The following is a 72,089-nucleotide window of genomic DNA, read 5'->3' on the forward strand; positions in this document are numbered from 1 at the left end:
CTCATCTAAGAACCAATGGCAGTCAAGATACATTGGTCCCCCGGATTACTAACTATCTTGAAATATACTGTAGCAATGGATGGCAAGGAGCACACCACCCCAAAACCCAAAGAGTTCATGAAGACAAGAAGTGGCTATCATACTGCTCTATGCCATGTTTTATGGGTTGGTTCTGTGATATGCATCCACCCACTTTTTATATGTTGCATGTTTTAATATTGGATCCCTGATACCTTGTAATGGTAATAAGATCTGGAGATACAATGCATTCAGAAAGTCTTCAGACCCTTTCACTTTTTTCACATTTTGTTATGTTGTGGCCTTGTGCTAAAATAAAAAAAAAATCATGTTTTTTCCCCCATCATCCTGCACTCAATACCTCATTAATGAGAAAGTGAAAACAGAAGGTTAGGAATCTTTGTTAAAAACGGAAAAACTAAAATCTTGCATTGACATAAGTATTTAGACTCTTTACTCAGGACTTAGTTGAAGCCCCTTTGGCACTGATTCAAGCCTCCAGTCTTCTCGGCAATGATGCCTTAACGTTTCCACACCTGGTTTTGGGGATTTTCTGACATTCTTCTCTGCAGATCCTCTTAAGCTCTGGCAAGTTGAGGACCGTCGGTGGACAGCCATTTTCAGGTTTATCCAGAGATGTTCGATTGGGTTCAAGTCAGAGCTCTAGCTGGGCTACTGAAGGACATTCACAGAGTTGTCCCTGGGTCACTCCTGTATTGTCTTGGCTGTGTGCTTAGGGTCATTGTCTTGTTGGAAGGTGAACCTTCAGCCCAGTCTGAGGTCCAGAGCACTCTGGATCAGGTTTTCATTAAGAATGTCTCTGTACTTAGCTCAATTCAGCTTTCCCTCAACCCTGACCAGTCTCCCTGTCCCTCCAGCATGATGCTGCCACCACCATGCTTCACTGTGGAGATGGTATTGGGCAGGTGATGAGCAGTGCCTGGTTTCCTCCAGACATGACACTTAGAATTAAGGTCAAAAAGTTCAATCTCGATTTCATCAGACTAGAGCATCTTGTCTCTCACAGTCGGAGAGTCCTTTAGGTGCTTTTTTGCAAACTCTAGGTGGTTTTCGTGTATGTTTTACTGAAGAGAGTCTTCTCTCTGCCATAAAGGCCAGATTAGTAAAGTGCTGCAGTGATGGTTGACCTTCTGGACGTTTTTCCATTTGCACACAGGATTTTTAGAGTTCAACCAGAATAACCATTGAGTTCTTGGTCACGTCTCTAACCAAGGTCCTTCTCCCCTGATTACTTAGTTTGGTGGGGCAGCGAGCTCTAGGAAGAGTCCAGGTTCTTCCAAACTTCTTTCATTTAAGAATTATGGCGGTCACTGTGCTCTTGGGAACTTTCAGCGAAGCAGAATTTTTTGTCTCTTCTCCAGATCTGTGCCTCCACACAATCCTGTCTCTGAGCTCTACAGGCAGTTCTTTCCTCCTCAGTAGCTTAGTATAGCAATATTATTTAGACACTCTGTAGCATTGCTTTTAGATTACTAATATATGGAACTGTTATTTGGACACTGTATGGTCATATTATTTCAGTATGTATGAGGCCTTTTTACTTAGGTAATTTTGTGGCAATGCACTTTACAGAATATTATTTTTGCTGTGTAAGAGGTGGTGACACCTGAAGTATAATATTGGTGAACGTATGGCACTGCTATTTAGTTGCCATACTGTGTAACACTAATATAATTAGGCAACTGTATCACATTTGTTATTTCTGCATTATATGAAGGTTCGGAGCAGTCACATTTTGAGATTATTATTAATATAACTATCAGATTAGTAGGGGTCTCACTCCCTGAACCCTAGGCTCCAGCTGTTTGAAGGGACTGAGGGCCGCAGCCTCTTAAAGGGGTTTTCCACCTTTTCGATATGGATGACCTATGGCTTTTGAGTTGAAGAGGCTGGCTCTTTCTTTCTCTAAGCCATGCCCACAATCCTGCCTCCTGCCAATGGTATCGCAGGCATTCTTGTTCCCTCACAGCCCTGGATGATGTTGCCTGTGATAACAGCAGGTTGCAGCATTTTGGACAACTTGACAATTAACATTGGGCTGATGATCCACTGGAGAAAATAAAATATGGAAAATTGTGGACCCTCAAAGACTGTTATTTACAGAAATGTGTAATGGCTCATTCAGACAAAAGATGTTCACATCTGGGTGTTGTCTAAGTGTAGAATGGACAGAATAGAGACTGAACATTGACCCATTATAGTCAGTGGGCCAATTCACATGTGCAGTCTGTGCAGAGAAAGGGTCTGTGGCTCTGTCATCGGGCAGGGTATCCTCATCCCAGCTTCTTCTGGTCACTCGTGCAGTTTGGCAGAGTCTCTCCTACTGAACATTGGTCCCTATCCACAGACAAGTTGGGACTGTGACTCCTCACGTTATATACAGTTTCTAGCTGAACTAGAACCTTCTAGTGGGAGGGGTGCAGTGGGGAAACAAAGCCTAAACAAAGAAATAGTTGCAATGTATGTCTACTATAGACTTGGATAGGGTTTCACTGCAAGTCTATGGGAGTGACTAAGCAGTTTTTCCAGACATAAACCCGTCTTCAGACATGAGCAACAGAGCCAAACCAGACAGTAAGAAGGCCAATGTGTCTGTTTTTTCCCCCCTCCAAATCTTTGAACAGGTAGAAAGTCATAAGGTTTCTTAGTATTAGCTGCCTGCGCATTAACCCCTTAAACAGTGCAGTGTAGCTATAGTTTAATAACAGTGCAAATTAACACGATATATTACAATAAACAAATAAAATGCAGTTCAACAATGTAAAACAGTATACATCACAGTGCAAGTTAACCATTCAAAGTGCAATAAAGTAATGAGTTGATGGCTTTGCATAGTAGTATCCATAGTCCAATGTACCGCTGCTCCAGGTCACTACATGTGCTCTTCCTCTCTAGATGAAGCACGGTATTGTTCATCCCCCTGCTTTTTGTACTTGTGATTGCAACTTTGTGGATAGTAGTATTAGTTCTACGGAGAGATAATTAGGACATGTCTATATGAGAATTCATAGGCCTGCAACAAGTAAAGCAACAGAGATGGTGATGCCTAACCCGAGATAATAATGTCATTACTACATGTGCTCCTCTCCTTCAGATATTTCTTTCCGTCTCAAACCATTTGTGGCCACTAGGTTTATAAAATGGGGTTTGGCAAAGCTCCTGGGGAAGGGTAATTAATCCACGGGATAAGTGGGTCACCATCCGACAACTGACACTCTTGTGGTTTTGGCAGGAGGACAACATTTCGTATCTGTTATATTCAGGACAAAGGTGATTCAGCACCTACCTCAGGTAGAAAATACCATCATTAATAATGGCAACAGCTGGAGAACCTCAATGGACCACAAAGGACAATATCACGGCTATGACTAACCTTCCTCACAGATGGTCTTTGGGATTGTATAATGTGGTGTATCCGAAATAAGGAAATGATAGCGTTTACCAATAATTGCCTTCTCCTCTGGATCACTGCATGTCTACTAGTAAACATGCTGGACTTTTCTTTCAGTCTAAAATAATAGATCTCTAACGAAAATGGCCCAAATGGATGTCAAATGTACACAAGTGATGTACAGGATCTTTTTTTTTTTTTTTTATACTGGATCCGTTTTTTTTTTCTTTATTTTTCTGTTCTTCTGATGAATCAGAACAACGGAAAAATAACAGTGATATAAACTCTCCTTAGAGCTCGGCCAGGCCCGTGCTGCGGACCGCAAATTGCCCTAGGGCCTTCATATGCGGATGCCAGGATCATAGAGGGATGGCAGTGGCCAGACCCCCCATCCACTCAATGATGAGTGTTCATGGTAAGTTCTACTGACAGGTCATAAAACACTAATACGGGGAAACTTTTAAAGTGCACCTGTCAGCAGGATCGACTCTATTAAACCAGGCATACTATCTGGTAGGGTTGATCTTGCTGGTTAAAATGATATCTGTCTTGTTAAAATCGGTTAAGGAGGTCCTGAGAACTTTTATTCTTTATGTAGACGAGAGCTTCAGTGAGCCGAGGGGCGTGGCCAGCACTAGAAAGCTGAGGCGCATTGAGAGTCTAAGCCACACCCCTCAGTGCACTGAAGCCCTCACTCACATAAAGAATAAAAACCTTTTTTCTGCAGAATGCTGCAACTCATCTTGACAAGACAGGTATCATTTTAATCAGCATGATCTACCCTACCAGGCAGTATGCTTGGTTTAATAGGGTTGATCTTCCTGAAAGGTGCTATTTAAGAACTTTTACAGGAGATCATCAGACGTGGACATATTTGTGATGACCAGGCATATGTGAGATACCTTTTTTTTTATTATTATTATTATTATTTCAAGAAAGAATAAACGTACAGGAACATAAACAACCTTGAGAGTTGTTGAAAGGTGATTACAATGGTGATTATAAACAGCATATCAGCAAATTAGTGATACATAAACAAATAGTATAATATAACCCGGTGACATATGAGCTTGACTGGTGTCCTGGAACAGTTCTCCGGTGAGCATAAAGTAAGAGCAGTCAAGAATAGGTGGTCCTGTAAGACTTAAGTTACGTACTACAATATAATCTATAAGGCATTTGTCCCTAGTTACACATCCAGATGGTGTCACGCAAGCCAAGATCTAGCAGATGTTGACGTACTAAATCACCTAGAGTTCAGAAACCATATGCAGGTAGAGCAACAATCAAATTAACTTTTAAAAAGACAACAATGAAAAACAAAATTTTGGGACAGACTGGAAGGTGTGTTTTGTTCAGTTTGAGAATATCAATGATTTTCTCAAAAAACTTTTCCCAGAAGTCAGTAAGTAAAGGGCATGACCACCATATATGAAGGAAGGTATCCCTAGTAGAAGTGCATCTCCAGCATAGCTCTGAGGAGGATTTGCACATCATGCAATATTGTTTTCAAGTCTCTGTCTGAGAATCCCATCTCCAGATCTCTTTCCCATTCCTTTACAAAGTAAGGAGTTGTAATAGTTTCTGTGGTAAGTAACTTCCGACATACTACAGAGATAATTTTGGGTGGGTAATGAGTCTGGGATAGAAATTTATCAAACCAGGAGAGCGTACGATCGTGTCTATCCTGAGCTAGGAACTTATTGATGAAGGCCCTAATGCAGGCATACTGCAAGGGGTTGAGGGATGTTAATTGGAATTTATGTATAATATCTGCTGGACTGCCCCGTTTTGATCTAGCAATTCTTCTAATGGTGCCCTTGAGTGGCGCAGATGTAGTGATAGGATTGAGTGTTCGTTCCCAGAGGTCCAGAGACAGTCACTTATATTTAAAAGAGGGGAGGTAAACACTGAACAAAGCTTCCTGATTTCTGGAGTTTTCCAGATCATTAAGGTGGCTGCCAAAAGTGAGTTGTCTTTTGGAATCCGTGTTATTGCTGAAGGGCTAGAGAAAATGAGGGCTCTGAGCGGCATATTGGCTAGGTTTTCCTCTAGTAGGACCCAATGTTTGTGAGCAGGTCTTCTAATCCAATCAACAATTCTTCTGAGGTGTACTGCTCTGTAATACCTTTTAGCTGAAGGAAAGCCTATTCCTCCTTTAATGAAAGGGAGTAGGAGGATTTTGTTAGAGATCCTAGGCTTTACTTTGTCCGAAATCTATGAGGAGCATATCTTACAAAACCTATCAAAAAAGCTACAAGGTAACCTAACAGGCAGCACCGGCATTAAGTAGTTACGTTTTGGGACTATTAAGGAGTTAAGTATGTTCCGACGACCAAGCCATGAAATAAAGGTTGGTGTCCAGGATTGGAATATGTCTGGGATGGATTTGAGTAGTGGTAGGTAGTTAAGGTCATATAATTTGTTCGGATTAGGGAGAATGTTAATACCCAAAAACTTTATATGTGTGGAATTGGATGTCCACTCGAAGGGGGTAGTTACGCGTAAGTCGCTCAATGTTTTGGGAGGTATATTAATTCCCATAGTTTGGGATTTGGAAACATTTATTTTCAAGTTGGATATATGACTGAAGGTATCGAGTGTCTTGATTATGAATGGGAGAGCCTGTAAGGAATTAGAGATTATCAGTAACAGGTCATCCGCATAGGCCGCTTGTTTAATTTCTAGGTCACCACACCTTAGACCTCTTATCTCCTGAGATTGTCTGATGTGTTGTAGAAGAGGTTCAATTGTGAGTATGAAGAGGATTGGGGAGAGGGGGCATCCTTGTCTGGTACCATTATTAATGTTCACCAATGGGGAGAGGACGTCATTAAATTTGATATTTGCACTAGGGGATTCGTACATAGAGAATATTGCACATATGAAAGAGTCTGGGAAGCCAAACTTAGTTAGCACCTGCCCTATGAAGGACCAAGCCACTCTGTCAAAGGCCTTCTCGGCATCTGTTCCTAGTAAGACCATGGGGGCTTTCCTTCTCTTTGTCAGAGCAATAGCATTTAGAATTTTATATGTATTGTCTTTACCTTCACGGCCAGGTATGAAACCTGACTGGTCAGGGTGTATTAGACTGCCTAAAAGGGGTCTTATCCTGGAGGACAGAATTCTGGCATACTGTAGACTTTTAAATCTATGTTTAACAGGGATATGGGTCTGTAGCTTGTGCATAAGGTAGGATCTTTCTGTGGTTTGTATATCAAAGTGATATGTGCATTTAATGCCTGAGAAGGGAAAGGACTACCTGCCAAAGCTGTGTTGAAGAACTGCAATAAATGAGTGGTCAAAATCTCTTTAAAGGTACAGTAGTATAATACAGAAGTGGAAGGCCATCGGGTCCGGGGGACTTCCCTTTAGCCATTTGCTTTAGGGAGTTCAAAATCTCTTGTGAGGTTATTGGTTTGCATATGTGTGATGCTTGTGCTGCGTCTAATGACGGGAGCCGTAGGTTTTCCAAGAAATTTTTAGTGATCTCTAGCTTTTTCTCTCTAGTATTCTTCGAGTCATCCACATCTACAGTATATTATATAGTTTTGAGTAAAAGCTCTGGAATGCTGCTGCAATGGCTGGGTCGTCTCTTAGTAGTATTCTATCTTCGTTTTTGGATGGCCGGGATTCTTGATTTACGTTTACGCTGTCTTAAGATCGCTAACATATATTTAGTTGGTTTATCCCCGTAAGCAAAAACTTCTGTTTCAGGGATAGGTATAGTTTTGCAGATTAAACGTTTAGAATCTCTTTGAGTTCAGTCCTGGCCATAGATAGCTGCAAGAAGCGTTGTTTGTTTTGTGTACGTTTGTGTACCGCTTCCATCTTAGATATTTTGTCATATAGCGCTAATATTTTAACTCGTCTTTATTTAAGTGGGAGGCTAGAGATATGAATTCCCCTCGTACGACTGATTTGTGAGCTTCCCAAACTATATGAGGAGAAAGGTCAGATGACGTGTGGATGGAGAAGTATTCTTTTAGTTTGTTCTCTACTTTCTCATTTAGCTGAGGGTTATCTAAAATGGTTTCATTTCGCTTCCAGGTGAACGTCTTAGGGGGGGGGGTCCCAGGTGTGAGGAAGGTAAGATATACTGGTGAATGGTCAGAATGGACCGTTGTGCCAATCTTAGCTTCTGTACATAAGTGTATCTGAGAGGTCGGAAATAGAATATAATCTAGCCTATGGTAAGAGTTATGTAGAGATGAGAAGAAGGAATAATCTCTTTTATTGGGATTAAGTGTGCGCCAAGAGTCTATCAAAGTGCTTTTATGAATGAGTTTCTTTATACAATTTTGTGTATTCTTGGTGATATTTGATCTTCCTGTTGAAGTACCCAGTAGTGGGTTCAGGGATACATTAAAGTCTCCTCCTACTATCAACAGTCCTTCCCTAAACTCCTCAAGCTGTTGCCATATTCAGACAAACCATTGTTTCGGGGCTACATTGGGTGCATAAAGGTTGGCAAATGTGAACAATTGAGAGTTTATCGTTCCCTTTACCATAAGGAATCTCCCTTCATTATCTGCCCTTATTCCCACTAGTGTGAGATACCTTCTTATATACAGTACAGACCAAAAGTTTGGACACACCTTCTCATTCAAAGAGTTTTCTTTATTTTCATGACTATGAAGGCATCAAAACTATGAATTAACACATGTGGAATTATATACATAACAAACAAGTGTGAAACAACTAGGTTCTTCAAAGTAGCCACCTTTTGCTTTGATTACTGCTTTGCACACTCTTGGCATTCTCTTGATGAGCTTCAAGAGGTAGTGCCATGAAATGGTCTTCCAACAGTCTTGAAGGAGTTCCCAGAGATGCTTAGCACTTGTTGGCCCTTTTGCCTTCACTCTGCGGTCCAGCTCACCCCAAACCATCTCGATTGGGTTCAGGTCCGGTGACTGTGGAGGCCAGGTCATCTGGCGCAGCACCCCATCACTCTCCTTCATGGTCAAATAGCCCTTACTTTCAAAGTTTTCCCAATTTTTCGGCTGACTGACTGACTGACCTTCATTTCTTAAAGTAATGATGGACACTCGTTTTTTCTTTACTTAGCTGCTTTTTTCTTGCCATAATACCAATTCTAACAGTCTATTCAGTAGGACTATCAGCTGTGTATCCACCTGACTTCTCCTCAACGCAACTGATGGTCCCAACCCCATTTATAAGGCAAGAAATCCCACTTATTAAACCTGACAGGGCACACCTGTGAAGTGAAAACCATTTCAGGGGACTACCTCTTGAAGCTCATCAAGAGAATGCCAAGAGTGTGCAAAGCAGTAATCAAAGCAAAAGGTGGCTACTTTGAAGAACCTAGAATATGACATATTTTCAGTTGTTTCACACTTGTTTGTTATGTATATAATTCCACATGTGTTAATTCATAGTTTTGATGCCTTCAGTGTGAATCTACAATTTTCATAGTCATGAAAATAAAGAAAACTCTTTGAATGAGAAGGTGTGTCCAAACTTTTGGTCTGTACTGTACATGCTGACATTAGGGCATCTTGCTTTAAAACAGATTTGATTATACTTACAGTGGAAGACAATGCAAAGAAATTTTCAAGTCTGTTAAGGACTGGGTTTTCATTGGTCTACATAGGAATGATGGTCCCTCCATCTACACATAGATAATGTCCTCCTCCACCATTAATTGCATTGTAACCTTTGTAGTCCTCATTGTCCACACAGGACATCTCATCCATAAGATCTAATAGATTATTTGTGCCTCATCTCATAAGAAACAGACCCTAGTGACTGACTGCAGAATTACCTCCAGATGGGGTTGTCTTCTGCTGGACCTTTTGACCCTTTATTATATCAGAGCCTGAGCTCACCAGAGGATCTTCTGGTACTGTGGTGGGCCAGGCCAATGCACCGCATTGCAATGTGGCTTCAACACAGTTGCATCCTAGATACCGAGGCTGCAAAAAACAACTCAACTAGTGGGCTGTGCAGCTGCAGCCTGGAAGAAACAAGTGGAGAATGGGGGTGGTAGTGGCTCATGGATCACTGTGGCTATCCTCATACTGATAATCTCCTGGAGCCGTGTACTGACAGGTGGGTGCACCCTTTCTTCACCTGGGTCACACCCTGGTGTTGGGGCTCCTCCCTAGTGGTAGTTGGGGTGCCATTGGTGTTAAATGTTTTCTCAGGGTGCATGGCAGTAAAGTCTTTATCAGCCTTAAACATGGACAGTACCTTGCTGACTGACTCCAGTGCATGACCTTGCAGATTCTGGACCTTCTAAGCTTCCTTCTCTCACTGGAGCACTTTGGATAAAACTGCTTTCTTAGCTGAAACTGTCTCAGAGATAATGGTTCTCTTGGACACAGACCTAGTCCTGAGGAGCAAGCACATGTAGGTCCTCTCTCTTCCTCAGTTAGCACTAGACTCTTCACTGACTAGGGGCGGACCCAGTTCAATCTTCTAGCATCCAAAAAGGCCTGAGTCAAGGTTGTTAACTCTAACCTATCCATACAATATTACTGAGTAGGCAATTAGACAATCAACCCTTTGCAGTTACCCTGTTCTGGGGTGCTGCAGTTGTGCCACCATCCTGCAGCTTCCCCTTGGCGCCATGTTCCTATGTAGCATGGGTGTTATTAGTTACTCATCCATATAAGACAACTTATAGGGGTGATAAAAGGTTGATCTACATACAGTGTTGATGATGTCCTCGACTCATCCGCACACATAATTGCATTTTGCTGGGTTTTGTTAGACATTTCATTTTTCTTTGTATTTTGACACTTCTGCGCTGCCTTGATTGAAGAAAAAGCCTGAATTGTTTTCCTAGCTCAGTGTACAAAGGAACGAACAGCTGTCGGATCACCTGGACTGACGCCGTTGCGCGCAGCACATTGCTGTGGATGGCTTCATACAACAGCCTTGAGCGGAGAGCGAATATGAGAGCAGAAGTGTTTTTATGTAACTCTTCATTTATTAGCTGTCAATCTACATCAAGAAGTAAAGCAGCGCGCACTGTCATATCCCTATAGATAACCGCCAGAGGCTGCCCGTGCTTGGCGCATCCACTACTTTACAAGGTGTTTGGACCAACTCAGGCTCAGAGCCCGGGTGCGACTGCTACCCTTGCATCCCTTTTAGCTCTGCTGCTGCTCTGCTGTATCATAGTTATATATCCCATATATTTATTTAGGGGTTTCTGGTCCTCCTTAAGATAGGATATTAATATCTAACCCCCCCCCCCCCCCCCCCACCCCTGTAGCCCCGCTGATCAGCTGTTCTGCAGAAGGTCCCGTCGGCACAGCTTCGCCCAGCAATATAAAAGTACTGGGAAATCACTTATATTCTTATTTTCTGATGGTAGATTTTTTTTTTCCGCTTTCGGTACGTGATTACAGAGAGGATCGATCATCTTGCCTAGGCTGCCTTTCAAAGCCACATGGACCATAGGAACGTGTAGTCCGGGGGAGGGGGGCTTCTATGGGAGAGTGTTGTGGGTATGCTCTGTGATGTATGCAGAGGACATTGTGCAGGGAAGGAGGGAGGTGAGCTGTGAATGGAAAATTCGGCGTTATCTAGATATAGGTGTTATCTGTCGTTGTAATCCTGTCTGGCTTGATGATGAGCTGAATGCTAACAAGGGATCTCTATAGAACAGAAGGCATCAGCCTATTATGTGGCTCAGTCAGTGATCAGAGTGAGAATGGTAGGATTTCACTTTTTTTTAAAATATAAATAATTAAATAAAAAATGAAATAGATTTTTTTTTAAAAGTTTAATATGTAAAGAAAAATTATCTAAATAATGGATCATTTTACTGTTGATACATTCTCTTAAAGGGTCTGCAGATATAATATGCAAGTAATGCAAGGTCCTGGGAAAGGGCCACCACCTACAAGTCCAGCATTAGGTCTACTGCTCTGCTAGTAAGACATAGCCAAGGAGATGGTCTGGTGACCTTCAGGGACCCTGAGAAGTGGTGCAGGCATTGTCTCTGCCCCTGCTGCAGACCACCTAAAAAGGCTGCATTTTGATCTGTTATGGAGTCTCGCCTCTCTAAACTAGAACATCTATTAGATACCCTAATAAACCTAGAGGGTGCACTCACTGGTTGTGAACCCCCAGTAATAATGTAATCATTAGTAAAAACCTCATGGCCCATGATAGGCGTTAAATGGGTTTTGCCATTCTGCTGGAGGAGTCTCTGTGTGCATACATTGTGCATTATAGAAGCTCAGCTAAGCTGTAGGAGTGGTCTGGCGACAAGCTTGTTAACTGTTTCCAATTACAATCAACAGAATAGTGAGTGCAGCTCTGGAGTATAATGCAGGATGTAACTCAGGATCAGTACAGGATAAGTAATGTAATGTATGTACACAGTGACTGCACCAGCAGAATAGTGAGTGCAGCTCTGGAGTATAATGCAGGATGTAACTCAGGATCAGTACAGGATAAGTAATGTAATGTATGTACACAGTGACTGCACCAGCAGAATAGTGAGTGCAGCTCTGGAGTATAATACAGGATGTAACTCAGGATCAGTACAGGATAAGTAATGTATGTACACAGTGACTGCACCAGCAGAATAGTGAGTGCAGCTCTGGAGTATAATACAGGATGTAACTCAGGATCAGTACAGGATAAGTAATGTGTGTACACAGTGACTGCACCAGCAGAATAGTGAGTGCAGCTCTGGAGTATAATACACGATGTAACTCAGGATCAGTGCAGGATAAGTAATGTAATGTATGTACACAGTGACTGCATCAGCAGAATAGTGAGTGCAGCTCTGGAGTATAATACACGATGTAACTCAGGATCAGTGCAGGATAAGTAATGTAATGTTAACCATGACTCAACTTTTTATGTAGATTTAATATATTGGGTTATATACCATGTAGACAATGTAAATGGTGGACATATACAATAAAGCAGGAGGTTTGCCGTATGACATATACTGTACATGTAGAGGATATTCTCAAGATTTATTTAGCTTATTAACCTGTCGTTCCTGAGTTGTGCTGTTTGATAAGGGCAGGGCTGGATTACCTACAAGAACTTGGCAGCCTCTAAAGCCCTGTGGGTATAGGAAAGCCCAAATACAGCCGCCTACTACACTGACGGGACAGTCTTCACAATAATTACATGAGTCATACGTGAATAACCTGAGGACCTTCTCTATTTAATTACACTAATATTCTCATGAGACCAGACAAGCCTGGATTATGGGATTTCTATAGTTATCAGAAGAACTAAAACATTGCCTTTTGGGTAGAGATCCTTAATAAAGACCAAGAAAAAATGGTTAAAGTGGATTTTTCAGTTTAGAAAACACATTTTCAAATACCATATCAAGGCACTGGAGGAACCAACAATGGCCAGCATGTAATTCCTCATTTCTCCTGTGGTGGTGCTGTGGGATAAGACTCCGCTCACAACCTAGGCCACGCCTACAGTCATATACCGCTTTAAAATATTTATCTGTTATTATTAAATAATGAAGAACATGGCGGCTTGCTCCTGACTACCGATGGCTCAGTGTTTAGCACAGCTGTCCTTGGTTCCATATGAAGAATTTTACCAATTAGTGGCCACATTTAGGCATGACTCACCTCTGGTTACTATAATATATGACTGCGTCCAGCTCTGCCATTACCTTAGTACATAAGCATAAAGCTAATAGCTTGTAAGTTGATTTCCAGTATCAATTGTGTGTCCTTGCTTCCAGTCAGATAAATCTGTGCAGGATGGAGAAGTTATCGAGGTGAATCAGCAGGGGATTGGGACAGGTGAGGCTGGAAGCTAACCACAGGGCGTCGTCACCCAGGAATCTGTGAAATCAGCAAAACTCACAAACAATATAAGAAGTCTTAGGCTGGGTTCACACTTGAGCGCATTTTATATGCGCGTTTTTTGCAATAGTAAATGCGCGTTTGACGCGCGTTTGTGTGATTGACTGCAGTGTCCTATGGCCACAAACGCGCGTCAAAACGCCCCAAAGAAGCTCAAGAACTTGTTTGAGCGTAGGGCGTTTTTCAGTGCGTTTAAACGCGCTGTAGAACGCTCAAGTGAGAACCAGGGCCATAGGGAAGCATTGGTTTTCATGTGTTGAGCGTTTTACAGCGCGTTTGAAGTGTGAACCCAGCCTGAGGCCTCATGCACACAACTATATGTATTTTGCCGTCCACAAAAAATGGATCTGCAAAAAATACTGATGACGTCCGTGTGCATTCCGTATTTTGCGGAACGGAACAGCTGGCCCCTAATAGAACAGTACTAGCCTTGTCCGTAATGCGGACAATAATAGGACATGTTCTATTTTTTTGCGGAACGGAAATACGGACTTACGGAAACTGAATGCACACAAAGTACCTTCCGTTTTTTTTTTTTACGGACCCATTGAAATGAATGGTTCTGCATACGCAATAAAAAAGGGAACGGACACGGAAAAAAAATACGTTCGCATGCATGAGGCCTTAGCCAAGGAAAATGTGTATGAGATATATAAGGCTACTTTCACACTAGCGTTCGGAGCGGGTCCATCTGGTGTCTGCACAGACGGATCCGCTCCTATAATGCAGACGTTTGTATCCGTTCAGAACGGATCCGTCTGCATTATAGTTAATAAAAAATTCTAAGTCTGAAAGTTGTTTAGACGGATCCGTCCAGACTTTACATTGAAAGTCAATGGGGGACGGATCCGTTTGAAGATTGAGCCATATTGTGTCATCTTACAACGGATCCGTCCCCATTGACTTACATTGTAAGTCTGGACGGATCCGCTCGCCTCCGCACGGCCAGGCGGACACCCGAACGCTGCAAGCAGCTGAGCGGAGGCTGAACACTGCCAGACTGATGCATTCTGAGCGGATCCGCGTCCACTCAGAATGCATTAGGGCAGTACGGATGCGTTCGGGGCCGCTTGTGAGAGCCTTCAAACGGAGCTCACAAGCGGAGCCCCGAACGCTAGTGTGAAAGTAGCCTTAGGTGCCAGGGGTGTAGCTATAGGGGGTGCGGAGGTAATGGTTGTAACAGAAACTGGTTCCTGAGGGGGCCCAAAGGCCATGCTGCCATGGAAGAAGACATCGGTATTACAATGGCGCATGGCAGATGGGGGTCTTGCATTGGGGACCAGTAGCTTCTGTCTTCAGGAGACCCATAGCAGCTACAGGAGCTGACTCTATGATACATAAGTCCTTTGTGCTATTGGATGAAAGGAGCCACAGAGCCCTAAAGACTAAGACCTCGTCCACAATTCCGTGTCTCATCTGTGAAGGATCCGAGGTAGGTACGTTTCTACCATCCGTGTGTCATCCGTAATTCACTGACTTTGCTCAGCTGACAATGTATTTCCAATGAATCTCCTAGCAGTCTTCAGTGGAAAATGGATGCAACACGGATACCATCCGTTTTTGTGTCCGTTATTTTCACGGACCCATAGACTTCAGTGGCCTCGCTTGGCTTGCCTCACGGATCAAAGTACTGCATGTCTCCGTGTGCTGTCTGCAGAAAATGCGGACAGTGCAAGTCAGTGAAAAACGAAAATGTGGACGAGGTCTAAGGGCAAATTCAGGTGCAGCAGAGTTTTTTCATGAAACCACTGCAAAAAAAAAAGTTGTGAACGTGGACGTGGACCCTCTCTGTAAGGCCTATTGCACACGGACGTTTTTTTTTCCCGTTTACTGGCCGTTTTTTGCGTTCCGTATACGGTCCGTATACGGAACCATTCATTTCAATGGCTCCGCAAAAAAAAACGGAATGTACTCCGTATGCATTCCGTTTCCGTATTTCCGTTCCGTTTTAACATAGAACATGTCCTATTATGCCCCGCAAATCACAGTCCGTGCTCCATTCAAGTCAATGGGTCCGCAAAAAAACGGAACACATACGGAAATGGCATCCGTATGTCTTCCGTTTTCCGTTCCGTTTTTTGCTGAACCATCTATTGAAAATGTTATGCCCAGCCAATTTTATCTATGTAATTACTGTATACTGTATATGCCATACGGAAAACGGAACGGAAAAACGGAACAGAAACGGAAACACAACGGAAACAAAAAACGGAACAACGGATCCGTGAAAAACGGATCGCAAAACACTGAAAAAGCCATACGGTCGTGTGCAATAGGCCTAACTGCTCAAGCATTGTATTGTTGCCGGCAGTGAATCCATAATATACTGGCACTGGCCATGTGTGCTCCGTATCACGGATGCGGACCTATTTACTTGAATGGGTCTGCAATCCACAAGATATGGAGCAGAGGCACGGAGCAGAAGCCCACAGAAGCACTATGGAATGCTTCCGTGGGATTTCAGTCCGAGCTTCCACACCGCCAAAAAGTAGTACATGTTCTAATTTTTTTTTTGCTGTGTCGACTGAATCTTGCGGATTATGGACCCATTCAAGTGAATGGGTCCGGAAACGGCGGGCACTTGCTATTTGCGGTCTGCAGAACGGGCGCAGGGCACACTAATGTTCGTGTAAATGAGCCCTAAAGGGAATGTATAATCAGAAGATTACTTTTGGTTTAAATCAAGTTTTAAACATATTTTTTGAGAATTTTTTGGTCGTGTCTGTTTTTTTAATCTTTATGTCATTATCTATATTTAAAAATAAAATAAAAATCACTCTGATCATTGAACCTCATAATTGGCTAACACTTAGGCCTCTTTCACACGGGCGCCATGTTTTGGGCCCGGATAAGATGCAGGTGCGTCGCGGGAAAATGCACGATTTTTCCGCGCGAGTGCAAAACATTGTAATGCGTTTTGCACGCGCGTGAGAAAAATCAGCATGTTTGGTATCCAAACCCGGACTTCTTCACAGAAGTTACCGTTTGGGATCGGTGTTGTGTAGATTGTATTATTTTCCCTTATAACATGGTTATAAGGGAAAATAGCAGCATTCTTAATACAGAATGTATAGTACAATAGGGCTGGAGGGGTTATTTTTTTTTTTTTAAAACAATTTAACTCACCTTAATCCACTTGTTCGCGCAGCCGACATCTCTTCTGTCTTCTTCTTTGAGGAATAGGACCTTTGATGACGTCACTGCGCTCATCACATGGTCCATCACATGATCTTTTACCGTGGTGATGGATCATGTGACGGACCATGTGATGACATCACCACAGGTCCCTTTCTTGTGCACAGCAAAGATGAAGCCGGGCTGCGCGAACAAGTGGATTAAGGTGAGTTAAATAATTTATTAATTTTTTTAACCCCTCCAGCCCTATTGTACTATGTATTCTGTATTAAGAATGCTATTATTTCCCCTTATAACCATGTTATAAGGGAAAATAATAATGATCGGGTCTCCACCCCGATCGTCTCCTAGCAACCGTGCGTGAAAATCGCACCACATCCGTACTTGCTTGCGGATGCTTGCGATTTTCACGCAGCCCCATTCATTTCTATGGGGCCTGCGTTGCGTGCAAAACGCACAAAGAGGAGCATGCTGCAATTTTCACGCAACGCACAAGTGATGCGTGAAAATCACAGCTCATCTGCACAGCCCCATAGAAATGAACGGTTCCGGATTCAGTGCGGGTGCAATGCGTTCACCTCACACATTGCACCCGCGTGGAAATCTCGCCCGCAGGCGCGGGATTTACTGGACGAAGATGAGAATTCGCCAGTCAATCAACTGGACCTGGGCGTGCCAAAGGGCGAGTAATTGTGTTATTTTAAGAGAATGGCGGCAGGCAGGGAGTTATAAAGCACACTGTTATGTACTGCTGACATTAACCCATCGCTAATGTCAGTCAGCTACATAACGTTATTTCTCATGACAGAAACCCTTTAAATCGAATTTCACCCACGCAATAAAAACTGACTTTATTTGCAAAATTGCGCATTTTTAACTGAACGCATTTGCAACGCATCCGGACCTAATACGCATGCGCTCGTCTGCAAGGGGCCTTAGAGATCACTTCTCAGCAGTCATCTCATCCTCATCACAGGTTGGATTATAATGGCAGATAGATAGATAGATAGATAGATAGATAGATAGATAGATAGATAGATAGATAGATAGATAGATCTACCATAATTTTTTTTTTAATTAAAACAGAAAACAAGAATATGTCATCTCCAGACTACAGGCTTCTATGGTCCATGTGGCTACTGTAAAGCATATCTCTAAACGCTGTCCACAGCAGCTCAGGCAAGATGGCCGCCCCCATAATAATGTACAGGAAATAGAATAATAAAAATCAGAAAATAAAAAACAGATTAGAAAAAAAAAATAAGAACATATGTCAGTGTATGGTTTTAGATATCGCAAAAAAAAATAAAAAATTTAAATTACGATGCAATAAGTGCGGTGTAGAGAAGGTGACGACCTTTTTCCTCTGCTAGGGTTGGACGTTCTTGTTCGCTAATCTCCCAGCAGATTACCTTTAGCACAGTACGGACAGACCTGGTAATCTAAAGTATTTTTGGCAATGAAATCCATTGTTTCTCAAAAGTGCATCGTGATACAATGTGGCAAGAGCCAGAGTTTATCATAGACGTTACCTTGTCATCTCCATACAAGTATGCCGCAGCGTTCAATGTGTATCATCCACCATCATCCGACAAGTTTAATCTGGTTTTATGTCAGATGAGACCCAGTGATCGCCCTGCGGCGTTTGCTAATATTCTAAACGAGGTGGTTTACGTTATACAGCCCACCCGTATCGACAAGGTGCTTCCATAGGTCTCTTTGGAGGGAAGTAGTAGTAAGAACTCCTCCCCCTGCTTGTACCTAATCCGCTATTATTCCTACCCTGTAGCATGTCGCTCAGCACTGTGATGACGAGGGCTCAGGAGCTGTATCCACAGCATCATCCGTGGGTGCCGACTGTGTTACACAGCCTTCATCACACCCTAATGGCAGGGACTGGAGATACTGTAACTTTGATCCCAGTCATTTAACCCTTCAGATGCCAAAAACGACATGAATATCTGACTCCGCAAACATGCTCGCACCGGGGTTCTGTCCTAGGTGTCGTGGCAGAGCGTACGCAGCTGGTGCATCCCAAAGTAAGTCAATGTTAGGGGCTCATTCACACGACCGTTGGTGTCCCGTGCCCGTGCTGTGAACCGCAAATTGCGGCGGGCACCTCTGTGGGGCAGGCGCATGGGGATCGCAGACCCATTCACTCGATGGGTCCGGGATCCCTCTGTTCCGCAAAAAGATAGAGCATGTTCTATCTTTTTGCGGTGCGGAGGCACGGAACGGAACCACAGAAAGCACTCCGTAGTGCTTCCGTAGTGTTTCGTTCCGTGCTTTCGTCCGCATCTCCCCCATTGAAATGAATGGGTCCGCATCCGTGAAGCGGAATGACAACGGAACGGTGCCCATGTATTGCGGATTCGCAATACGTGAACGAGCCCTTACAGACATTTACCTTCTCTATATAGGATTCCTCGAGTGGTCTATTAAAAATAATGTTCCAGCGGTCCGAAAACGTACGTTAGGCTGGATTCACACCTAGGTTTTTTAAGCCCCTTTACATTTTTTGACCCGTCCTTTGCATTTGTGTTTAGCTGAAAGTCTACTGGAAATATGAATGAAACACAGGACACGCAGATGTTTCTTTTTTTGTTTTGTTTGTTTTTGTGCTACTGGTTTTAAAAATGCAGCATGTTGAAGCAAATGGTGCTTTATTTTTTCAGAAAAAAAATGCCATTCAAACATGTGTTAACAGAAAAAGCCACAAAAAAAGCCATAAAAATACATGCTTTTGGTGTTTTTTTAGCACTAAAAAGTAAATTAAACGTATGTGTGAGGAGTCCTGTGTTCTTGAGATCACAGACAGAAAAATAATTTTTTTTAATTATTGGAATTATTTTATTTTTATATAGAGATGATGTCATCTTTTTTTAGCATTGTAGCTTCTATATTGTATTTTTTTTTATTGTAAGGTGGTTTTGAACAGAAAAATAATTAACAAAAATGAATAGTAAAAATTGTGATTGTGCCTTGACCTTTGTTGTAAAGCACCAAAAATTGGCACATTTTGTAGTACATAATGTTGCCTCATGATCTGAGTTGGTTGATTAGTCACAGCCTGCCGGCAGCTCAGTGGTTGCACCCTAGGCCTCATGCAGACGAACGTATTTTCATTCCGTGTCCGTTCCATTTTTTTTGCGGACCGTATACGAAACCATTCATTTCAATGGGTCTGCAAAAAAAACGGAAGATACTCCGTGTGCATTCTTTTCCGTATGTTTGTATTTCCGTTCCTCCAAAAAATAGAACATGTCCTATTATTGTCCGCATTACGGACAAGGATAGGACTGTTCCGTTCCGCAAAATACGGAATTCACACGGACGTCATCCGTATTTTTTGCAGATCCATTTTTTGCGGACCGCAAAATACATACGGTCGTGTGCATGAGGCCTTAGGCATTGGGGACCGCAATTTGCAAGACATTTGGTGATCCTCGCCACTTTTCCCAGTGGTCTATGTTTAAGAGCTAAAAGTGAGATTAGACCTGGATTATGACTCATTTACTGCGTGCGACTTTTGCCCAAAAAAAAATCACAACCGACCCCCAGTGTACTTTTACACATATAAATGTACTCACGCGGCCACATATTTATTAAGGTGCATCTGTTTAGAAATTTGAAAAGCAAAGCCAGACTAAAAACGGACACAGAAACAACCGCAAATGATAAGTGTTTTGTTCAGATTTTTTTCATAAAAACGTCTGTAGGAAAACAGCCATACCCAGAATGCCTTGATTTCAGATATGGGCTCATGCACATGACCGGTCCGAAAACCGGGATCTGCAAAAAAAAAAAAAAATGGATGACATCCGTATTAAACACGTTTTTTGTTTTTTTTGCGAATCCATTGTAACAATGCCTGTCCTTTTCCGCAAAACGGACAAGAATAGGACATTTTCTATTGTTTTTGCAGAACAGACATACGGATATGGATATGGAATGCACACGGAGTCATTTCCGTTTTTTTGTGGCCCCATTGAAATTTATGGTTCCGCACAGGTGCTGCAATAAAAACCCGGAATGGACACGGACAAAAAATAGGTTCATGTGCACGAGCCCTAATGCAAAGGGGGGGGACGACTCTTGTAAAACGCCACTACAAAAAAAAGTATTTGTGGGGTGTTTTTCAATATACTATTGGCCAACATATAACATCTGCCCACAGCATTTGTCGCTATAGAACGTAATTAAAAAACACGGAAACTTTGGCCGCGACAAGCGTCGTGCGACCAAAGATCTCTGTGTAGCAGCACAGCCTCACGAGTGAATGGGTTAGCGGCATGACCCCAGAATGAAGAAAAAATTCAGCAGACTTGGATTTTTGGCAATGTTGCGGCAGCTTGCATGTCGTGCTGCGGCCCCATTCACTTGTGAGGCTGCCCTGCTACGTAGCACGTGTTCTCCGGTTCTGTCACCTGCTTGCAAATGACTGATAAACTCCAAGCAAGTGGCACCGGGGATTTTTTTTTGGGGAGGAGGGGGGTTGGAATCGGATGCATTAGGAAGCATTTGTCACCCTCCCCTGAATAACACACAAATCCTAAATGACACAAACAGCCAGTATTCTTAGTAAAGAGGAGCTGTCCCCTCGTCTGTGTAATAACAATTGCGGAGCATTTATTCTTAGAAGGCCTCTTGCACATGAACGTATTTTCATTCAGTTTTTTTGCGGACCGTATACGGAACCATTCATTTCAATGGGTCCGCAAAAAAAACGGAAGGTACCCCGTGTGCATTCAGACGTTTGTATTATCTGAACGGATCCGTCTGTGCAGATCCATGATGGATCCGCACCAAACGTGAGTGTGAAAGTAGCCTAAGAATAATAGAGGACTGTGACAACATAGAGTTATCAGAATAGATGCTCCAGAATTGCTATTACACGGGGAATGCAAGTAGTTACTAAATCGGACATATCAGGAGAGGTGACAGCTCCTCTTCAGGGCTTATATGGAGGCAGGTATTATGGCACATGACCTCATTAGGCAGTACTTTTTGATGGTCATACCGGTTGGATTACATTATATTACACTGTGATCTGCTCACTGTAGTTTCACATCTTGCCCAATAAGTCCAGGAGCATCAGTTTTATTCTATGAGCACAATTAGATGATAATTACTTCTACTACAAGATTTACTGCAAGAGCCGCATGTGATACACAACAGTAAATGGGATCTGTAATTATCTCCTCCGTACACAGCAAAGAACCAGGACGTCCGGGGCCCCATTTACTGGGGCTGGAGAAAGGCCTCACTGTGCTGGGCTGAAACCTCAGGTCCATTACCACAACACCTTACTTTACAGAGAAGAACTTCAAAGAAACCAAAGTGACAAAAATGCAAATGACAAAGCACTTAATGAAATAAACAAACCGAAATGTGAATTTACAGCAGTTCTGGGAGAAATACAATGTAAACTGCATGCCCTACAACAAGAGATAACAGATCTAAAGACGCAGATACAGAATCAGGAAGGGGGGGGGGGGGGGGGGGGTCGGAGAAGAGCACAGACACAATGGCAACCAGCATCCAGAACTTTTTACCAAAGATCCGTAACACATTAACAACACCAGAAATGAATGTAACCACACCAACCAATAGCGGATTGCTACACGTGGAGACAGATCCAACAATTATTAGAACCCCAAGCACAAACCAACATGAAGACCCAGTAACAGGACCGAACAGCACCCAGGAAACCTTCACCAAACAGCAAGCGGCCCGTAAGCCCCAATGTCCGGATACAGTACTAATCATAGACTCCAATGGGAAATACTTGAGCATGAGGCGGCAATTAATTGTGCAACTATTGAACAAGTCACAGCAGTTATCAACGATCCATACTTCACCAATCCAACCAATATCATCATACATATGGGTACAAACAACCTTCAAGACCATCAGCAGCAGATCACAGAACAGCTGGCAAAGACTGCACAACAGAAGTTTCCGGCCAGTAAAATAATAGTGTCATCCTTGCTGCCCAGAAAGGATGTGCCCAACGATACCATCCAAACCATTAACACTGAACTAGCAGCTAAGATCAGCTCTGTGCCAAACATCACCCTGGCACAACACCCCGCCATCAACCGCCTTCATCTATATGACAGCAAACACCTCAATAAGCAAGGAGTCAGCCTCCTGGCCAAAGAAATGAAGGACATTGTACTAAACAGAACCCCCAGGCCTAGACCCTACACAAGCCAATATCAAGACAACAGGGAAAGTCCACCGACAACACAAAGACCTCAAGTATCAAACGCCACACCACAAACAGGAAACAAGGCCCTGTACCCCAATGCGGGCCACCAGAGGCAAAAACTATGGGGGATACCACCCGCCTCACACAGAGAAATACAGAGCAGAGACCTAGATGAGATTAAAAAACCTGCTCAGAACTTTATGTAGAACCTTCAAGTGACTGGTCAACACAAGCCTTGTCTATCATACCAGAACCAGTCAGACCCCCAGCTCGTCCTATGAAACCAGCTCATTACAAGGTATAAGGACCTGCTATTACATCCTTATCATCCTGAAATCAGCAGCTGGAACATCCAAGGGTATGGGTAGCAGCATAGTGGACTACGCCATCACAGACTTGGGCCCCTCAAACATTGGGGCCTTCATAGTCAGCCCACAATCGCACTTGTCTGATCACAACCAAACATCCCTATATATTAAGTCCACAAACAAACCACCAGGGCAAATACCTCAGCAAGCCTGGCTCTTCACACTACCTCCATCTTATAAGTGGTCCAAGACATCAGCTCAGAAATATAAAGAGGTGCACAATAAACCAGAAATCCAAGGGATGCTCTACTACTCCAACAACAAGGTGTTTGAGATAAACCCAGAAGGAGTCAATCAAGCTGTAAAGAGATCTTAATAATATATTTTACACCATGGCAGAAATGCTGGACCTGAAAAGTATAGCCACCTGAAGAAAAAAGAAGATAACCCCACACTTGGTTTGATAAGGATGCAGAGCTGTACAGAAAACCTTAAGATCGTCCTCAAATAAAAAGCATAGAGATCCCAACAACTACCAACCCTACGGGAAGTCTACGACACAACGCAGAGGCAATACAAAACCCTCCTCAGAAGGAAAAAGCAAGAATATACCTCAACCAAACTTACACAGCTTCTACAAGTTGCCCTCCAAGATAACTCCTTCTGGGAACTATGGAACCACCTGGTCACAAATGAGAAAAAAACAACCTCTATATTCAGACAGCAACATCTGTCTCCAGTATTTCAGAGACCTCTACACAGACATCCCAAAAGAAGAACGTAACCCAGACCAAGAACAAATGAGGTCAAAACTGAAGAGCATTGGAAGAGATACTTAAAGATCTCCAAACCTGCTCGACTCACCCATAACACTGCAGGAGATATCAGAGAGAAAATCAACCATAAGAGGTAAGAAAGCCAGCGCACAGATGGCATCCCACCTGAAATGATTAAGTACAGCCCACCAGCAATACAGGCAGCCATAGCAAAACTGTACAACATTAAGCTAAGCGCTGGCTACTTCCCCCAAGCCTGGAACCAAGGTGTCATAACCCCAATACACAAGAGCAGGGACAGGTATGACCCAGCCAACTACTGATAGTTCACCAACTCAGAAAGGTCTCCAAGACCAGGTAGTCATTCTGGAGAAATTCAGCACCACATGAGCCCTTCCCATAAATTTTAAAAAGACACTATGGTGTTCCAGAGAAGGAAAACAAAGTCAGCCAGGCCCCCTTCCTTCACGCTACACAACCACCCTCTTACAGCACCAACAAGTACACCTACCTGGGACTGATAATTGACCAAACTGGGAGCTCAAATCAGCCATTGAGTGTCACCGCCAGTTCTGTGAGAAGGTCTGGCAGACGTCCTTCTCTACCTCTTACATGACGTTCTTTGTTTTGGTTTCACTTTGTTATCTCCTTTCTTTCTCCCAGGTGTCACCTATTTAGACTAATCGTCTCCCTTTATATTCCCTCCCATACTGCCTCACTTTGCGGTTTATACTACAGTCGTGGCCAAAAGTTTTGAGAATGACACAAATATTAGTTTTCACAAAGTTTACTGCTAAACTGCTTTTAGATCTTGTTTCAGTTGTTTCTGTGATGTAGTGAAATATAATTACACGCACTTCATACGTTTTAAAGGCTTTTATCGACAATTACATGACATTTATGCAAAGAGTCAGTATTTGCAGTGTTGGCCCTTCTTTTTCAGGAGCTCTGCAATTCGACTGGGCATGCTCTCAATCAACTTCTGGGCCAATTCCTGACTGATAGCAACCCATTCTTTCATAATCACTTCTTGGAGTTTGTCAGAATTAGTGGGTTTTTGTTTGTCCACCCGCCTCTTGAGGATTGACCACAAGTTCTCAATGGGATTAAGATCTGGGGAGTTTCCAGGCCATGGACCCAAAATGTCAACGTTTTGGTCCCCGAGCCACTTAGTTATCACTTTTGCCTTATGGCACGGTGCTCCATTGTGCTTAAAAATGCATTGTTCTTCACCAAACTGTTGTTGGATTGTTGGAAGAAGTTGCTGTTGGAGGGTGTTTTGGTACCATTCTTTATTCATGGCTGTAGTTTTGGGCAAAATTGTGAGTGAGCCCACTCCCTTGGATGAGAAGCAACCCCACACATGAATGGTCTCAGGATGCTTTACTGTTGGCATGACAGAGGACTGATGATAGCACTCACCTTTTCTTCTCCGGACAAGCCTTTTTCCAGATGCCCCAAACAATCGGAAAGAGGCTTCATCGGAGAATATGACTTTGCCCAGTCCCTCAGCAGTCCATTCACCATACTTTCTGCAGAAGATCAATCTGTCCCTGATGTTTTTTTTGGAGAGAAGTGCTTCTTTGCTGCTTTCTTGACACTAGGCCATCTTCCCCAAAAGTCTTCGCCTCACTGTGCGTGCAGATGCGCTCACACCTGCCTGCTGCCATTCCTGAGCAAGCTCTGCACTGGTGGCACTCCGATCCTGCAGCTGAATCCTCTTTAGGAGACAATCCTGCGCTTGCTGGACTTCTTGGACGCCCTGAAGCCTTCTTAACAAGAATTGAACCTCTTCCTTGAAGTTCTTGTTGATCCTATAAATTGTTGATTGAGGTGCAATCTTAGTAGCCACAATATCCTTGCCTGTGAAGCAATTTTTATGCAACGCAATGATGGCTGCACGCGTTTCTTTGCAGGCCACCATGGTTAACAATGGAAGAACAATGATTTCAAGCATCACCCTCCTTTTAACATGTCAAGTCTGCATTTTAACCAATCAGCCTGACATAATGAACTCCAGCCTTGTGCTCGTCAACATTCTCACCTGAGTTAACAAGACGATTACTGAAATGATCTTAGCAGGTCCTTTAATGACAGCAATGAAATGCAGTGGAAAGGTTTTTTTGGGATTAAGTTAATTTTCATGGCAAAGAAGGACTATGCAATTCATCTGATCACTCTTCATACATTCTGGAATATATGCAAATTGCTATTATAGAAACTTAAGCAGCAACTTTTCCAATTTCCAATATTTATGTAATTCTCAAAGACTTTTGGCACGACTGTACTTCCTGGATGAAGTGTTCACTGCTGGAGGCTGCTTCTGCTGTTTTCTCAGATAAGTCTTTTCATGTATTGTGTTTCTCCTTGCTGCTTGATTCTAGGTGACCCTGACTCCATCCGTATTAAGTGCAGGGAGCAGGTGGTCGTGTCCACTCACTATTATAGGTTTTTCAGGTGTCACACAGTCTTAGGTACGTGGGCATGCAATCGTCTACCATTGAGACCCTTGCATGGGCATAGCAGTCAGGGAGAGGTTTTATAGGGCTCATCTATATGCTCCTTAGTTTGGGATCAAGCCAGTGGGACGTTTATTCATAAGTTCCAGCTATCTGCAACATCATCCGTGACATTGAGGAGCTGAAATACAAAGCATGCAGAGACTTCTACAACATCAGAAGACTGTACCACCTCAAAGCACCAGTAAGAGTCTGGCTTAAAATCTTTGACTCATATGACATCATTGCACCAATCCTCCTGTAAGGCAGTGAAGTCTGGGGCCCCCACACGTACTCCGACTGGATTCCAGCCCAACAGAAATATTCCACCTGGAATTCTCTAAGCATCTCCTCCAGGTCCATTGGAGCACCTCTGAGGCCTCTTTGACAGGGGCGTCATGTTTTTGGCCCGGATAAGATGTGGGTGCGTTGCGGGAAAATGCATATTTTTTCAGCGCGAGTGCAAAACATTTGTAATGCGTTTTGCACGCGCATGAGAAAAATCGTCATGTTTGGTACCCAACCCGAACTTCTTCACAGAAGTTCGGGTTTGGGTTAGGTGTTAGTGTAGATTGTATTATTCTCTCCTTATAACATGGTTATAAGGGAAAATAATAGCATTCTTAATACAGAATGCATAGTACAATAGGGCTGGAGGGGTAAAAAAAAATAATAATAATTTAACTCACCTTAATCCACTTGTTCGCGCAACCCGGCTTCTCTTCTGTCTTCTTCTTTGAGGAATAGACCTTTGATGAACGTCACTGCGCTCATCACATGGTCCATCACATGCTCTATTACCATGGTGATAGATCATGTGATGGACCATGTGATGAGCGCAGTGACGTCATCAAAGGTCCTTTTCCTGTGCACAGCATAGATGAAGACAGAAGAGAAGCCGGGCTGCGCGAGGCAAGTGGATTAAGGTGAGTTAATTTTTTTTAAAAAAAATTTAAACCCTCCATCGCTATTTTACTATGCATTCTGTATTCAGAATGCTATTATTTTCCCTTATAACATGGTTATAAGGGAAAATAATAATGACCGGGTCTCCATCCCAATCGTCTCCTAGCAACCGTGCGTGAAAATCGCACCGCATCCGCACTGGAGGAGTAGTAGCTCTATGAGGGCCCTATCTTATATGCTAGCACACATGGGCACTATGGAGAGAAGGGGGGAGCTGTATGGGGGCATCTACTGGTGACCCTATTTATATACTGGCACACATTATGGGGGCATTTTATACTGGCACATTGTCAGGCACCATGGGGACAAGGGGAGGCGCACGATATAGGAGTATTTTATACTGGCACAAATTATAGGGCACTATGGGGACTTTGGCTTAACTGGGGGCACTAAGAGGGTTTTTTGGGCAAAGAGTAGGGGGCATTGGCACACATTATGAGGGTACTATGGGGACATTGACTCTACAGGGGGCACTAAGAGGAGGTATTTTTTTTTATACTAGTATAGTATACTGGCGCACATTATAAGGGGGCATTTTTCTGCTGTTACACATTATAAAGAGACTTATTACCACTTGGGACATTATGGTGGGCTTTATTACAGTTGAGGGACTATGAGGAACTTGAATACTAGTATGAGCACTATGGGAGCATTATTACTTCTGGGACACAGTGGGGTCATTATTACTGTAGGGGCACTATTACTACTACGTGTTGTCTGGTAGATAATTATTTCTATTGGTGGGATTTTGGGGAGCACTGTTACTGTGGGGGGCACCCTGGCACGATATCAGCTTAGCACAGTTATTTTTGGGGAACATTATGTTTACACTATTAGTGTCAGGGACACTGTTTCCTGGGCGCAGGGTACATCAGGGTACTTGGCTGGCCACTAACATCTGTGGTATGTTCAGATGTAGTGGTCGCGTCGCTTGTCCATAAATTGAGAAGACCAAGAAGTTCATGAGTGTGGTCACGCAGAACATTTTTCCGGGATTTTGCCAATTGTAAGACCTCAGGTGATGTTTATCTGTGTACCCGCACTTGTCCACGTCAATACTTAGGTAAAACATCACGCGAATTACGAAGGAGAGTGGGGGAACATCTTAGTGACATCAGACATAAGAAAGACACCCCCATTTCACGACACGTACATGAGGTACACAGTGGCAATCCCGGATGTCTGAAATTCTGCGTGATCGAGAAGGTGCACCCATCACCAAGAGGGGGCGACCTAGAGAAAATCATTTTACAGAAAGAATCTGCATGGATTTTCAGACTTACAGTTGCAAGAAAAAGTATGTGAACCCTTTGGAATTATATGGATTTCTGCACAAATTGGTCATAAAATGTGATCTGATCTTCATCTAAGTCACAACAATAGACAATCACAGTCTGCTTAAACTGATAACACACAAAGAATTAACTGTTACCATGCTTTTATTGAACACACCATGTAAACATTCACAGTGCAGGTGGAAAAAGAATGTGAACCCTCGGATTTAATAACTGGTTGAACCTCCTTTGGCAGCAATAACTTCAACCAAACGTTTCCTGTAGTTGCAGATCAGACGTGCACAACGGTCAGGAGTAATTCTTGACCATTCCTCTTTACAGTTCAAGACATTTTCACAGAATTACTATGGAGAAAAATCAGCAAAACAACCTGGATGCAGTAGTCCCCCCCGTCGGTGCCTCAAAAACCCGCCAAATAGATGACATACATGTCCATGCAATATGCAATACTGCATATTGCATGGACATGTATGTCATCTATTTGGCAGGTTTTTGAGGCACCGACGGGGGGGACTACTGCATCCAGGTTGTTTTGCTGATTTTTCTCCATAGTAATTCTGTGAAAATGTCTTTAAATAATTTTTGATCAATTGATGATTTAATAAAATATTAATATTTTTATTGGGCATTCTATGGTTGTTTTTCTAGCAACATTTTTAGGTTTATATGATTGGTTTTGGTTGCCCTCATTTACGGTATTGTAGGGAGGCCTCTTCTCCTTTTTCGGTTCTATACTCTTTACAGTTCAGCAATATTTTTGGGATGTCTGGTGTGAATCGCTTTCTTGAGGTCATGCCACAGCATCTCAATCGGGTTGAGGTCAGGACTCTGACTGGGCCACTCCAGAAGGAGTATTTTCTTCTGTTTAAGCCATTCTGTTGTTGATTTACTTCTATGCTTTGGGTCGTTGTCCTGTTGCAACACCCATCTTCTTTTGAGATTCAGCTGGTGGACAGATGGCCTTAAGTTCTCCTGCAAAATGTCTTGATAAACTTGGGAATTTATTTTTCCTTTGATGATAGCAATCCGTCCAGGCCCTGACGCAGCAAAGCAGCCCCAAACCATGATGCTCCCACCACCATACTTCACAGTTGGGATGAGGTTTTGATGTTGGTGTGCTGTGCCTCTTTTTCTCCACACATAGTGTTGTGTATTTCTTCCAAACAACTCAACTTTGGTTTCATCTGTCCACAGAATATTTTGCCATTACTGCTGTGGAACATCCAGGTGCTCTTGTGCAAACTGTAGACGTGCAGCAATGGTTTTTTGGACAGCAGTGGCTTCCTCTGTGGTATCCGCCCATGAAATCCATTTTTGTTTAGTGTTTTACGTATCGTAGATTCGCTAACAGGGATGTTAGCATATGCCAGAGACTTTTGTAAGTCTTTAGCTGACACTCTAGGATTCTTCTTCACCTCATTGAGCAGTCTGCGCTGTGCTCTTGCAGTCATCTTTACAGGACGGCCACTCCTAGGGAGAGTAGCAGCAGTGCTGAACTTTCTCCATTTATAGACAATTTGTCTTACCGTGGACTGATGAACAGCAAGGCTTTTGGAGATAGTTTTATAACCCTTCCCAGCTTTATGCAAGTCAACAATTTTTAATCGTAGGTCTTCTGAGAGCTCTTTTGTGCGAGGCATCATTCACATCAGGCAATGCTTCTTGTGAAAAGCAAACCCAGAACTGGTGTGTGTTTTTTATAGGGCAGGGCAGCTGTAACCAACACCTCCAATCTCATCTCATTGATTGGACTCCAGTTGGCTGACACCTCACTCCAATTAGCTCTTGGAGATGTCATTAGCCTAGGGGTTCACATACTTTTTCCACCTGCACTGTGAATGTTTACATGGTGTGTTCAATAAAAACATGGTAACATTTAATTCTTTGTGTGTTATTAGTTTAAGCAGACTGTGATTGTCTATTGTTGTGACTTATATGAAGATCAGATCACATTTTATGACCAATTTGTGCAGAAATCCATATCATTTCAAAGGGTTCACATACTTTTTCTTGCAACTGTAAATCTTTGAGTCCCTTGGGTCTTAATGAATCTATATCGTATACGTGCTTCTTGTGATTATCTATACGTTGGTATGGCGTTTCAATATATATCCTTTGTGTGTTACTAACATATTTATCTTGTGGTCCTAATGGATTTATTTGATTCTTTATGATCTAATTTCCATTTAATATATATTTAATTAGGTCTAGGAGAATTTTAGTATGTTAGGTATATATATTTTTGGCAGCCTCAAATTCCCCTTACATATATTTTCCCATTGACCTGTCACCCACATATTAATAAGCCAATGTTTATGATTATCCTATCATGGTTTTCTCTATCTACTTACTCTTTAACTATATGTTGTCTCTGGAAGCCATGTTGTGTCCTGGTTGCCAAAATGTGGGGGTGGAGTTATCATGCTTGCCCCGCCTTTATCTACTATTGATTGGCAACCAGCGTCCGAGGTAACGTGAGATCCGTGACTACGGACTTAAAGATCTAGTCCCGCGCATGCGCCTTGTCTCCCGAGATTTCCAGTGATAATCTCGGATTGCGTAGTGACGTCGTATGACGCGCTACGTGCACATGCGCAGTTCGAACAATGGGACGCGGATCCATCAGGTGAGTAGGTATTTAAACTGGTGGCGGCAACTTATGTGCGCTGCCGGCTATCACATTGGCCACCGTGCTATTGGCTACTGTTCTCCCCTGATGAACCATCGCATCATAGCTGGGGAAACGCGTTGGGTGTTTTGGTCACTGGGCCACCCCATGGACTATCATTTGTATTGGGCATCCTTGCAAGGGATATCTAGGCAGGGAATCCAATTCTAGGGGCTACGTCTGTGGTAGGATAGTTCCCCCTATCCAGGGGGTTCTGCCCTGCTTTAGGTGGAGACAGTATAGGCTGTTAGGGTCAGTTATCCCATTGTCCAGCCCTACTTGGTCCTATAACACCAGCTGCATCTCCAGAATTGGGGTACTTCGTTTTATCATCTAAGAATATCCAGGATGAATGGCTGACCTTATCCTGGACCAATCCTGTTCCAAACTATCCCACCTGAGATGTTTGGTATCGTGAGTGGTTGCTCCATTTCTTATCAACGGTACCGTGAGTAACCGCATAGCGCTAACCTTTCCTGTATCTGCCTCAAACGATTGTGTTCAGTCCTATTGGGCCATTTGTCCCAGTGATCCTATCATCTACTATTATTTGTCTGTCTACATTTTTTGTGGGTTCTATTTTATTTATATTTAATTAAAAGTGACGTTTTAAAGGGTACATTTACCAGCTTCAGTGACATTGTTGTTCTAAATACCCCATTGTATCTACACATGCAGTGGGTTTGAACATTATGTTTACACTATTAGTGTCGGGGACACTGTTTCCTGGGCGCAGTTATTTTTTAGGACACTGTGTGCCAGTAATTATTTAAGGGGAACTATCTGTGTGTAACTTGTATAGGGAGCACAGCGGGCTCAGTATTAGGTGGGAGGATGATGGAAAACTAGGAAACTAAGACGTCTGTCTGTCAAACCCTGCAGAAAGAAGAGATGACTGAAAGAAATCATCATGGCGGTCTGGTCTGAAAGGAGAAGATGAGGACAGAGAACATCTACATCAACCAAGACGTCCCTGGATGTAAGAGGTCTGTGGACGTGTATTAGGCTTCCTTCACATCTGAGTTCGTGATTCTGGCAGAGAACAGCACTGCTGAACGCCCGCCGGCCCTATTAACTATAATGGGGTCTGGCAGAGATCGGCCACAATCCGGCAAAAATGCAGAGAATCAGCGGGACACAAACCGCTGCATACCCGAGTGTGTGTCCGGCCGATTCCATGCATTCTCTGCCGGATCCGGTGGCCGGAGCAGTGCCGCAGGTGTGAAAGGAGCCGTACCCTGTATCTTCTGTATTACTATAAGTAACGTTAGGACGGAATAGGTGAGGTTGAGAATTTGGCTTGGGTGGGGGGGGGGCGGGGGGCACATTCTTTGTACAGGGGCCCTCTCCTGTCTGTGTCCGCCCCTGGAAGATAGATAGATAGATAGATAAAAGATAGATAGATAGATAGATAGATAGATAGATAGATAGATAATAGATAGATAGATAGATAGATAGATAGATAGATAGATAGATAGATAGATAATAGATAGATAGACAGACAGACAGATAGATAGATAGATAGATAGATAGATATGAGATAGATAGATAAATAGATAGATAGATAGATAGAGATAGATAGATAGATATGGGATAGATAGATAAATAGATAGATAGATAGATAGAGATAGATAGATAGATAGATAGATAGATAGATAGATAGATAGATATGAGATAGATAGATAGATAGATAGATAGATAGATAGATAGATAGATATGAGATAGATAGATAGATATGGGATAGATAGATAAATAGATAGATAGATAGATAGAGATAGATAGATAGATATGGGATAGATAGATAAATAGATAGATAGATAGATAGAGATAGATAGATAGATAGATAGATAGATAGATAGATAGATAGATAGATAGATAGATATGAGATAGATAGATAAATAGATAGATAGATAGATAGATAGATAGATAGATAGAGATAGATAGATAGATAGATAGATAGATAGATAGATAGATAGATAGATATGGGATAGATAGATAGATAGATAGATAGATAGATAGATAGATAGATAGATAGATAGATATGAGATAGATAGATAGATAGATAGATAGATAGATAGATAGATATGAGATAGATAGATAGATAGATATGGGATAGATAGATAAATAGATAGATAGATAGATATGGGATAGATAGATAGATAGATAGATAGATAGATAGATAGATAGATATGAGATAGATAGATAGATAGATAATAGATAGATAGATAGATAGATAGATAGATAGATAGATAGATAGATAGATATGAGATAGATAGATAGATATGAGATAGATAGATAGATATGGGATAGATAGATAGATAGATAGATAGATAGATAGATAGATAGATAGATAGATAGATATGGGATGGATATGATATTAGACAATATATTATATGGATGGATAGATACATAGATAACAAATACTAATTAGGTAGGTAACTGAATAGATAGATGAGGAAAGAAAGAAGAATTCATGTAATGCAGGTGTATTACCCCCCTGCACACGGACGCTCCGGGGATGCGGTACCGCCGCACACGGACGCTCCGGGGATGCGGTACCGCCGCACACGGACGCTCCGGGGATGCGGTACCGCCGCGGCCTCTGTTGTGTTGTGCCGGGAACCAAGCAGCTGCTCATTGCCGGGTAACAGCGACACAAACATCAAAACACACAAGCAGCAGCAGCGCCCTCTATCCGCAGTATCTGCTCACTGCGACCGACGGCGGAATAACAGGCTAATAATTAGCACGTGAGCCGCAGCGCCCTCTGTCGGCCGCAGCGGGGCGGTGCACGCTCGTAGCCCGCCAGGCAGGAGTTCGCCGCCCCAGCCCTGTTATAGAGAGAGGCTTCCCCCGCTGAGCCTGCCCCCGGCTTGCATCACCGACCACTCGTCTTCCTATTATTAGAATGACGTCAGGCAGCATTCCTGAGCTGGGTATATCAAGAGGTGATGCAACCAGCCCGGGAGAGAGGGACTCGCATAGTGCGCTCCACAGTGGCGGCTCTCACACACACACAGCTCGCCTGCGCCTGGCCGGGACTCGCTGGCATTCTTCACTCAGCAGCAGGGAGCCATCAGAGCAGGTAAGAGGCAGGACTGCTGACAGCTCCCGGGAACTTCTGCCGGCGCCTCTCCTTTGTGTTGTGCGGTTGTTTTCCTTCTTCTGGATCCTTTGTGTTTTATAACATTACTTCTTCAGTTCTCATCACGAGTCCCCCCCCCCCCCCTCTCCCCCCAAATTATAGCTGCCCCTCATCTATCATGTGGATACAATGTATAAGTCTATGGAATGTTCTGCGGATACATTGTAACTAGTGGGGATTCCTGGATTATCTACTCGATATGGAACATGTAGATGTACACTTACCACGGGGGTGTACTTACCCCAGCATTACTAGACCCCTCTACGAGCCGCCCTCTCAAAAACTTCCATAGGCAACAGAAAACCCAAATTTCTTAGGCATTGTGACTACCTGGCTGCGGGGATCTGTCCTGTCCCGGGAAGGAATAGTGATGGTTCAGATGTAGCAGAGTTCATTCAGCTGTTCCTTTGTATATTTACCTGAAGTTCTACGAGAAACTGTGGACTAGAAATGATTCTATCCGGATGAGTTGTGCCACATACTCACCTCTGCTACTTCTGTGTGCAATCATTATTAGTACTACACCGATCCGTGTACTATAGGATCAATATAAAACTCTATGACATGCTCAGCTCTGCTACTTTTAATAATAATAATTATTATTATTTTGAACCCAGTACTATGAGATCAATACCTACTTGTTACCCAGCTCTGCTACGTCTATGTATAATAATTTATTATTAGTACTATATTGATCCTTGTACTTTAGGATCGATATAAAAACAAACTGTTAGACACTCAGCTCTGCTACTTCTGTGTATAATTGTTATATTGATCCTAGTACCAAAACCATATTAGACACCCAGCCCTGCTATTTCTATGTATGATTATTATTGTGATTCTAGTACTATAAGATCGGTATAACGCATATTACACGCTCAACTCTGCTACTTCTCTATATGATTATTATTCACATGCAGGGGTAACTATATTACAGTATCCATATTAGAACATAATACATTGTTATCCAGATCTGCTACATCCTTGAGTCTCACTCTTTGTTGTCGTTGGTATGACGGTATGTGACCCCACGTTACCCTGTCAGCAGATCTCTCCCCCCCCCCCCCTTTACTGACAGCTTCTCCCCCTCGCCTATAATCAGGTATTAGGGGATCAGTGCCTTACGTTACTATAACGGTGGAGTTTTTGTAGTTTTGTTGTTATAGTGCGGGTCTTTGTGTGTGTGTATATCATTTACAGATGTAGCAGAGCTGAGTTTGTCATTCGGCATGACTCCTCTTAATGTCCATGTAAATACAGAGCCCTTTGTCTGGCATTTACGCTTGATTCGGTGGTAGCCCTTTTAGCGGCCGCCTGTCCCGTAGCGTGTATGCGTGTGGCCGGGAATGTGCGTGTAATTGAGCACAACAGGCACACGAGGATCCAAGGCTTCTGATGAAACTGCCTGGTAATACTTTCAGTTCACTCTCCTGACGTTTCCACTTCTGGCCTGAAGGTGGCAGCAGTGAGGCGTCCCATTAATCATTTCCTGAAAGCTACACCTATAGTAAAGTCCAATGGTAGATGAGCTGGCGTGACGGTGCTGTATCAACTCCGCTGTGACACACGCATGATTAATTATAGGAAAGCGCTTCAGTCGTCCTATACGGCTAGTTTTTTAGATTCTGCGTAGGCGCCGGACTATTCTTTAAAATTGGGTGATCGTAGGGAAGTATATGGGGTGTGCGTAAAAAGTTCTGAATCGGAGGAGTCCCCTGATTGGGTATCTCTGCTCGGGTAATTGCTTATACATGATCAGAATGCGATCTATCGCTCTCTGTTATAACTGTATGTTGTGGTGTTCCTCTATTATTCCTACTGGAAGTTTATGACTTGGGGGGGGTCCCTGCACAGTCTGATACTATCCAATCAGTGGTGGCAGTAGCAGGATGAGCAGCCACAGACCTCTCTGACCGGGGTCATGGTGACACACATGACGTTTTAGTACGAATAATGGAGGAATGGCACAATATACAGTTGTAAGAGTAGATGCTCCATTGGATGGCCGACCTGTGGGGAAAGCTCCTCTTTAATGGCTAGCCTCTGACCGTGGCTTTTCTCCATGTAGAACAAAAAGGATCGGGCATGTTGAACTCCATAGGTCCTGCTGAAATCGGCGGGTTCGTCTGACATTATACCATCACACAGTGTATCGGCCATATCTTGAGCAGTTGGGGTTCCTCCATAAGAAATTCTGACTACTTGCCTATATTGCCGGTCGGGAGCCATGCCCGTAGTAGCCTAGCTATGGGATGCCACACAGGCCAGTGGGCTCCAACCTGTGCCAAAAACTACAACTCCCATCTGTACTTCTCAGGTCAACCTGGGAGTCCCGACGCACTCAAAATATGAAATGAAACAAATTCAGCTCTGCTACATCTGTACACTCCTAAATGCCTCCTGCATTTCGGTTTTGACTTTTTACCCCATTAGGCAGAGGGTCACATGAGTGTGCGGTCGCATTGTGTGTGCTTGTCACCTTCCTCACTGATGACCTCGGTCAGAGTTGCAGGCCGCTTGCACAACCCTGCGCGGTGACACAACCCTGCGCGGTGACACAACCCTGCAGTGTCCCTTTTGATGGGGGAGGCATCACCTGTTTCCTGGTTTCATCAGAGGAAGGAGGAGAAAGCAGCATCCTCCATGTAGAAATAGCAATGTCACAAAGCGCCAGGGTCGCCGAGAGGGCGCAGGGTTAACGAACCGGTTGACCGTTTAATATTAACCTGATGCCGTCACGGGCTTCTCGCATGAGGAACCCGAATGACCGTATGATGCCGCGTGGGTCCGCTGAAGCGGCCCTAATGTTCTGGTGGAGTAGTAGTACCTTCTGACCGTTTAATGGCTAATCTGAAAGTAAAAATAGCGCCGCGCTCTTGTGTAATTTGGGGCCACGTGAGGCTATTTATACACGGGGTTAACTTTGTACTTTGTCACATCAGCAGCTCAGCGACGTGTTCACGTTCCTGGTGGGTTTTATCACAGGACAAAGAACTCTGACGACTATTCACGGAGCATTTCCCCTTAAAGGGTATTCCCATTGGTGGCATAGCGCTAGGAGATGCCATCGGTGTCAGATAGGTGCGGGACCCACCTCTAGGACGCACTCTTATGTCCAGAACAGGAACAACCCCCTCCCCAAGTGAAGGAGAGGGCAGCAACCCTCCGTTCACCACTATGGGAGTTCCGAAAATAGCTGAGCTTGGCTGTTTCTGGCAGTCCAATAGAGGTGAACGGAAAGCAAGCTGCGCATGCGCAGTGTGCTCTTCATTTCAGGGGAAATTGGTGAGGGTCCCACCTCTGAGATCCTAGCGATGTCCCAGATGGGAATACCCCTTTAAAGAGGACCCATCCCCTCTCCTGACATGTCTGTTTTAGTAACTACATGCATTCCCCATGTAATATCAATTCTGGAGCATTTTTTCATTTACCTTTACTTTGTGCCATTCCTCTATTATTCCTCCTAGAAATGTACTGGATTTTAGGCTAGTTTCACATCTACAGCACAGCTAGGAACAGTCTGCCATCTCACTGCACTTACTATTATCCCCGGGAGCCGCTCCGTTCTCCCGTTATGCCCTCCGGTACCTTTGCTCCTTAAAGGGAACCTGTCACCGGCATTTTGGGTACAGAGCTGAGGACATGGGTTGCTAGATGGCCGCTAGCACATCCGCAATACCCAGTCCCCATAGCTCTGTGTGCTTTTATTGTGTAAAAAAAAACGATTTGATACATATGCAAATTAACCTGAGATGAGTCCTGTACGTGAGATGAGTCAGGGACAGGACTCATCTCAGGGTAATTTGCATATGTATCAAATAGTTTTTTTTACACAATAAAAGCACACAGAGCTATGGGGATTGTGGATGTGCTAGTGGCCATCTAGCAACCTATGTCCTCAGCTCTACACACGAAATCCTGGTGACAGGTTCCCTTTAAGCTAAAAATTACCTCTTGGGGAATTGAGCTGTCCCCTTTGATCAAATTATTTAACGGGCTAGTCTGAGATTAGAAAAATTTTTTGTTGTTTTTTTGTTTTTTTTCAGAATAGCTCCTCCCCCCCCCCCTTATCCAGGGCTGTGTCTGGTACTGCAGCTCAGCCCCATCCAACTCACAGACAAGGCGCTGTTGCGGCTAAAAACCTACAATCACCCCCATTATGTGCAGGTTGATAACCTCGTTATGTTTCGCTTTCAGAAAAAAAATGATGCTTCAGCACCCAGGACAAGGCTCTGCCTCCGAGGTCAGCGCCTCCGCCACCCTTCCATGTCTGTCACCGACCATGACCTTTGCCTTCGAAGATTTCACCAACTTGACGCCCCTTGTTAAAGAAGAGCTCCGTTTTGCCATTCAGAGCAAGCGTCTTGCCACTCGACCGCCGTGCAGCCTGGACAGCGTGGTGGTCGCCGATAGCCCGATCGAAATGACCGTAACAAAGACAGAGGTAGGTTACACCCGGGGTGAGACATACAGTTAAACAGCATGTATTTTTAGAGATCAGGCTGCCAGAAATGGCGCCACCCCTGTTCGGGGGTTGTGTCTGGTATTGCAGCTCCATTAAAATAAATGCGGCTGAAATGCAGTACCAAACACAACCTGTTGACAGGTGTGGCGCTGTTTCTAGAAGAAAGCAGCTGGGATTTTCTAAGTACAATCCCTTTAACCCTATATTGTGGCATGTGTAGCCATTGTGTTGGGGGGTCCTCATCCAGCATTAGGGATGTGGTCCCCTAGATCAGGCCGAAGCCCCGATTTTGGCAGAACAGTCCAGTGAACTGGGCCATAAAAGGGGTGGGGTTTATGCAGACTCCACCCACATACTGCAATAATGTAAGCACATAGGGGAGAATTATCAAAACCAGACCAAATCAAAAGTGAAACTGTTGCCCACAGCAACCAATCAAATTGCGCCTTTTATTTTCAAAAGCCTCTCTGAAACATGAGAGCTGGAAGCTGATTGGTTGCTATGGCCACTGCATACTTTTTTTTTTCTCCCCTTTGGATTCAACTAACTTTATTTATACAAAGCCGTAGTACTCACCAATGTCCTGTCTGGCTTCTAGTTTGTACCAGTAGAAGACGAAAGAAAACAGCGGAGAAGAGAGCGGAACAAGGTTGCAGCGGCCAAATGTCGAAACAAAAAGAAAGAGAAGACAGACTGTTTACAAAAGGTGAGACGCAACATTACATGAAGTATTATGATTATTGGAGAAAAAATGGCTTCCTTCTTTTAAAACGGCTCCACCCTTGCCCATAGTTGGTGTCTGGTATTGCATCTCAGTTCCATTGAAGTGAATGCGGCTGGGCTGCAATACCAGAGACAACCTGTGGACAGGTGTGGCGCTGTTCTTGGAAGAAAGCAGCCGTTCCTATGATATCACTCTGCAAAGTGGAAAGCTCTGTTATTTCCTAGAGTTTACTTGAGGCCAGGACCGAGATCTCGCTTATTTCTACCCAATGCAGATTGCAGCCATTCGTCACGGTCCCATTTAATTGACATTCCAGAGTATAGGATCCCATGGAACGTATTACAATCCAGCGCACGTAATGGGTTTCACATGTGCCCATCGGTTTTTCAATGGCTTCCTTCTGCATCCATGCCGGCCGCATAGGATGAAAAATATACCTTGGTGCTCGTGTAGTAATCTGTGGGCGCAATATTGATCTATTTATGAACATCTGGCTCCGTTTTTAAGACCCGGCTAGGTAGGTTACACCCAGGGTGAGACATACAGCTCAACAGACTGTATTAGAGATCAGGCGGACTCCCCTGCATAGCGGAAACGGGACGGATCCGTTTTGCAGCCCATAGACTTCTATTATGACAGAATGAATAACGGAAAGGCATTCCGTTATGCATTCCGTCATAGAATTGCGTTATGGTCCGTGGTAACGGAATCCATAACGCAATTCACCTTTTACCACCAAACGAAGCGTGAACGAATTTCAAAATATGAAATTCGCTCATCTCTAGTTAATACGTGTCCATTTATTGTAATTACCGGTATAATTTTATAGAATATTAGGATGTAATTTAGGATGATGCAAGGGTTAATGGTGGTCTTGGAAGGGGGGAAAAGATCAGGACGTTATCGATAAAATTCTTCTTGCAGCTGCCACTAGGGGGAGCGCTGCACACAGGACTTCTACAGCTCTCATTTACCTCAATGATACATTGATAAGCGGCAAGCTCCTCCTAGTGGTGATAATGAGAATTACAGCCTTAACTAGATTTTTTTTTTTTTTTTTTCCCTGATTTGCTCAGAGGGGGTTTGCAGGTTCTAGGACGCTCCCACTAAGTGCACCCCTAATATATGTCAGTGCTTACTAGACACTAAACATTTTCCCCCCTTTTTTTTTTTGTTCCAAGGAGTCCGAAAAACTGGAATCTATCAATGCGGAACTGAAAGCCCAGATTGAGCAACTGAAGAACGAGAAGCAGCACTTAATCTACATGCTGAACCTCCACCGACCCACCTGCATAGTCCGCGCCCAGAACGGCAGGACGCCCGAAGACGAACGGAACCTCTTCATTCAGCAGATCAAAGAAGGGGCCCTGCAGAACTTGGTGACGGAGGGCGTAAACTGAGCGGCTCTCTGCTGTACAGTACATGGAACTTCAAAAATAACAAAAAAACAACTCACTGACGCCCCCTGGGGGCTTGACGTGTATCAGAGACACCCTAGCAGAATCCTTGCAAGGATAGGAGCCTTTGATCGTTAGCGCCACCACGTGGACGGAGCAGAAGGATTCTGCATTATCGTGTTTCGGAAGCCACCGGGCTCCACTGACTTGCTATTAGTATCGCCCTATAGCAGCACGATGGGTTGTTACTTTACACTTTGTGCAATTTTTATTATTTTTTTTATACGTTTCTGATCGCAGAAACGTAAAGGAAGAAGAATTTTTAAAAAATCAGTGTTCTGGAGGCAACGTTCTGTGGATGCCCTCGAAAGCACCGTGGGCTGCCTTAACATGAGGCACCGGAGGACGCTTCGCCTTTATTTTCCATTTATTTATTCGGAGTAGTATTGTTCGCCGTGTGTATTTCAGGAGGTCACTAAACAGATTTTTTTTATTTTTATCATCATTTTATCTGTTGGATCAGCCTTTAAATTCATTAGTGTTTAATGAGGTTACGAGGCACTGACTGCCTCAAACTCAACAGCATTGGTTCTACGCAGAAGGAATTTTTTTTAACAAATGACTGCTCTGATCCAGAAACAGTGCCACCCTTATCTGTGGCGGAGTCTGGTACTGCAGGTCAGCTTTATTGAAGTGAATTGCAATATCCTATGCATCCTGGAAGGAAGTGGTGGCGCTGTTTCTGGAAGAAATCTGCCATTTTTTTCTAATCCTGTAAAATCCCATTAATATTGGGAGTAGATGGCAAACTGTCCAATGTGTGCTCATTTACTGAAAGTAAAAACTGTCTTGCTTGCCCATAGCAACCAATCTCCGTAAGTGCTCTTGAAAAAACGAAAGCAGCTCTGCGTCGGTTGCCATGGGCAACACTTAATTTGGACAGTTTTCTTGTATGCCTGGAGTGTTCCTTTAAAAGAGTAGTCCTCCAGATTTGCTTTAGCAACATGAAATTAGTGCAATTTGACTTGGTTATTGGGAACCGATTATTGTGTGCCGGGCTATGTAACTGACAAACATTTTATGTACAGGTGTAGCAGAGCTGAATTTGTCATCTTGTGTGCATTACTATAAGGCCTCTTTCACACGAGCGAGTATTCCGTGCGGGTGCAATGTGTGCCCGCACGGAATCCGGACCACTTCATTTCAATGGGTCTGTGTACATGAGCGTTGGTTTTCACGCATCACTTGTGCGTTGCGTGAAAATCGCAGCATGTTCTATATTCTGCGATTTTTTTTTTTTTTTTTTTTTTTTTTTTTTCACGCAACGCAGGCCCCATAGAAATGAATGGTGGTGTGTAAAAAAACAAACCAAAAAAAAACAACACATCGCATACGCAATAAAGTGCGATTTTCACGGATGGTTGCTAAGAGATGCTGTTAGTAAACATTCAGTTTTTTATCACGTGCGTGCAAAACGCATTAAAACGCATTGCACCCGTGCGGAAAAAACTGAACGCGGTCGCAAACAAAACTGAACACCTCCTCACCGCATCCGGACACGCTCGTCTGTAAGGGGCCTAAGGGCTCATGCACATGACAATCTGCAAATTGCGTATCCGCAAAGCACGGATACTGGCCGTGTGCGTTGTGCATTATGCAGAACGGAACAGCCGGCGCCTAATAGAACAGTCCTATCCTTGTCTGTAATGCGGACAATAATAGGACATGTTCTATTTTTTAGCGGAACGGCAGTGCGGAGATATGGACACAGAACGCACACTGAGTCTTTTCCTTTTTTTTAAAAAATTTTTTCCGGCCCCATTAAAGTGAATGGTTCAGCATACGGGGCGCAAAAAACCCAGAACAGACACGGAAAAAAAATACATTTGTGTGCATGAGCCCTAACTGTACTTACAGTTGCTAAATTCGGGAAAAATACGTACTTACGTAAGCCCCATCCATTTCGACCTAGGACCCCCTGAATTCCTGCAGGGACTGTTTCTAAAAATTTTGTTCAGTCCCTGCAAATTTGGGACTGTTGGCAATTATGCAGTAGTTGAAAACCACAGATTGCCTCTGCTACATCTGACAAATTCAGCTCTGCTACATACATATATATATATCTCCAGTAGAGAATGCAGTAAGTGTCCTGCTAATGAAGAGAAAATGCTTGGTTTCAGTCACGCAGGGACAGATGTAATGAGACATTAGCTATGAAGGAACAGGCAGTGCACTAAAGACAGTTCTCCGACACTAAATCTGCCCATAGACATGCAGTAGTTAAGTTGTCAGATATTCCCTCCTTAATGGGTAAGGTTGTCGAGAAGAGTGGACCCCGTCTGAGCTACATTTTCCCTAATACCAGCCCAGATCCCCATAGACCTTTCACTTCTTTGATGGGTTTCCTTGCTGACGGTCTCCATTCAATATGGCGACCGATCCTGCACCCTTGCTGACTGTCTCTGCTGAATGTGGCAACTGTTCCCCCCATTGCTGCTTACCCTTTAAACTAAATATCATCCTTTCCCCCCAAAAAAAATAAGTATTAGTTCTGATGGACTACAACTCCCAGCTGGGGCTCGCGTTAGTCAGCAGGCCAGGCCCGATATAAAGGGAGGATCCAGATTTAATTTCTCAGCAATATCCAGATCTTCAGAGATTCTGCGCAACATTTCACGTATCCTGCGGCGTCTTTCCATTCATGTGTGAGGCTGACAAAGCCGAAATTACCTCAAAGAATCGCCATGACCCCCCCCACCCCCACCCCCCCGCGGGGCCCCATGTGCCGCCCTGACATGTATGAGCTCTTTATATTCTGTAACAGAACTGCGGTATTAGTACATGTTAGATGGAAGTTTTTATTGTTCTTTTTCGATGGGGATGGCGGCTTTAAACTGGAACGAAATGAACTATTTTATTATATTCACGCGGGATTTGTGTAGCCGTATGTTTGCAGGCGATACGCGAGGCAGTTCTCAAAACAGCGCCGCCCCTGTCCTCAGGTTGTGCATGGTATTGCTGCGGTTGAGTCGACACCTACCTAGCTGCTCACAGTACGGACAAGAATTATTTCAGTGGTCAGAGACTTGTAATGCGATGTCGGCGGTTTTTGCACAGGGATGTATCCTAAAGGGGTTGTCTGAGATGAAAAAAGTGTATCCCCCCCGAAACAGCGCCTCTATAGGCCATTTTTTTTGTATTGCAGCTCAGTTATCCATCATGTTATGCCACCCCTTTAACTGCGCCACTTTGACCCTGACCGGCAGCCGGTAAAGAGTTCATATCCTGCCTTACCCTTACCAAACGTAATTGCCTAGTTCCCGTTTCACGCTGAAGCCAAAGGTCTTGTGAATAAAGGCAAAAAAAAAAAAAAGCAGTTACCCGCGGCAACCAGTCTGACCAATTCAGATTGGCATATCGGTTTTTGATACATGAAGATTCCTTTGTGTTTCGCGTCTTACGTTTTTGGGTGCAAATAGGTGCGGGCGTGCACTACAGCTCAGCCAATCACATTGCAGAGAGGAAAACCGGATTGGGGGCGTGCAAACTCTGCAGTCTGATTTGCTATGGAACAGCGGATGGTTTAGAACGAATGGAACAGGGAAGCTGTGGGGGGACGTCGCCCCCAGGCTCGTCATTGACCGCTCTGGTTCCCACGGTCTATATAGAACCTGTCCGTATCTATTACGTGTGACGCAGGCGTCACGTCGTGTATTATTTTTTGTTTCCTTGGCTTTTGTTATTTCCAGGCGTTTACTGGCATGTATGTTAATCATGTTAGCACTATATATGTATAAATATATTATTATTATTATTATGTTTTGTTTTTTTTCACTTGTGTAACATCTGCAGGATCAATTATCGTTGTGGTACTAAGTTTTACAAGCGCTCACGATATTACAGATGTGAGAGGAATTGCATGTTTTAATGTATGTTCTGATTTATCAGGTACTTTATTACCGTTGTTTTCTATTATGAGGTTTTTGTGTTTTTGATACTTTAATAAATATGAGATGGAAAATCCAGTTTGCTCTTTGGTGTTTTATATTGACAGTCGGCGTGAGACGGGTACCGAGGGTCAGGCCTCGTTCACATTTCCGATTCTCACTGACGTGTGCCGTCCTCATTTTTCCACAGTCAGCACACGTACCTATTTATTTTAATGTCTGTTCACACATCAGTAGCTTTATACTGACCGCGGATCAGTGAAAACATTGCGGAGACATGCATTACTTTGGACCAAACGCGCCCATTAAAGTCTATGGGTCTGTGAAAAAACACTGACACAAAACAGATGGCATCCGTGTTTGGTGCGTTTTTCACTAATAGGGGATGCTCTGGAAATTCATTTACAGCTGAGCACTGTCCGAGGAACACGGATGACACACGTAGGGCAAAAAACGGACGCACTGACCAAACACGGATTCTTCACTGATTAAAACACGGATGGATTTTTTTTTTCACGGACGTCAAACAGACATGGAAATGTGAACGAGGCCTCAGTGTTTGACCAGTGATTTTTATCAGTGATTGTGAGCCAAAAACCACCCCAACACGGCACTTCCATCTTGCCTCCAGCCGCAAAACTCCAGCTCAGACACCAACTGATGGAAGCCTCTCTGAACCAACCAAATGCCTCAACTATGAGAGTCCAGCCCCCAACCTGGAGGCCCTCCCATTTTCCATACCATCCAATACCACCAGCTTCTATGACCTTCCACCGCCAACAACGCACAGCTTGACTCTCGCGCCGCAAGCCTGCGCTTTCCTCCAAACACCTAGCGCCCTCTCAATACCTCCCTGCAGGTCCAAGGACCACAAATCAATCCCCACTGCGTTCAAATGAACGCCATCAGCCCTCCAAAAACCTCCGGTACCCGCCTCCAAATCAGTATGCCGAACCACCACCGCCCCATTCCTGGCCACAAACTTACCAACCGCCCTATTCACTTTAATCCGCGTCTTATTCAAACGCTCCTTGACTTCCGATACACAATGTCCGACTAAACTTTTATTAAACCCGGGAACAATGACCACAACCGTAAAAGATCTAATTTTATGTCCTTGATCAACTCCCTACATGACTGAACTCCCAGATCATTGCCCCTGACATGCAGCACCAGGATATCAGGGGAGCGATCTAGATGAGCATGACGATGCACCTCCCCCATCACATTCCCCCACAACATACCTCTACGCCCGATCCATCTTATGATCGCCGCATCCCTCCCAATCCCCAACTGTCGCCTGTTCGGCCTTACGTCTGCCCGAAGAGCCCCCCAAAAACGAACAAGTGCCCCAGAATCCACACTAAAGCAGCCGCACCACCTGAAACACATAGAGGAGAGAAAGAAAAAGGGGGAACAAGACACAGCATTAATAAACAACAACGCCTTACAAACCCCCCAAACGCACGTATGACTTAAAATGATCAGATTCCCATCTCTTAATCTTCTTGATCACCTCATCACCCAAACCCAGTCGTGCCGCCTCAGTCGCTGCCCCAATCCGGAAGGAATGACTCGTGAAGAGTCCATTCCCAACGTTGCTAAACATTTTTTGAAAACTGCCACAAACTGAAACCTTGACAAAAACGACCCGTCCTCTTGCCGCAAAAGAGGACCCACACCGACCCAGTCAGCCCCCGCCCTATAATCCCTCAAACAACTGACCGGGCATACCAAGCAACCCGGCACCGCATACAATGACACACTACAACCCCTCCCTTCCCTGTCCGTCTTAGATACCCGAAGTCGTACCACCACCCTATCCCCAAACAAATCTACATCCTCCCACCCCAAACCCCCCGGACTGCCCACACTCCCGCTCACTAATTCACCCAAACGAAACGCCCCAAAAAAGCCAACGAAAACGCCAACCTAAATAAACGCACCTCACTTGCTGACCTACACACCGAATCAACACAAACCCCCATCCGCAACAACAAATCAAAAGAGACCGGCCTCCTACTGTCGGCCAATCGCCCACCCCGCCTAAAACCCTTTAACACCTGCCTCACTAAAAACGTCTTCGTAACGTCCGGAAGGCCCCGCAATTTAAAGCCAAAAACCAAACCAGCCAAACACCTATTCACCCTTGCCACCGACCAACCCTCTTCAACAATATGACCCAAAAACAATACCAACGGAGCCCCCCCCCCCCCATCCACCCCCACTCCCAAACCAACACACCATTGCTCCCAACAGTGCCAAGGCTTACCATAATCCAACCACGTACCCGCACTCAACAACTGTCTAAACAAACCCGCTATGGTACCTCCAAGAGATCCCAGAGCCAAACCAAAACCCAAGCATTCAAAGCAAACACATTAGCACCCAATGCTGCAACAACCTGACAACGGGAGGGGAAGATGCCGTCAGACTGTTGACCGCCTGCACAACACCCAAGTTGTCACAATGACACTGCACCTTTTTTGTTCCTGAATTTGTCACCCCAGAGTACAACAGCCAGCACTATGGGGAACAATTCAAGTAAAGCAGCATTCTTCACCCAGCCCTTCAAAACCCACGACTCAGGCCACTTTCCTGCACACCACTGTCCTTCACAATAGACACCAAAACCCACCCCGCCCGCTGCATACGAGAACAACTCAAAACTCTCGACCGTGTCCCCCATGACTAACGCCCTACCATTAAACTGCTCCAAAAACCCGTCCCAAACCTCCAAATCCCTTCTCAACTCCTTACCCAGCCGAATAAAATGATGCCCTGAATCCACGCCTCCCGTGGCAGCCGCCAGCCTCCTACAAAAAATTCGGCCCATCGGAATAATCCGACAAGCGAAATTCAACTTTCCCAACAAAGATTGCAACTCCCTCAAATTAATCTTTGGCCCGCCCCTCGCTGTCCGCACCGCAGCCCTCAGGTCGTCCAACTTGTCCTCAGGCAGCCTACGCTCTATCCGCACCGTGTCTAGCACTATACCCAAAAAACACAATTCCGTAGTAGGCCCAACCGTCTTCTCCGCCGACAACGGCACCCCAAACGACTCAAACACCGACTGCAACGACGCCAACAACAACCCGCATACCCTGGAATCCGCAGGACCCAAACACAGGAAATCGTCCAATTAATGAATAAGTGAAGTGCACCCCGACACGTCCTTCACCACCCATTCCAAAAAGGAGCTAAATTTTTCAAAATACGCGCAAGAGACAGAACACCCCATTGGTAAACACGTGTCAACAAAATAACCCCCATTCCAAAAACAACCCAACAAATGCAAATTATCCGGATGAACTGGTAACAGACGAAATGCCGCCTCAACGTCCGTCTTTGCCAACAGGGTACCCGGCCCCAACTTCCGCACCCAACCGACCGCTGTGTCAAAGGACGTACACACCACTGAACACAGCTCCGGATCAATCCCATCATTCACCGACGCCCCCTTTGGGAACGACAAATGGTGAATCAAACGAAAAGCGTTCGGCTCCTTTTTTGGAACCACCCTCAGCGGAGAGACTCACAAGTCCACCATAGGCAACTCCTCAAAAGGCCCATCCATTCTCCCCAAAGCAACTTCCTTAGCCAATTTTTGCGTCACTACCTCCGGGTGCACCAAAGCAGAACGCAAATTTCTAAGCTTCCCAACCACTGTTTCCAAAGGGGAAGACGGAATAGCAAAACCTTCCCCGAAACCCTTCCTCAAAAACTCTGCCACTGCCCTATCAGGGTATCTACTTAAATACCGCCCCATCACGTCCACTCGCATCGGCGTCTGCCCCTTTTCCAACCGCCTCCCCACCCCTTGGCCTGGGGCCCCGGAAACAACGACTGGCCCCGTGACTTCCCCCGCAAACAGAGCACTCGTGCTTGAACTTGCATTTTTGTCCAAACTTGCAACTCCCTTCATTGAATAAGAAACACATACCCTTGGCCGACGCTGCCGCAAATCCGGACTGCCCCCCCCCCTCTGCTCCCCCCGAAAAAGCTGCCCCTGCCGCACCAGCGCCATCACCCTCATCCACAACTCTTATGATCCCACCGCATGTTGGGGCGAACCGCTTTTCTCTGACGAAACTGTTCGTCATACCACAACCATCCTGAATCTCCGTATACCCTATAAGCTTCCCTTACAGTATCGAGGTAGCAAAAAAGCGGAGAACAACTGTCCGGCGCCCTTTCGCCAATCACACTTGCCAAAATAGCCTGAAGCCAATTCCCAAATGTGCGTGGAATTAGCCGATACCGCCTCTTCTCCTCCTCCTCCTCCTTTTTCCCCACATCCTTCCTAATAACATCCAAATTAAACCGCTCTAGAGGAAGAAGCGAGAAAATATCCACGTATTCCCCCTTCCATATCCTGTCCCTCATCTCCTGCTTTAAGTGCACCCCCAAGGGGCCCTCAAAGCACACATACACCTCCCCCTAGCCGCGTCATCCACCCTGGGCCTATCCTCTTCACCCCCCACCTGTGTTTGCACCGAAACCCCCCCAATCCCCGCCCCCACCTGCGTCTGCACCGATACCCCACCACCAACCGCCGTCTCTCCCCCAATCCCCGTCCCAACCCCCCACGCTTGCAAAGGCCCTGCGCCGCCGGACCCCGACCCAACGTCCGCCAAACCACATAACAACCGGCCCAACCCACCAATCACTTCAGACCGACCCCCCCCACACCCCCCCCACACTAACACCCTGAATTAAAGCAAGTAGCATCCCCAATGTTGTCTCACCTGGCTGCCCGGGCGCTGTGAACCCCGCAGCCGTTGATCCGGCCTCCCTCAATTCATCCAGCCACACTGGTGCGGGTTAAAAACGCAGAACAGGTGCAGATTTTTCCATTAGGCCCCATGCACACGACCGTGTGTATTTTGCAGTCCACAAACTGCGGATCCGCAAAACACAGATACCGGCCGCGTGCGTTCCCTATCTTGTGGAATGGAACGGCCAGCCCTCTATAGAACATGTCCCAGACAAGAATAGGACATGTTGTATTTTTTTGCAGGGCCGCAAGAACGGACATACAGATGTGCCCCGTTGAAGTGAATGGGTCTACTTCCGATACGCAAAAAAAATGTGTATCAGATGCGGACAAAAACAACGTTCATGTGCACGAGACCTAATGCTTTATCTCTGTGTAGTGTCCACTCTGACAATCACTGACCAAACACTGACTATGTGAAAGCATCCTAAAGGCGGGTTTACACAGCACAAAGTAGAAGCCGACTGTCGGGAAGGAAGACTTCCCTCCCGACAGTCAGCTGCTCCTTCAGTGAAGGAGACCGTGGCATTTCCATGCAGAGATCACCTCCACAGTATGAGGCCTCATGCACACGGCCGTTTGCGGTCCCCAATGCACGGGCAACGTGATGGATTGAGAGCCATTCAACTTGAATGGGTCCGTGATCCGTCTGCACCGCAAAAAAATAGAACATGGACAGAAACACCACGGAAGCACTGCAGCTCTGGATTGCGGACAGTGCATGAGGCCTGAGGACGAGGAATCGCTTTTTCAATCGCTTGTCCTCATACAGCTGCATTGTTTCTGGGCAGCAGCTCTCTGTTTAGACGGCAGAATCTGCGGCCCAGAAATGATGATTAACGTGCCTGCACGAACGACAGGATCACCCGATGAACAAGCGTTTTGCTCGTTCATTGGGTGATTGGCGGCACATTTAGATAGGCAGATTGTCAGGAACGAGCGTTCGCTCATAATCTGCCTGAAAATCGGTAAGTTTAAATACACCTTAAGGGTCCATTCACACGTCCGCAAAATAGGTCGGCATCCGTTCCGCAATTTTGCGGAACAGGTGCGGACCCATTCATTTTCAATGGCGCCGGAATGTGCTGTCCGCATCCGCACTTCTGTTCTGCAAAAAAATAGAACATGTCCTATTCTTGTCTGCAATTGCGGACAAGAAAAGGCATTTTCTATGAGAGTGCCGGCAATGTGCAGTCCGCAAAATGCTAAACGCACATTGTCGGTGTCCGTGTTTTGCGGCTCCGCAAAACACATATGGACGTGTGAATGGACCCTTAGGCCACATTTCCATTTTCCATGGACAGAACATGTACCCATTAATTTTAATGTGCTTGTTCACACATCAGTAGTTTTTTACTGACCGTGGGTCATGGGAGATCTTGGAGACATGCACTATTTTGAACTGTGATGAAGACCAAGCACGTGTTGTTAAGGCCTCATGCACACGACCGTTGTGTGCATCCGTGTCCGTTGTTCCATTTTCCGTGATTTTCTGCGGACCCATTTCAATGGGTCTGTTGAAAACTCGGAAAATGCACCGTTTTTCATCCGCGTCCGTGATCCGTGTTCACGGACCCATTCAAGTCAATTGGTCCCTGAAAAAACACGAATGCACACAAGATTGTCATCCGCGTCCGTGATCCGTGTCCGTAGGCTACTTTCACACAGACTGATCCGCAGATCCGTCTGCATAAAAGCTTTTTTAGATCTGAGTTTTCACTTCGTGAAAACTCAGATCCGACAGTATATTCTAACACAGAGGCATTCCCATAGTAATGGGGATGCTTCAAGTTAGAATATACTAAGAACTGTGTACATGACTGCCCCCTGCTGCCTGGCAGCACCCGATCTCTTACAGGGGGCTGTGATCCGCACAATTAACCCCTCAGGTGCCGCACCCTAATTAACCCCTCAGGTGCCCCCCTCCTAATTAAATTCCCCCCCCATCATTGGTGGCAGCGGAGAGTTCCGATCGGAGTCCCAGTTTAATCGCTGGGGATCCGATCAGTAACCATGGCAACCAGGATGCTACTGCAGTCCTGGCTGCCATGGTTACATAGCAATTTTAGAAGCATTATACTTACCTGCAATGTCTGTGACCGGCCGGCGCTCCTCCTACTGGTAAGTGACAGGTCTGTGCTATAAGCAATGCGCCGCAAAGACCTGTCACTTACCAGTAGGAGGAGCGCCTGGCCGGCCACAGACAGCGAAGGTAAGTATAATGCTTCTAAAATTGCTAAGTAACCATGGCAGCCAGGACTGCAGTAGCATCCTGGTTGCCATGGCTACCGATCGGAGCCCCAGCGATTAAACTGGGACTCCGATCTGAACTCTCCGCTGCCACCAATGATGGGGGGGATAATAGTTAATTAGGAGGGGGGGAGAGGGGGGCCGCACTGGCCACCAATGAATGTAATACAGGGGAGGGAGGGGGGCCGCACTGGCCACCAATGAGTTAAATACAGGGGAGGGAGGGAGGGAGGGGGGGCCGCACTGGCCACCAATGAATTAAATTCAGGGGAGGGAGAGAGGGGGGCCGCACTGGCCACCAATGAATGTAATACAGGGGAGGGAGGGAGGGGGGCCACACTGGCCACCAATGAATGTAATACAGGGGAGGGAGGGAGGGGGGGCTGCACTGGCCACCAATGAATTTAAAACTGGGGAGGGAGGGGGGTCTGCCCCCTCCTGCCTGGCAGCACCTGATCTCTTACAGGGGGCTATGATACGCACAATTAACCCCTCAGGTGCGGCACCTGAGGGGTTAATTGTGCGGATCACAGCCCCCTGTAAGAGATCGGGTGCTGCCAGGCAGCAGGGGGCAGTCATGTACACAGTTCTTAGTATATTCTAACTTGAAGCGTCCCCATCACTATGGGAAAGCCTCTGTGTTAGAATATACTGTCGGATCTGAGTTTTCACGATATAACTCAAATCCGATTGTATATTTTAACATAGAGGCGTTCCCATGGTGATGGGGACGCTTCAAGTTAAAATATACCATCGGATTGGAGAAAACTCCAATCCGATGGTATAATAGGGACTCCTGACTTTACATTGAAAGTCAATGGGGGACGGATCCGTTTGCAATTGCACCATATTGTGTCAACGTCAAATGGATTCGTCCCCATTGACTTGCATTGTAAGTCAGGACGGATCCGTTTGGCTCCGCACGGCCAGGCGGACACCAAAACGACTTTTTCCTTCATGTCCGTGGATCCTCCAAAAATCAAGGAAGACCCACGGAAGAAAAAAACGAACACGGATCATGGAACTACGGAACCCGTTTTTGCGGACCGCAAAAAAAAAAATGGTCGTGTGCATGAGTTCTAATAGAAGTCTATGGGTCCGTGAAAGATCACTGACACAACACGGATGTCCGTGGAAAATGGAGGACACACAGAGGGGGAAATAACGGACACACAGACCCTTCATGGATATCTTCATGGATGAAACACAAATGGATTTTCCCCAGACGAATTTCTCACGAACATCCGGATGCCAATCTCCACTAATTGCTGGACTGCACCGGTACTCGCTATGTGTTTCATATAACATGTACAGGTGCCGCCCTGCAATTAGAGATAATTAAAACGTTTCATAGGATTTCTGCATAAACACAATGGGAGTCATTTACATAGACCAGTGATTTACGTCGGTATTTGTTTCCCCTCTGTGCTGCTGGAGGATTCAACTAATTTATGATGAGGCTTGGTCCTGGTGGAAGGAAGATCATGGTTTTGGGCTAGTGGAGGTTTGGGGCTGGTGGACAGAGCATCATGGTTTGGGGCTGGTGGAGGGGGGATCATGATTTGTGGCTGGTGGAGGTGGCATCATGGTTTGTGGCTGGTGGAAAGGACATCATGGTTTGTGGCTGGTGGAGGGGTGATCCTGGTTTAGAGCTGGAGGATGGGGAATCATGGTTTAGGGCTCGTGGAGGTTTGGGGCTGGTGGACAGAGCATCATGGTTTGGGGCTGGTGGAGGGGACATAATGGTTTAGGGATGGTGGAGGGGGATCATGGTTTGGGGCTGGTGGAGGGAGCATCATGGTTTGGGGCTGGTGGAGGGAGCATCATGGTTTGGGGCTGGTGGAGGGGGCATCATGGTTTGGGGTTGTTTTGATGTCTCGGGGCTTGACCACCTCGCAATCATGAGAAAACAATGAATTCTAAGGTGTATGAAAACATTTTAGTGGAGAATGTAAGGAGAGCTGGCCATGGCTGTGGCTGAAGAGATGCTGGGTGATGCAACAAGACTATGGCCCAAAACACACAAGTAAATAAACGAAAGAATGGTTGAAAAGGAAGATTTGTTTTTTGGAGCGGCCAACTCAGAGTCCTGATCTTAACCTGATTGAGATGTTGTGGCATGACCTGAAGAGCACTTTGCAAGGATAACATCCCAGAAATATTGATGAACTTAAACACATATGCAGGAAGAAATGGTCCAAACATCCACCTCAACCTTGTGCCAATCTTGTTTGCAGCTTCGGGGAATGTTCGGTGACGGTGATTGGAGCTAATGGGGGATCTACAGGTTATTAAATTCAAGGGCTCACCTACTTTTTCTCCCTGCACTGTGGATGCTTACTTGTAGACTGAGCAGTACATCTGTTTGTGTGTTATTAATTAAATTACATTGTGTTCGTCCATATCGGTGACTTAAATAACAATCCGATCACATTGTCTTACATTAGACCAGTATTTTGTGCTAAAATTGTGGCACTCAATTTTAATAAATTTGCTGCATTTCCACTTAGCCATGCCCCTTCTCTAGAAAAAGTGGGTAAAACACATAACAAATCTGGGGCACGCCATGTATGACAATTTTTATTGGCACAATTTGCAGCAGAATGCACCGGCCATAGTAAATCTGCTACAATGTATAGTTTTGACTCGGACAGCTTCATTAGTCAGACAGCTCTGCGGTGACACCTGCTGGATAGACTGGGATTTCACTAGTGTAGATGTTTTTCCAACCTTTAATATTTGCACCCAACTCGATTGAGGCTTTTTGCTCTCCTGCTCCACACCGTGTTTGTACTTCCATTTCAATGACTATGGATGGGACATCACTTCTGCTGTGGATGGGGACAGAACTATCTCCTCTCCCTGAATCAACCTCATCTTCACATACACCAGGGAGAGGAATAGTTCTTGCCCCGTCCAAAGTGGACGTGATGTCCCGGCCTTAGCCCAGGCTGGAAACCTGTGAAAGGGAGGTGACCATGGCATAAGCTGGCTTTTCAGAAGAGGAGCACACAACTTTGGAACGTTATGTACATTACAAACTTTCTCCTATGGGGGTGTTATGTACAATTAAAGGGGTTGTCCAGGATTATTTGTTTAAATCCCCTTACCCAGACCCAGCAGGACCTGTGAAGACATTTACTGTCTACTTACCTGCTCCCCACCGCTGTGTTTCGACTCTGTGGCTCCCAGGTTGTCTTCATTGCTCTTTCAGCTTTTTCTGTCCACTCCCTGCAAGGCTGGGATCACGTGTGCCGCTGCAGACAATGACTGGCCTCAGAGGTTACGTGTCCCCAAGTGTCTTGACCATGTCAAAGTTGAAATGCAGAAAGTTTAAAGGCTGGCACTGGTAGTCTGGTGAAGACAGCCCCGGGAGCCACAGAGTCCAGACCGATCAGCGGGGAGCAGGTAAGTATAGATCTCTTCACAGCTGCTGGTTGAGTAGGGGATTTGAAATAAATAAAAAAAACTCCTGGAAATCCCTCCAAGGTGGGTTTGCGGGTTCACAGGGTCCAAGAAAACCCCTTTAATGCACGATTACCTGCTATTCTCTAGCACATAAATATCCATATTTTAATTAACATACAAGTAAATCATACAATCAATGTGCAGTTCCCCAGGACAGGGTACTAGCAAATTGTAAGTGTAATTTTTTTAATCGGTTCATGCTTTGTATGTATTCCCAAAAGCTGTCTGTAGGTGGCACTGTTTAGTCCATGACTCAGCAGAGGGAATTAGCTTTCCCTCTGAGGGAGGAGCTTTCTAGTTAGGATTGCATCAGACACTTCAGTTTTAGCTCTGCCTGCAGTTCAGGGCAGATGCTAGTTCAGATGCAGGAGAAACATCATTCCTGTTGAGGGATAGCTGGAGAAGACATTCATAGACTATTCAGGAACACAGGGCCACGCATGCTAGCATGGCATTCACTTGTTATGACTATAGACTTTGCAGCTAATGGCAACTTTCACACTTATATAACGGATTGTAGGATTTGCACCCCTCCGTGGGAACTGCAATGCTTATTTTTTAAAGTCTTGCACGCCTCTGATCATCTTGGAAAAGTTGCAAAGTGTTTAGAAGGAGACTACTATATTTATATTATCATTGATGCCGTTTGCCTTTATACAGCTATTGGGAAGTGACTGCCCTGTGACTTGTTTGGAATTGTGTTTTGATATCGTTGGATGTACTACAACTCCCATTCTGCACTGTAGTAAAGACTTGTTCATGTTCTACAACTGGCCTGGTTACTGACTCCAGCACCATTCTCCGGCTTCAGCACCTACATCTCCCGCTTTGCAATGTACAACACACATAACACCAAGGGCAACCTATCTACTCCTGTCACTGCCCAGCCCTAGGGAGCATCTATGTAAGGATAGCCTCTGTGAATAATCAGTGCAGCCAGCGCCACTACTCCGGGGCTTGCGGCAAATGTAATAAAGGGAGACACAGATTAACTGCACATTGGCCAACAGCTCCTTGTTGACTGTTTCCATATGGCAAAAGGTATTATTCTGTACACTGCAGAAAATAAACAGTTAATGAGGATATATTATAAAAGTGCTTAGCCAATCAAAGGTGGAGTTTCAATTTAAAGAAAGATGTGTGTCCTCCTGGAAAGTATGGTAAGAAATATGTGGCAATATTGGGACAAAACTGGTACCGCTTCTAGAAACAGCACCACTCTTGATCACAGGCTGTGTCTGGTATTGCAGCTCAGTTTTATGTAAATACCAGCCACAGCCCTGGGACAGGAGTGCCGCTGTTTTTGGCAGAAAGCAGTCATCTAATATCTATGAGGGTCCCCTGGCGTCTGCGATTTTTCTCTTCTGTTACTTCTATGGAGATTTTAGATCTGTGATGACCTCTGGCCAGATGACTTCCAGTAGAACATCCATTCGTCAGGCGTCATGAATCAGCGTTTCAGTATATTCCCCACAATAAAAAGTCTCAAGGAACAGATGAGTCGCCTCAACGCGTTGTCACCTCAGTTCCCCCTTGCCCCGAATTGGCCCAATCAGAGTTCAGTGTGGTCCATGATCGGTCTAGACAAGTCAAGTGGTCCTCATAGGCTTTCTTTTTTCTGTTCCTCTAAAGAATCTTTGGCTTTAATTGCACAATCTTTTGTTTTTTACTACAATGTGTGACCAGAATTTGTGTCATATCACAAGGGGGACTTATTCTGTCCGACACAATCATGAGGGGAGCAAAGTTCCTCCAGCTTGACTGGAAGACACTCTGAGGACAGCAGAAGTTTGTAAAACGTAAGAGAGATTGATCCTTGTGATTAGAGTAGGAGTGGCCCACCTAAGTACTAGGAGATCCTCCGCCAGGGAAGGGGGTCCAGGCTCTAAATAATGCTCTAACAGAAGACAACCCCATTCGAAGGTGACTTTGGAGCCGATCACTTATGCCTAGGATCTATTTCTGCGTGACAAATAACCTGTAAGATCTTTTTGATGAGACGTCCTGTGTGTAGAGTGATAACGGCAAAGATTACGACGCAGTTAATGGTGGGCATCCTCAAGGGTGGGCATCGGAATCATGTTCTCTGATGGAACCCAAGGGATCCAAGTTCAGAACTTACCCTGACGCTAGCTTTTGCAAGACAGGCAGTAACAGGATTCTGCCACTAGATGGTGATCTCATCAAGTTAAACTGTTGCTGCTGTGTCACGTAAATTTCTTAGTTTTTTTGATTGGTAGAAAAAATAAGAGGCTTACAGAGACCTCTGGCATCCGCTTATCTCCAACATAATCAGACATGTTGAAAATGTCTTTAAAGAGCATACGAACGTACTTTTTGTCCGTGTCCATTCCATTTTTTCGTGACCCATTCACTTCAAGAGGCTGCAAAAAAAATAAAATAATAATAATTACTCTGTTCCGTTCCGTTCCACAAAAAAATAGAACATGTCCTATTATTGTTTGCATTACTGACAAGGGTAGGACTGTTCTGTTCTGCTAAATGCGGAATGCACATGGCCAGCAATTTGCAGACCACAAAACAAGAACAGTCGTGCGCATGAGCCCTCAGACCAAGGTCACATCTCCGTCAAGGAGATCCAGCAGGCTGTTTCGACACAGAGCAGCCTGCCAGATCTCACAGGATCCGGCATCAGATCTAATTCACTGTCAGATCCCTATTGACAATAATGAGGTCCGGCAATGATGCAGCCGCTTTCTGGCATAAATGCTGGGTTTCGGCCAGACAAAAACCGCTGCATGCAACGTTTTTTTTTTTTTGGTCTGCCCGACAGCCGGCATTTCTGGTGGATCAGGCAGCCAGATCTTGACGGAGATGTGAACAAGGCCATACTTTTCTTTCTCCTGGGTTCCTCTTTAGCTCCAGAAGCCGCCACTCTGGGTTCTGATGGTGTCCGGCTTGCTAACATCTGCCAGCATGAGGAACATGTGTGTCCACGTGGGGCCACACTATCTGGTAAGTATACCAGTTTGTAGGACCAATCCCATGAATGGTCCTCTTTCAGTCTGGAGCTACAGCTGCAGTACAAAGCTTTACATCGATTTCTAAGCACTCGTATAGACCACTGCTGCCTCTTAAAATCCATTAGTCGTAATACAGAAAGCTTCTTTAAAGCCCAGGCTTTTTAGGCTACTTTCACACTTGCGGCAGAGTGATCCGGCAAGCAGTTCCGTCGCCGGAACCGCCTGCCGGATCCGGCAAAATGTATGCCAACTGATGGCATTTGTAAGACTGATCAGGATCCTTATTGGTCTGAAAAATGCCTGATCAGTCAGAAAAATGTATTGAAATGCCAGATCCGTCTTTCCGGTGTCATCCGGTAAAACGGATCCGGTATTTTTATTTTTTTTCAGTCTGCGCATGACGGATCCGGCATTCTGGTATTTTGAATGCCCGATCCGGCACTAATAGATTCCTATGGAAAAAAATGACGGATCCGGCATTCAGGCAAGTCTTTAGTTTTTTTGGCCGGAGATAAAACCGTAGCGTGCTGCGGTATTATCTCCGTCCTGATCAGTCAAAAAGACTGAACTGAAGACATCCTGATGCATCCTGAACGGATTACTCTCCATTCAGAATACATGGGGATATAACTGATCAGTTCTTTTCCAGCATTGAGCCCTTTTGACGGAACTCAGCGCCGGAAAAGAAAACCGCTAGTGTGAAAGTGCCCTAAACAGACAATGTGAATATTACCAATCCCCTTGTCAATAGAAAGTGTTTCTACACAGCCTGATACTGTCAGCGGTGACTGGACACTATTAGACTGTGTAGGGACAGAAAGAATGGTAACGTCCAGTTGTGAATGTATTAATATATTTCCAAAAGGAATAACAGAGGAACAAAGCAAAGATGTCATACGGGTATGTATTAAAGGAGAGAGAATTCTGCCTGTGACTGTATCTGAGGAGTACTGAATTCTCTTCTGTAGTCTACAGCATGATAATACTCCAGCCCTGTATCTGACCACTGTATGGTCACCGAATGGCGGTATTATTGGGTATATAGGTGCTTGTATTGTGATAGTGTACACTCATCCCTGGCTGTGATCTATTTTTCTGCCCCTTCCCACCCCCTGTGATTTCAGGATCTGTCACAGACTAAGACTAGGATCTTAAACCATGAGTAGGTGAGACTTATATGTGTATAAACACTACAGGGTGGGCCATTTATATGGATACACCTTAATAAAATGAGAATGGTTGGTGATATTAACTTCCTGTTTGTGGCACATTAGTATATGTGAGGGGGGAAACTTTTCAAGATGGGTGGTGACCATGGCGGCCATTTTGAAGTTGGCCATTTTGAATCCAACTTTTGTTTTTTCAATAGGAAGAGGGTCATGTGACACATCAAACTTATTGGGAATTTCACACGAAAAACAATGGTGTGCTTGGTTTTAACGTAACGTTATTCTTTCATGAGTTATTTACAAGTTTCTCCTTGTTTACAGCCATTGACATGTCGCCGAGGTTAACACGTGAGGAGCGGATAGAAATTGTGTTGATGTCTGGTGAACGCAGTAACCGGGTCATTGCAGCAGATCTCAATGCAAGACACCCTACGAGACCACCCATCTCCCATGCTACAGTTAGCAAACTGCTTGCTAAGTTTCGTGAAACTGGTTCAGTGTTGGATTTGCCAAAATGTGGACGCATGAAATCTGTCTCTAATGAAGAAACATCAGTGGCTGTCCTAGCTTCATTCAGCAAGAGCCTACAGCGTAGCACTCGCCGCATGTCACTGGAGAGTGGCATTAGTCGCACATCCCTTCGGCGGATATTAGCTACTCACAAATGGCACCCTTACAAACTCCAGCTACTGCAGCATCTCAACGAGGATGACCCAGATCGGCACACTGAATTTGCAGAATGGGCAAAACAAAAATTGGAACAGGACCCTCAGTTTACGCAGAAGATTTTGTTCAGTGATGAGGCAAACTTTTATGTGAATGGTGAAGTTAACAAACAAAACCACCGCTATTGGTCTGACACTGACCCACATTGGATAGATCCCTCCAAGACTGTTGGAAGAAAAAAATTGATGGTATGGTGTGGTATATGGGGTACAAAGATAGTGGGGCCATTCTTCATCAATGGAAACCTCAGGGCCACTGGATATGCGAAATTGCTACATGATGATGTGTTTCCCTCTTTATGCACTGAAGCTGGCACGTTCCCTGAGTTTTTCCCCAATAAGTTTGATGTGTCACATGACCCTCTTCTTATTGAAAAAACAAAAGTTGGATTCAAAATGGCCGACTTCAAAATGGCCGCCATGGTCACCACCCATCTTGAAAAGTTTCCCCCCTCACATATACTAATGTGCCACAAACAGGAAGTTAATATCACCAACCATTCCCATTTTATTAAGGTGTATCCATATAAATGGCCCACCCTGTATAATGAAACATTGCAGTTTCCATATTGGCCACTAGATGTCAGTATAAGAGAATGTGCTCAAAAAGTACTTTTCATCTCTATTTAAAGGGAACCTGTCACTGGGATTTTGTGTATAGAGCTGAGGACATGGGTTTCTAGATGGCCGCTAGCACATCCACAATACCCAGTCCCCATAGCTCTGTGTGCTTTTATTGTGTAAAAAAACTGATTTGATACATATGCAAATTACCCTGAGATGAGTCCTGTATGTGAGATGAGTCAGGGACAGGATTCCTCTCAGGTTAATTTGCATATGTATCAAATTGTTTTTTATACACAATAAAAGCACACAGAGCTATGGGGATTGGGGATTGGGGATGTGCTAGCGGCCATCTAGCAACCCATGTCCTCACCTCTATACACAAAATCCCGGTGACAGGTTCCCTTTAAGGGGTTGTCCTATTTCAGGACCTTTTCAACTACCGTCAGCAGCATGTGGTACCTGATGAGAAAATCATCTTCACTGTTCTCCGCCATTCCACTCTAGCTCCCTGCTCCCCTTCAGGGGGTCTTCTGGTCTTGTTAACTTTTGGCACGTCACTGCTGGGTCTCATGCCGCTTGGGGACACATCGCCACTGAGGCTAACTATTGGTTTCAGTGGTGCACATGACCCCGATCAGCAACCGACCGACAGCGATCAGCAACCTCTGGCACTCCAGCTTTTGCTTAAACTACAGTTCCCAGAATGCTTCATTCCCTTCTATTGGAGTAACAAGCAAAGCTGAACAAGTGGGAATGTTGGGAGTTGTAGTTTCTCAGCAGCTGGAGTACAGAAGGGCCAGGGAGCTGGAACGGAGCGTTGGGAGCAGGTGAATATAATTTGCTGCTGCTGCCTAGTTATAAAGGTCCCAGAGCTGGATAACCCCTTTAAGGATCACCTGTCAGCAGGATCAACCCTGTTAAACAAAATAAATATACCAGTATTTCTTTTTAATTTATGTGGCTGTACCAGGTCTTGTTTTATGCAGAAGTTGTATGATTTTTAATTACCGTGTATCGTTTTTACTGCGCAAATACAGAAAGAAAATATTTTTGGTATTTTTTATTTTATTTGTTAAGTCTTTTTTATGTCATTTTATACCGTAAATTAATTTTTCAGGTTACTACGGTCTTGTGGATAATATGTATTGTGTGTGCAAATGAATGTATCTGGCGGGTACTATTTCTGCTTGTGGAGAGCTCCTAGTAGACATAAGGAGTTTTCTATGCTCCAGAATACAGTGCCTCGAAAAAGTATTCATATCCCTTGAACTTTTCCCAATTGTTTCACGTTACACGCACAAACTTAAATGTTTTTTATTAGGATTTTATGTGATAGACCAACACAAAGTAGCAAGTATGTGTGACGTGAAAAGAAAATGATACATGGTTTTCATAATCTTTAATAAATAATAATATGGAAATTGTGACATGTATTTGTATTCAGCCCCCTGTACTCTGATACCCCTAAATATGTGGCCAATCACCTTCCGAAGTCCCCTAATTAGTAAATGTGTATAATGTATTCTCAGTATAACTACCACTGCCCTGTGAACGTTACTGACAGGGGCGTAGCTAGAAGTGACTGGGCCCCACAGCAAATTTTTGTATGCCCCCCCTCCCCCGCCCCCCGCCCAATTTTCAATATTGAGCTGTTGATATCATCATATTAGTCTCCATAATCTAATTAAAAATATACTATTTTTACCCTCACCTGTCCTTTCATTTTTGATAAAAATCGTTTTTATTTATATGCAAATTACCTTCCTAACGTGTCCAAGGCTCTGTCCCTCCGGCAGTTTGTGCCCAGCCGCGCCCATTATTGCCAAGCCCAGCGCCGTCCCGCTGTTAATTATTCACTGCTGTCCTCGTCTTTTCTTATTTCTAAGTGCGCCGTAGTCTCGCGGATGCGCTGATGTTACCCACGTCCGGGCCCACGCGGTGTCCTGGCAGCAGCCTCAAGTAATGTAATCACGCATGCGCCAGAAAGCAGAGAAAGCTGACACATGCGCGATTACACTACTTGAGGCTGCTGCCAGGACACTGCGCGGGCCCGGACGTGAGTAACATCAGCGCATCCGCGAGACTACAGCGCACTTAGAAAAAAAAAAATAAAGCCCCTGCTGCTCATCACTAAACAAGACATGGCCGTCCACCTAAACTGACAGCCCAGGCAAGGAGAGCACTAATTAGAGAAGCAGCCAAGAGGCCCATGGTCACTGTGGAGGAGCTGCAGAGATCCACAGCTCAGGTGGGAGAGTCTGTCCACAGGACAACTATTAGGCCTCATGCACACGACCGTTGTTTTATTCCGTGTCCGTTGTTCCGTTTTTTGTGATTTTCTGCGGACCCATTGACTTTCAATGGGTCCGTTGAAAACTCGGCTAATGCACCGTTTGTCATCTGCGTCCGTGATCCGTGGTTCCAGTCCAAAATATAACCTGTTCTATTTTTTTCACGGAAAACGGTTCGCGGACCCATTCAAGTCAATGAGACCGCTAAAAAACACGGAGGCACACAAGATTGTCGTCCGCGCGTCCGCGTCCGTTTTTTTCCCATCATTTGCATGGCAAACCTGTCTTAGATTTATTTTTTTTTGCTTTCCTTCATGTCTGGTGATCCTCCAAAAATAAAGGAAGACACACGGAAACAAAAACGGAAACGGATCACGGAACAACGGAACCCCATTTTACGGAACACAACAATGGTCGTGTGCATGAGGCCTTAGTCGTGTACTCCACAAATCTGGCCTCTATGGCAGAGTGGCATGAAGAAGGCCATTTTAGAAAGCAAGCCATGTGGAAGAAGGTGCTCTGGTCCAATGAGACCAAAGTTGAACTTTTTGGCTTAAATGCAAAACGCTGTGTGGCAGAAAACTAACACTGAACATCACCCTGAACACATTATCCCCACCGTGAAATATGGTGGTGGCGGCACCATGCTGGGGGATGCTTTTCATCAGTAGTGATGAGCGGCAGGGGCAATATTCAAATTTGTGATATTTCGCGAATATTTGGGCGAATATTCGTCATATATTATTATTTTGTTGATTGCGAAGATCGGCGATGTAATATGCGCGTATTGCACGCACAGTGCAGGCGTGGGTCACTGTTGCTACATGTTTCAAGCTGCTAGAAGTTTCCTGAGACTGGAGAAAATGGTTGGCACGGCAGAACATTACAATAGCTTCATAGAGTGCTCCAATGTATTCGCGATTGCGCAAATCGGCAATTAACGATGCTCAATACGTGCAACTTCACATTTTAGCAGGTCTGACTACATATTACTGGTTGGTGCACTATGTCTGTAGCATGTAAGTATGGGCAGCAGAGAAACAGTAATCCCTATCACACTACCTAACACCCTGCACTGCAACAGCTACACTATATCAGGATATAACCTACACTGAGTATCTCCACTAACTTGTTTCCTGAGGCGATGTGAGGTAATTCAACCAACTTTATTCAGACACAAACAATATGACAAAGGTTAAAAACTGTCATATCTATATATGTCATAACTGTCTGTATTATATATATAAGCTATCTAACTATCTAATGTAGTGTGGAAAGCACAGAGCACAGCAATGCCACTGCTCTCTCTCTCAGAACTCCATAAAACTAGAGAAAATAGCTGCTGGGGAGGTTCTTATATAGTAAGGGGTAGGCAACTTTCCTATTGGTTGCTAGGGGTGTTGCTAAGCTCAGACAAAGACATTGCAGCCTTCTCATTGGCCGACAAGCAGAAGGGAGGTTACTGATAAAAAATAAATAAAAATCTCGAATATTCAAGAATACTAATATTTGTGCTCGGATCGGCTCATGCTGAGAGGGTCCCCTACCTACGCCTATACTCCACCCCCCCAACCTAGAAGCAGCAGAGTTATGCCGGAACTGCTTATCGAAGGGTAGCCTAAAGGGGGCTACCCCAATAATGAGACCTGAAAGAAGGGAGGGCTCCTGGGTGGGTTGAAATCGTTCGAACCGACAAGTGGGGGGAGGAGGGCCAGGTTTAAATAGTGAACGCCCCGCCTCCCCTCACACAAATACGGCACTCTTAATTGCCTACCACTTGTGCTCGGATCGGCTCATGCTGAGAGGGTCCCCTACCTACGCCTATACTCCACCCCCCCAACCTAGAAGCAGCAGAGTTATGCCGGAACTGCTTATCGAAGGGTAGCCTAAAGGGGCCAAAAGAACCATGCATAGGAGTTAGAAAACTTGATAACAGAAACTACAGACCAAAACTCGAAAGCCAATGATATTTCGTATAAGGATCCGGGATATTACGTATGGAACACACGGAACTGCGACGACCCAACCGTTTGATGACATGTACTGGCACCTTATGCATGGACGCCGCCGCTGCCGCGCCCATGCGGAAGGAATGTCCTGTGATCCAGCGAGGACCGACCCCTGGACCTGTCAACTAACCTGAAAGTACGTAAGAAAGGCCGCGGTGGTTAGCCGGGCATTGACTAGTTCGAGTACGGGAGAACATGCCGCTTGGACTAAATACTACGCAGCCAAGCCTCCAAGGCCTGCACCGGACACCATCTGCTGTCCGTGGGAAAGTATCTGACCGCCACTGGTTGCCCCGGCCGTGACGTCTTGGACGAGGCCAAGGTGAGGACATAGATGGACCCGCGCCGGATGAGCTGACCTTTCCGCAGGCACCCAGCCAGCGTATTGGTGCCCATGAGCTCGCCTGACCTGAGGAATCCATGGAAAGCCAGGTACAAGGCTGTTTCTACCAGAGCGCTAACCTGCGGCCCGAACGGTTTGCCCCTGCAGTTTGCCTGTCACGGCCTGAACAAGCTACCGGTAAATGGCTGACGCCCATGTCGTTTCACAACAGACATCTTGCGCAAACCCTTCAACGCCGCTTTGATCGGGTGGGCGGAGAAGAGTGACGGTAGGTCCGGATGTAGCCTGCACCAATGGTGCTGAATACCTGCCATGTATAGTTAACAATGCTATAGGACAGGTTTAATTGAGAGTGGCAAAAACCCTGACAAAGCCCAATAGGTGAGTGATAGGTCCCCGGCCAGCGACCGGGTAGGTGTTCTCATATCTCTGAAACAGGTGCCAAGCTGTCTTGTAAGCCCTCAGAGTATTACTGGCCAAGGAATTGGCCATCAGTCTCTTAGCTATGGTGAGATGGGAGACTAGTCCCAGCGCAGCTGGGCCTGGTGAGGAAATTTTTATTTTTTTTATTTTTATTTTTTTAATCTCCATGCGTGAGAGACTCTAATGGCGGAGTCATATGTGTAAAACTAAAATGGAGAAGCTCTGCGTGAGGGACTCTAATGGCGGAGTCATATGTGTAAAACTAAAACGGAGAAGCCATGCGTGAGAGACTCAGATGGCGGAGTCATATGAGTAAAACTCACACGGAGAAGCCATGCATGAGAGACTCTAATGGCAGATCTGTATGTGTAAAACTAACACGGAGAAGCCATGCGTGAGAGACTCAAAAATGTATATATTATTTTTATTTTTTTTAAATTTTTTTTATATATATATATATATATATATATATACACATACTTTTTTTTTTTTTTTTTTTCACTATCAACCACTTAAGCAGCTCCCGTATGGGCACAGCTCTGAGTACGAGCATGAAGAGCATGGTATAACGCAGATCACCTGCACGGACTAACTAACATCTTGTGCCTAAATAACCCCCTTGGAACCTAATGTACGGCCGGCAGCAGGAAGCCAGCCACCGCCTATGATCTGCTCCCCCTGACCGAGCCTAGTACTCCTTCCCCTGATCCCTGCCTACCTAACGGCACGGCGGCCCGTGCCAGACTTTATTGAAGATGAGGAGCCTTACCCCCCAGCCGCGTGGGGAGCTCACGCTGCTCCCTGGCAGAATGCACCAGTGCGGGAGGGCCGACCCACCGCCGGCTGGACACTCGTACCGCGTGGGGAGCAGCGCCACTCCCTGGCAATGTGCACCGGATCAGAGGGAGCCCTTCCTTTACCGTGGGCCCCGGCCCCCGCTGGTTTGAACCGTGTGCCGCGTGAGGAGCCGCACAGCTCCCTGGCATTGTGCGCCGGTGCGGGAGTGCCCCCCCTCACCTAGGGGCTGGTTATTGTGACTGGAACCCGCTGGGAGACTGAAGCCTAACTGGACCTACCTGTGACTGTGAAGGCTGACCTCCCAGGCCGTGGCTGACCCACGTGCGTAGTCGTGACGCAACTACCCGTAGATGCCCACCCAGTGCCTGTAGTTAACGGGAGTGCGACCGAGTCTGTGGATGTGACCGACTAGCCCCTATAGTCGTGAGGGGACCCTACATCGAGAGTAGCGGTAACGGACCATCGCCTGTAGACGTGGTAGTATTACCTCATGAGTCTGTTGACATGAGACTAATGCCTGCAGTCGTGGCCGGTCTTAATAATGAGTCTGCAGTCGTAACGGATTTGTGCCTGCAGTCGTGGCAGGGCTTTAGAGCGGGTCTGTAGTCGTGACAGACTGATGCCTGCAGTCGTGGCAGGACTTTATAACGAGTCTGTAGTCGTGACAGACTGATGCCTGCAGTCGTGGCAGGGCTTTATAACGGGTCTGTAGTCGTGACAGACTGTTGCCTGCAGTCGTGGCAGGGCTTTAGAGCGGGTCTGTAGTCGTGACAGACTGATGCCTGCAGTCGTGGCAGGGCTTTATAAGGAGTCTGTAGTCGTGACAGACCTGGCAAAGCAACATTCCTATCTATACCATTATTATAATTTTTTCCTTTTTTTTTTTTTTTTTCTTTTCCCCCCCACCAAAGGCCACGACTGTAGGCGCCACCCTGTAAGAGATGCGCCAGAGGCCTGGACATAATAGACCACCATCCCCTGTCCCCAAAGCCTATGCAGGAGAAAAGAGGGGGTTGGCCCCCGCATGCACCACCCCTGACTCACCTGGTGGCCATGACAGCCACGAACCCCACAGTATCGTAAGTTAGCCCACCACCTGTGGACCTGAATAACCAAGGACAGACGTGTGAGTGAGCGCACGCCAGCTGGGCGACACTTCACTCATGCCACCGCTCCCTAGCTAACCACCGGATTATTGTGACTGCGCCCGAACCAACCCCCTGACTGACCGTATGGGCTTATGGGCGGCCCGGCTGCGTGCGCAAAGTGACGTGGCCAGCCCCCCTCCTTGAAGCCCTCTTTATATTTGATCCTTGAACATATTCCAAATTTTTTTAAATATTTTTTTTTTTTTTTTTACTCCTGCCTTAGTACCTAGCCACTGTGCCTGAGCAGAGGAGCCCTGCACCAAGACTGCAGTACCAGTATGGGCCTGTAGGTGTCGACCATCCCCCGCCCTCTCTCAAGCCAGGACCTGCTGGAGCGCAGCAAGCCAGTGATTCCCTTCTAGGTTAGAATTAACCATTGAAATCATAACTTGTTATACAGTGCACATGTCTGAGTATCTGCTTATCTCGTCTTGCCTGAGTTTGGCGCAGTAAAGAAGACGAGTTTATTCTGCAGCGGATTCCTAGACATGAATAAGCATGTCCACCTTCACAGCCTCGCTAATTGTAATTACCAGGAGACCGTGCATCAGGATCGGCTGTGAGGGATTTGCGCTCCGCCATGTGGAACATTGCATCCCGTGCCCACCGCTATCGACTATTTGTACAGGGAAAGCCGCGGCGTATTAATCGCCTATAGGTTTCGGCTTCCGTCCCCTGATCCTGCAGCTGAACCTCCGCTTACTGATTGCAGCTAATGAATAGATCCCTGTGTGAGCGGACGGCGTTTTCCTCTACGGCGGAACGTTCTGATACGGGAGTGAGTGATATATAACGCTGCGTCGTGGAGCCGACGGCCGGCGTGACCGATGCTCAGGGTATGCGAGCGGACGTCGTGACCCGTCGCTGCTGAGCCACAGGTGAGGGGTGCCTGCCTGGGGGACACTGCATGTAGGAGCGGGGGTGCTTAGCGCAGGGCCTGGAGCGGATCGGGGTGCCTGTCTCGGGGTGCCGGAAGCGATCGGGAGTGCGGGCAGTCTCCAGCGCAGCTGGGGACCGGCGGCACGCTCGGCAGCCCCACATGTTATACATAGCGAGACGGGTGTGCAAGCCACCCTGCCTACCTAATCACCGTAGCGACGAGCTCGACGCAGCCGATCCCCCGATCCTCCAGTGACGCATGCCCTTCTCTGGCACCAACCCACAAGCCGATTCGAAATCGTTCGAACCGACAAGTGGGGGGAGGAGGGCCAGGTTTAAATAGTGAACGCCCCGCCTCCCCTCACACAAATACGGCACTCTTAATTGCCTACCACATAGCACTATATTTGAAATCTTTGCAAATTCTCGAAGTGGCGATATTCGCGATTAAAATTCGTGATTCGAATATTCGCGCACAACAGTATTCATCAGCAGGGACAGGGAAGCTGGTGAGAGTGGATGGGAAGATGGATGGAGCTACCGTAAATACATGGCAATCGTGAAGGAAAACCTGTTAGAGGCTGCAAAAGACATGAGACTGGGGCGGAGGTTCACCTTCCAGCAGGACAACGACCCTGAACATCCAGCCAGACCTACAATGGAAGGGTTTAGCTCAAAGCATATTTCTCTTTTACCATGGCCCAGTCACAGTCCAGACCTAAATCCCATTGAGAATCTGTGGCAAGACTTGAACATGACTGATCACAGAAGCTCTCCACCGAATCTGACTGAGCGCGAGCAAAGAAGAAAAGGCAAAAATGTCAGCCTCCAGATGTGCAAAGCTGGTAGAGACGGACCCCAAAAGACTTGCAGCGAAAGGGGGTCCTACAAAGTATTGACTCGGGGCTGGATACAAATGTACACCACACTCTTTCGGATTTTTATTTATTAAAAATTTCAAAAACGATGTATCATTTTCTTTTTACTTTACACATACTTGTACTTTGTGTTGTTCTATCGCATAAAATGGCCCAAAAAATTACATTTAAGTTTGTGGGTGTTACGTGAAAAAATTTGGAAATCTGTTGCTCCAATGCCACAGACAACATGTGACACCAGAGGCGCAGCTTTCTTTTGTTTGTTATATTAGTTTGCATACAATAAAATGTATTTTATATTAAAAAAAAATTGTTTTGTTTTTTCCTATTGACTTTTATTGATTTATTATCATATTTTTTTAAATAAATTTTTCTAAATTCCATTATTGGATTACTATTTCATAGCTTCATTTTAAACTTGTATTACCATGCTCCTGTATGCCAGTGCATTGTATTCTCTCTATGACACAGGCTGCCATCAGGGTAACACTGGCATCATGTCCCACCAGCAGGATTACTGAGCAGACCGCCATTCCCCACGGCTGACTGGTCCATTCTCCAGTCGGGTCACCAGGATGGTCCTGAATAGAGGATCCGTTTTATATACTCAGACTTCCCCAATGGGATTTTTTTTTTTTTTTAAATGGGTTGGAGGACCCGCGTTGTCCACCCATCAAAACACAGTGGGCGCCGGTCATCAAGGGGTTAAAGGAGTTGTCCACTTTCTGTTTTCCTAGAAGCGTTTCCTTCAGAATAAACTGATAGGATGGTGTCCATCATCTGGGATCACCAGTGATCTGCTGTAACCTGTGATGGAACCTTGCAACAAGTGTTCAATTTCCCTGCAGCGCCACCACAGGAGGAAATGAAATATTACACGTTGTCCAGTGAAATCAATACACTGAGCAGGCCTGGTCCTCCAGAGGAAGAGATGCTCTTTGTTTCTCGGTCCTGAATGAGGGATTGCCCTCTATTAACCCTGAATTCCCCAAATAGTTTTTTTTTAAAAATGGGTTTTTACCAAAGCAGACATTCCGTTCAGTGAACCTCTCCCTGCTGCTTTATGAAGAAGGATGTTAATATGAATCAGCCCTTTAATTTTCATTAGAAATGCGATTCATCCCGGCTGTGAAAGGACAGATGACAGCAGTGTCAGTAAATGACAAGTGTAAGCAGAAGTTGACATTTCCTATTTCTTCTAAACACGGTGCAGCCATTTTCAGGCGGTTGACAGGAATCTGTCACCGTGAGGTTCACAGCTCCTCGGCTTGTACTGCGTGGATGTGTCAGCGAGACTTCCCTCCTTGACCATCCGTGATCATCACCAGTAAATACTGTATACATCCCTGACTCATTCTCCTCTCTTACACTATTACAGGACTTAGTCACAGGTTTCTTGGTGATATCTGTTTATGGGAAATCTGGGGAACCAGGGCCGGCCTTAGGTTCGTTGGAGTCCTGTGCGAAATGTGCTTTTGGTGCCCCTCCACGATAATTAAAAAAACGGAGTGTTTTATATATGCGTTAAACATATTCCAATAGCATACATGATGCCATGTAGTTCCTATAAATTTCCATACAGTATACATGATGCAGTGTAGCTCCTATACGTTCCCATACAATATCTATAATGTCATGTAGTTCCCATACATTCCTATATGGTATCCATACTGCCATGTAGTTCCTATATATTCCCATACAGTATCCATACTGCCATACATGTCCAATATATTCCCATACAGTATCCATAATACAATGTAGTTCCTATATATTCCCATACAATATACATGATGCAGTGTAGTTCCTATGTATTCCCATACAGTATCCATGATGTCACAACATTTCCCACAGCTTTGTACGCCCCTTTTTGGAATATTCATGATGTCCCTTGTAAAACTTTCTCAAACATAAAAAAAATTGTTGCATAAAAAGCGTAAAATGGCATAAAAAAAGTGTAGGAATAATCCTCCTGACATTGAATATGAAATATCTCGATGACAGGAGTCATGTATTAGTGACCGGCACAGCTCTCTGTCATGAGGTTCACTTTGACCATGAAATTAACATGTTCTCCGAAAAATTGAAGGGATAATTCATCATTCCCTCAATGTATTACTGTGTGAGGTGAGGTGCAAGTAAGTGCGATAGGCAAGAGAAGCTAGAAAAACACTGAAGTTCTAAAAATGTATTCAGCAGGATTTTGAGAATATTCTGCAGCAATGTACAAAGACAGTCATCCCTCACATGAGACCATGTCCCAAATAGGGTTCATTTGGTCCCCCTATCTTAGGCACGCACTAGGGCCAATTTCATGATAAAATTAAGGCCCCATTCACATGACCGTATTTTTGCTCTGCATCCAATACGCATATTTTGCGGATCAGATGTGGACCCATTCATTTCAATGGGGCCGCAAAAAATGCAGACAGCACACCGTGTCCATTCCGCAGCCCCCGAAGAGATAGAACATGTCCCATTCTTGTTTTTTTTGCAGACAAGAATGGACATTGTTACAATGGGTCTGCAAAAAAAACGCATGCAACACAGATGTCACACGGATGTCATCTGTATTTTTTGCA

The 72,089-nt window shown here is 45.1% G+C and overlaps 1 protein-coding gene and 1 long non-coding RNA gene across 2 annotated transcripts; one reads left to right on the forward strand and one right to left on the reverse strand.

Moving 5' to 3' along the window:
* Nucleotides 1–24,168: 24,168 nt before the first annotated feature.
* Nucleotides 24,169–44,873, reverse strand: LOC120999491. The gene is made up of 3 exons (XR_005778538.1): nt 42,794–44,873; nt 27,508–27,520; nt 24,169–24,179 (listed from the first exon to the last, which is right to left on the reverse strand). It is a non-coding gene; the product is annotated as an uncharacterized LOC120999491 (long non-coding RNA).
* ATF3 (activating transcription factor 3) lies at nt 34,053–42,024 on the forward strand. The gene is made up of 4 exons (XM_040430401.1): nt 34,053–34,208; nt 38,466–38,712; nt 39,332–39,439; nt 40,639–42,024. Exons 1-4 carry the CDS (start codon nt 34,075–34,077, stop codon nt 40,855–40,857), a joined length of 708 nt encoding a protein of 235 aa, XP_040286335.1. The 5' UTR covers nt 34,053–34,074; the 3' UTR covers nt 40,858–42,024.
* Nucleotides 44,874–72,089: the final 27,216 nt, after the last annotated feature.

This window comes from Bufo bufo, chromosome 4, assembly GCF_905171765.1.
Source record: "Bufo bufo chromosome 4, aBufBuf1.1, whole genome shotgun sequence".
NCBI lineage: Eukaryota > Metazoa > Chordata > Amphibia > Anura > Bufonidae > Bufo > Bufo bufo.

What these genes read in the sequence shown, in the direction of transcription:
- ATF3 (XM_040430401.1), top strand. Translation starts at nt 34,075, where the DNA reads ATGCAACCAGCCCGGGAGAGAGGGACTCGCATAGTGCGCTCCACAGTG. An exon ending in TGACCGTAACAAAGACAGAG is followed by an intron (nt 38,713 to 39,331) that starts GTAGGTTACACC and finishes TCTGGCTTCTAG; the next exon opens with TTTGTACCAGTAGAAGACGA. An exon ending in AGACAGACTGTTTACAAAAG is followed by an intron (nt 39,440 to 40,638) that starts GTGAGACGCAAC and finishes TTTTGTTCCAAG; the next exon opens with GAGTCCGAAAAACTGGAATC.